This window comes from Phaseolus vulgaris, chromosome 10 (genome assembly GCF_000499845.2).
Source record: "Phaseolus vulgaris cultivar G19833 chromosome 10, P. vulgaris v2.0, whole genome shotgun sequence".
NCBI classification, from domain to species: Eukaryota; Viridiplantae; Streptophyta; class Magnoliopsida; order Fabales; family Fabaceae; genus Phaseolus; species Phaseolus vulgaris.
Window position 1 is genome coordinate 40,424,303 of NC_023750.2, and position 70,998 is coordinate 40,495,300.

Here is a 70,998-nt window from a genome sequence, read left to right on the forward strand (position 1 = left end):
TTTTTCTTCATTTACAAGTGTGGTGGTTGTTTGTGGTGATCGGTGATGAATGTTGGTAATTGAAGTAAGTTTTGTGGTGTTTTTGCTAGTGATGATTGTGTTTTTGTTAATTTTATTTTTCATTTTTTTTAAGTCACAAAACCCAGAAAAAAAAAAACATAACGCAAAAATAGAGTACAAAACTAAAAAAAAAAATCTTTAGATTGGAGAACGTCGAATACAATAAATTTTCTCATTAATTCTCTCACACTTTTGTGGAAACACTCTCTCAAACATAATGACAGGAAGGGAGGTATATGGTTTGAAAGGGAGATATGAGGGTGCAACCGAGATTATTTAAAAAAAGTGAGATTATGTTTCACTTAAGGTTATTTAAATTTTTAAAAAATATTTAAAACTGATTTTTCATAATTAATATGGAGAGGTAAAAAGGAAAACATGGAGGTGGAAGAAGAATTTCTCTTTAGTTTTAACTTAAGTTTTCACTCTTAGGTTATATTTAGATTAAGGAAGGAATGTGTATGAGGAAATGGAGATTTAAGAGAAAAATATAAAGAAAATGAATGCATTTGAATTTTGAAATATTTTAGAGTGTATTTCAATTACAACTAACCTTTAATAAATCAAACTCAACTATGCATAAATAACTTGTATAATAAAAGGTATCCCTAACTGAATGACCCTATTGATTACAACACTAGAATTCCCTTTTATCTCACTCACTTTATCTCATATACGTGTGAGAATTGCATAGTCTCCACATCAACTGTGTGTTTTATATTTGATTTTTCTCTTCTAACTTATTTGTTGGTTTCAATTTTTTTTACCAATAAAATTAAAATTTATAAAAAATACCATATTAATATATATTTTCTATTCTATATTTCTTACTTAATAAGATAATTTTTTCAATTGTTTAAATCTATATTTTAACAAGTATTTTAAACATTTTTTTTCCTTAGAAGCTTTGAGAGATATCTATAAGCAACACGAGTACGTGTTTACACATACAGCAGTTCAAATTTGATATGCAAAAGTGAGATAACGTGAATAAATCCCTTCTCAGCAAAGGCCATTTTCTATAAACAAAAGTGAGGCATGTGATGAGGTCATTAAGAAAATGATAGAAAACAGAAAGAGAGAAAAAGATGAAATGCAATTCAAATTCAAATTTGATCCACAGATTTCAAAACCACAGTATTCAATTCAAATTTTCAACTATCCTCAAAACCATCAAAATCATGATTATTAAATATTAATGCAACCTTAACTATAATAACTTAGCTTAACAAAGTTTAAAGGATTATGATTCAACCCTGTGCGCATGTCAAGTGCGTATTTTAAAAAAGTACTTATATGTAAACCACACTTATATATAAATACTATAAAGTTATTATTTGCATTAGATGGAATCATCTTCAAACTTTCCATTCACTTTTTTTCAAAGTAATCATCATATGAGAGAACATGTATTTTAATCTACGAAGCTCACACATTTCTCTTAAATAACGTATCGGTATCGGATACTCATATTGGCACCGACACTCGTATGACACATATCCGTGAAGTGTCAAATTCAAAAAGTATTTGTTGAATTTTTGACAATTTTAATACGATTCTAACATAATTTTTTTTTTAAAAATACATTATTTTCTTTAAAACTTAAACTTATTGTATAAATTTTTATTATGATTATAAAAATAAGAAACAAATCATTTTGAACCTGAAAAACATCTTTTTGCTTCAAAAAATAATCTGGAACATACTTATACACATAAATCTTTATTGTCAATTTACATAATTTATAATTATATAATATATAGATCTGTGACTCCGTGTCTTACATTTTATATATTATACGAATTTTCGTGTTGGTGTCCCTATCAATGTCCGTGTCAGAACTACATTGATTCTAATAAAAGGAATTTGTTTTTTATTTGCCAAACTTATTTATAATATAGTTACTTTTTTTTTTTGCTGAAAGTAAACTCCGTTTGGAAGGAGAAAAGAAAGGCTTTATTATGTGTTGAAGATATTTTGGAAAGAATTGCTCCAATTTGAATGATGTTAACGTAGAAAGTAGAAAGATTTGCAAGACATTTAGAAACATTTTAAATATCCATTAGCCTCCTAGTTAATTTCGTAAAACAAAATAGCCATTATCTCATAAGATCAAATAAAATATATAAAATATGATGAATATTTTATATTAAACCAAAATAAATTTATAATATATAAGTAAATGTTAATCTTATTTCACAAACTTATATTTTACAAAAATATTATAAAATAAAATTTACATTTACTTTTATTTTATATATTATGATTTATTTCTAGTTGATGTCAAATTTATAGTAAAATAGTAATAATATTTTTTTTATTTACTTGAAAAGGGAGAAAAATGAAATAAAATCTCAGTTTTCTTTGATTTTAGTATTTAAAATTTTTAAGAGTAAAAAATGGTGGAATTCTTAAACTGCATACTCTTAACTTTTTTTGGTTAATTTTAGTCCGAAGATGACGAGGATCGTGTAACTGGAGAAGAGGAGTTTAGTCAAATATATCTTTATTTTATATTTATCTCGGATAAAAGTTTGAATTAATATATTTTGCTTTCTTTAATAAAACAATTATTATTGTGTCTTTTATTCTCTTTCATTGTATTTAAAATATATTATTAAAAAAATTAAAAGACATAATTTTTACTAAATTCTATTTAATTTTCTTACTATAACCATCTTATACAAGTAGAATGGGAATATAATGATTAAATAACAACTTTATGGATTGGATTTTTATTTTTGTTCCAATATTATGTTGAAGAGTATATTTTATTTTTATCTCAAAAATATTTCATATTTAATTTGTAAATGCATGTCATTAGTATATACTATATTTTGCATTAAACGTGTAATTAATTGAAGTAGGATTATTCTATTTAATTAGTGATTTGATTTTAAAGCTCAAATATACAAATAAGTTATATCTATTTATATCTTATTTGAAATAAGTTATATATTGGAGGAACATATCTATCTTATTTTTAGTGATCTTACGTGTGATTAAGATTCTCAATAATTAGACTAATATATTTTTAATTTTAATTTCTTTTAAACCAGCACACCTATTACTATTTTAAGTTATTGTTGTTACATAATTATCTTTATCTAGTCACTGTTATAAAAAAAAATTAAGAAAAAAATTAACAAAAGGGAATTAACCTCTGTTCGAACAAAAAGATAGTCCTTACTTATAAGAAATAAATAATAAAATAAATAATTGATATGAATGCAACATTAAAAATTGATATAACATAAGTTATAAGATGTAAGAAAACGAAAAAAAAAGGAATGATATAAGTACGATTTTTTTTTCTCTCAAATGGTATAATTCTATTTTGTTTTTTTTAAAATAAAATAAAAATTATTTTAAAAAATGAACCAATGATATATATATATATTTATACCTATAAAGGAAATTTCCCATTATAATCGTTTTTTGTGTACACAAATTTGTTCAGATTATACCCTTATATCTAATTTTATTAATACAATTGAGTATTTTGTCATTTTATAGGAATTACTTAAAAAATAAAATTATTTTTAATTTTTTAAATTAATATTAATATACCGTTTTTATATGACCCCACTCTTTCTTTAGTTTCTTATTTTAAGGCAACAAAGAGAACAAATTCTCACACATTTTTACACAAAATCTCACATAAATTAAAATAACCTCCACTATTAATCAGTAGTCTCTGCACTATTTTTCGCTTTTCAGTTTTGACTCATCCAAAACTATTTTTGTATATATGTTAAATTTCTATCATTGTAAAATTTGAGTGAAAGAGAAAAATGTGGATACATAACGTTGAACTTAAATCAAAATACTTAATAGCATGCCAATACATTTATAGAAAACTTCTATCCTAAGCACACGCAATAGAGCCGTAAACAGTAAAATAAAATCTAATCGACGAAATCATTTGAACAACATCGTTGTGATAAATACCATAATGATAAAAAAATAATTACCGCAGCCACTGCGTTTTCACTAGTATATATAATAGGATTTTAAGAAAATTTGATATAATTTTACAATTTCAATTTAATATAAAATTAAAATAATACATGATAAGTAAATATTTTTCTCATGTCCAATTTGGATAATATTTTTTTTAACTATTTGAGGAAATATGAAATAGAATTACATAATTTAAAAAAGAAAAGCTATAAGTACATATTCCATTGACAGTGCATGAGGGGCTGAAGTTTTGACACAGAGTGGGGCGGCTTGTATGTTGGAGTTGGAAAGTTCTCCAAATCAACAAAGTTGTCACATATTGTTTCTTTCACATATTGTTTCTTTCTAGATACACGCACGCGACTTCCCTGTCTCACCGTCAAATCTCCATCTTCCTTTTATATATATATATATAGCCCTCATAACAATGCGGAAAATCGCTGCAGACAGATTCAGGCGCCTTTTCAATCGTTCACTTCTTCTTCTTCCTCGCCACAGTCACAATCACCCTCCCTTTCCTGCTTCTTCCTCTATCTCTTCTCACTCTCTGTTTTCCCCCTATCGCTTCTTATTTTCTACTCCGTTTTCTTCCATGGCCTCTGATTCCCCTTTCCCAGTCACCGCTCAAAACATCAACCCCAAGGTCTGTGCTGCCTTCAATTCTCTTTCGCTTTTTTCCCTTCTGGGTGTGCTAAAGTTGCAAGCTTTGATCTGTGTGATCGTTGTTTTTTATCTGGGCTAGCATGATTTTGGGGTTTTCTTTATTAGTTCTTGCATGGTGTAACGTGTTTGTTTGTCGAAGGATCGACCTTTGATTAAATTATAGCTGTTTTTTACTTCGAAAGGCTTGCTTATTGTTATTGTTATTGATCTGTGACTCGGGTTTGATGATGATCTTTTTTCTCCGTTGTTTTCTGTCTAGTGGTGTGACTGATGACCTAGTTATAGGTCGTTCATTTTTATAGTTTTATATGCCCAATTGAGTGTTTATGTGCTTCCTAATTGTGTTCAACGCTGGGATTGGTGGAAAGATTAGTATCAGTAGAGATATTGCTTATGCTGTTTTAATGGATTTTGACACGTTTCATTTATTTATAAAGTGTGATCGTCTGCTAAAATATTTGCCCACTTGTTTTTTTTTTCTCTCGATCAGAGGTTCTAACAAACTTCTTAAATAGCGTGTCTGACGGCCGAATCGACCTACGACACTTGTAGGGCACCGAATCGACCTACGACACTTGTAGGGCACCGAATCGACCTACGACACTTGTAGGGCACCGAATCGACCTATAACACTTGTAATACTTGTAGGACATGTATTGGATACTTGTAGGGCACCGACCTACGACACTTGTAACACTTGTAGGACAACCTACGACACTTGTAACACTTGTAGGACACTTGTAGGACACGTATTGGTAAAGTGTTTAATTCAAAAAATATTTATTGAATTTATGATAATCCTATACCATTCTAACACAATTTTAAAAATAAGAAATATATTAATATTTTAAAAACTAAAACTTATTGTATAAATTTTTATTATGACTATAAAAATAAAAACAATTTTTTTCTAAAAAAACTAAAACTAAACTGAAACATATTTATTATGATGCCACCAGTTTTCATATTTTATTTGGTAATTTGAAACTATGTTTTTTTGTTATCTAGGTTCTGGAATGTGAGTACGCCGTTAGAGGAGAGGTTGTCACACTTGCTCAGGTACGGTGATTTGACTGTACATATTAAAATTAGGCCATTCATGGAAAAAGTATTTTTGTCTTGGTTTATTCCAAGATAGATACATTTTATACCTTTGCATTGACAAAATAAGTTGAATTCACAGTGCTCCTCTGACACTAAATTGATCACTTAAGAATTTTCTATGGGCAATTGTTACAATACTCTCTGCTTACATCGCCTTAATAATGTTGCAGAATTTGCAAAAGGATTTACAGGCCAATCCCGGTTCTCATCCATTTGACGAGGTACTTTTCTTTTTCAACTTTATGACTTCTGAGTAGAACTCTATTTTTTTTTAACTCTCAGGAGAAAGGCATGTAAGGGGTTCTACAAAGCTCCTTATGTGCAGGGTGTTCTTGTAACGGGTGAACCCACTGTGTAGTAGACAGCCTTATGTTGAATTAGTAAAGTTGTAATAGGTTGATTCCACAACCTGAAAATCTGAAGTTCCCATCATAGGGTGAAAATTCCAATTGTTGTCCCAAGGCTCTCCTTCTATGATTAACTATTTCTTTATATCCTTAATTCTTTGGATCAAATGTATTAATTGTGAGGCAATGCAACCATATGAATGGTTAAAAATAGTTGCATGAGTTGGCTGTTATAGTATGAACATTTCAACTGTTCTTGGATATGCTTCTATTCTACATCTCTGTAATAGTAAGACATTTTGTAATTGGAATGGGGAATCTTCCTTGGCCATTTGTTTTTGAGAAAAAATGAACCAATTTTGCAGGATAAATTTTAATCATTTTGTCATCAGATGCCCCTTTTTTTAGGATGAAATAAAAATAATATGCACTTTTCTTTTTATTTTAAAATATTCCCACCCCCATCCCCTCCAAGAAAAAAGGTTGAGGGTGACAAAATTATCTGTAATTTCACTAGACTTCAACTTCATGAAGCTGTTGCTCTACTTTTGTTTTGTCTTTTCCTCTCACTTTTCTTTTATCTGAATATAGATACTTTACTGCAACATTGGAAATCCTCAGTCTCTTGGCCAGGCTCCAATAACTTTTTTCCGAGAGGTTTGCTGTTTATAATTTTGTGCAGTGAATGTAGCAAAATACAAATTAAGCAACGCTTATTATGACAATCTCATTTCTGTCAGGTTCTTGCTTTATCTGATCATCCAGCTTTATTGGACAAAAGTGAAACCCAGGGTTTGTTCAGGTAACAGGATAAAAATAAACAAAATAACTGGCAGCATCTAGATAACTAGTCACAGTGAAGCAGGAAACTGTCTACGATTTTCTTGATGGAACAATTGTATTAGAGTATGAATCATATGCCTGCAGTAGCATATATAACTAGCAATGATCTAGTCAGTGGTATTTTCAATTTGATTATAATGTATAACAAACTTCTGTGAAAACCTACAAGCATAGAATTACGAATGCAAATTGAATTTGAATGACTAAGTGGTATTCTTAATTCAGTTTTGTAATGTTATAGTTTACTATAACGTGGAACAGAATAAAAGTTCCTTCTGTTACTGGTGATTTGGTCTAACTTGACCTTTGGCATACTGCAGTGCTGATGCAATAGAACGAGCTTGGCAGATTGTGGAACAGATTCCCGGTAGAGCAACTGGTGCCTATAGCCACAGTCAGGTATTTATTGAGTTATCAAATTTGGTTTATTTCTATGCTATACAGAGGCAGAGCCATGAAATTGTTATTATTTTCATGTCAGGGTGTCAAGGGTTTACGTGATACAATAGCGGCTGGGATTGAAGAGCGTGATGGTTTTCCTTGCAATCCTGATGACATTTTCATGACAGATGGTGCAAGCCCGGCAGTATGTCTCTACTTTGCCTTTGATATTTCTATATGGTTTTAATTGATGATGAGACTTTGTTTGATATATAATCTGAATAAGTTTTAAAAACTATCATCTCTATGTTTTCAGGTCCATAACATGATGCAATTACTCATTAGATCAGAAAATGATGGTATTCTGTGTCCCATTCCACAGTACCCTTTGTACTCGGCCTCAATTACCCTCCATGGTGGATTCTTGGTAATGTTTTCTGCATACAATTGCATAATGCTAAATTTAATTTGGTCAATATTCAGATGCATTCTTTATGATGATGTTATTGGTTGTGTGGCATCTTTTTGTAAGGACAAATAAGAAAAATGATCTATGTAAAAATTTACATAATTTGGTCACTCGAAACATTGAATGTGAACTATTTTGTTATAATACTTTGGTTGGAGTATTAGCTTAACTGGGGTATTTTTTTCTAAAGGTACCTTATTATCTAGATGAAGCAACCGGTTGGGGGTTGGAAATACCTGAACTCAAGAAGCAATTGGAGGCTGCCAAGTCTAAGGGCATCAGTGTTAGGGCTTTAGTTGTTATAAATCCTGGCAATCCAACGGGGCAGGTGAGCCACAAATAATTATGTAGTGTTTCGGTGATGTTTTGAAGACCTTATGTGGAACCTATTTGGGTTAATGAAAAATACTTATGACTCCTACAAGCTATTTATTGTTTATTTCAATTTTTACGGCCAAATTGATGACTAGTGATGAAAGCTTATTTATTTATTTAATTAAGCTGTCTGATATAATCTCATGTGATATAGTCAAGTCTTGATCTTGGAGGATGCTTAATGCTTAGAAAGCAAAGTTTTATCGTTAAATTTTGTAACACGGCTCTTCTGTCATGCCCCCAGGTTCTTGCTGAGGAAAATCAGCGCAATATAGTAGATTTTTGCAAGCAAGAAGGTTTGGTTCTTTTAGCTGATGAGGTAAATGGACCATTCTTGAATATCTTAGATACTGCATTAAATTTATTTAAAACATAGTTGCATTTCATGAACCTTGGGAATGAAGGTTATTAGATCCTAGCCAATTTCTTTTTGTCACAATAGCATAACACTATGATACACGAAATTCATTTTGAAGGTATATCAAGAAAATGTTTATGTCCCTGAGAAGAAATTTCACTCATTCAAGAAGGTATCTCGGTCCATGGGATATGGTGAGAATGACATCACCTTAGTATCCTTTCAATCAGTCTCCAAAGGTAAGTTGGTACAAAATTTATTTTAACAAGATACAATAGAATTTTATGCTAATAAGGGATCAATATTGATGGAAGACACCTTTTTTCTTTGTCCTTAGGCTACCATGGGGAGTGTGGGAAACGAGGAGGTTACATGGAGGTGACTGGCTTTTCTGCAGACGTAAGGGAACAAATATACAAAATGGCATCTGTCAACCTTTGCTCTAATATATCTGGTCAAATTCTTGCAAGCTTGGTCATGAGTCCACCTAAGGTAAACTCCTTGCATCTTCTAAGTGCAATTTCTTTTTGGGGGAATATTTTTTTAGTTTGAATAATTACAAGAACATTGAACACAATTCTGACCATGATAAGATTGGTAATAGTGCCAACCTAGAATTAACATATCAGAAGTTCCCTTGTGCTAAAGATTTACATGGTGAGTTGGAAGGAATTATACATGATTGAGGCATTGCCTTCCAAGAATAGTAACTCTCTTCATCAATGGTAATGGTGCGTTTACTTTGGAATGCTCTGTGCCACTACTATTCGAGTATTGCCTTTGGCATTGTAAATCCAAAATATCCCTCTTTAACCTTAATAACGTCGCATGTGAAATAAGAAGGTATATCATTTGGTAGCCCCTGTTCGTATTTATAATAAACAAAATTTAACACAATTAACACTATTATTAAATTATTCTACACTGGGGTTTTTTAGCACATGGATTTTGTATTAAATATCATCATTTGGCATTCCATTACTAGTTTGATTTTAATCATGCCTTTCATACTCAACATTCAATGATTGTCTGCAGGTTGGAGACGAGTCCTATGAATCATACATGGCTGAGAAGGGAAATATTTTGGAGTCGCTTGCTAGGCGTGCAAAGGTTAGCTACCTAGGAAATAATTTGAAATAGTAAAATCAACCAACATTTAATTCCCTTTCAAGAGTAATATTTTAGAACATCTCTAAGGAACCCTTCCTCCCAATGCATGGATTTGATTAACACACCGAAATTCATTTTGAAGGGCTCTCACTCTATGGAAAGGATTACCATATTCTAAAATATTTGCAATTTCACAATCCCATTATCACTCTTACCAAGAACATTAACCAATTAATTTTTGCTTTCTGTCGCCATTTATTCTTGACAGACACTAGAAGATGCATTCAACAAGCTAGAGGGTGTAACATGCAACAAAGCAGAAGGGGCAATGTATCTGTTTCCCCAAATTCGCCTGTCCCAAAAGGCTATCAAAGCTGCAGGGGATGAAAATACTTCACCTGATAACTTCTATTGCAAGCGCTTGCTTAATGCAACAGGAGTAGTAGTTGTTCCTGGTTCTGGTTTTGGACAGGTTAGTTTATGTATTATCTTTTGTAAACGCCTTATCTCTTCAATTAACATATGGTATGCCACATTTATTTTCTGATTAACCAACAAAATTGATTACTGGTTCCAACTAAGTAGCATTTTCCATTCTTTTGGTAATTTTAAACTGATTGTATTGTTAAATTGTTGTTGTCTTGCAAGGTTCCTGGCACATGGCATTTCAGGTGTACCATTTTGCCTCAAGAAGAAAAGATTCCAGCTATTGTCTCCCGTTTGACAGAGTTCCATGAAAAATTTATGGATGAGTTCCGTGACTAAGTCCTGCTTCTATTTGATCCCTCAAAGCAAGGGTACCCAATTGAAATTTGATGAGGATGGATTTTGCAGTTATAGAAAATAGGACCTTTTGTTTTCTGGAATAAATTTATTGTTAACTCCATTATAGATGCATATTGAATATGCAAGACGTGAAATCTTATTCCTATGTTACCTATTTTTAATTGAATAGACTTTTTTCAAACCACTTTCTTTGTTATACTCCAATGCAAGGTTAAAGCCTCAAGGACCAGTAGGACCAGTTATGATGGGATCAAACAAGTCATAATAATTTGAAACATAAACCTTGAAGAAATGAAATAATCAACTTGGTCTCTTTGATGGAAAGAGTGACCCATAATCCTTAATCAACTTATTTTAGATACTTTGAATAATTTTCAAGTGATTAATTTTTAATCATTATCCTAGCTAGAATAGTGATGAAAAGGGTATTTGGAAACTTGAAAAGTTTAACTCTTTTGTTTAGCATAGGCTTCTATGGTTGGCAGTAATTGTCCCTCTGTTCGCGTAACCTCATGACCGAAGAAGTCTGAAAAGCAGGACAGACTTTATTATTTGCATGTCAATTTTGGATTGTTGCTTCTCAAATCCAAATACAAAACGACACAACCATCAGAACAAAACAAATGCAAAAACAACAAATCAAAATCACTTCCCCTTCCTATTTCTCATGTTTCGGATCCATTGTGTTGTCCCATGACTTTGACATTCACTGTATATTGTATGGACTCTTATTCTGCAAATTTTTCCTTTTTAAATTTGTCAGTCCTTTCGTCCTAAAATTAAAGTAGTTTTCTGAATAAAAAAATTAAAGCAGTTTTAGATTGAGATTTTGTTTTATTGATTTTTAAATCTTCAATGAATTATTTATTTTTATTTTTATCTTGTTCTTAAATAAAGCCACTTTAATGTTTGTATTTACAGTAAATCGTGTGTTTATTGAGAGTTAAATTATTTTAGTAAAATTAAATGATATATTTATTGTTAATGTTGTGGCAAAAAGAGTAAAAAGAAAAAAGAGTACTTTCTAGGATTTTATTTTGATGTTGAGCAGTGCAAGTATTAAGTGATGCATTTTGCGCTCACTGTAAAATAATCATTAAATAAAATTAATTTTAAAAATTAAAAATAATTAATTAGTATATTGATTAAAATAAAAATTATTTTTTATTTTATTTTTAAATTAATTTTTTTATTGATAAATAATTTTTAAATTGATATCTAATTAACTATCAAATTTTTAAATCTTAAAATTTTAAATTTTAGTAACTAATTAGAAATCAATTTAAAAATTATTTATTAATAACAAAAATTAATTTATAATAATTTTTTTAATTTTTAAAATATTATTTAATTTAGTTGATATAACTAATTATTTTTTATTTTTAAAATTAGTTTCTATTTAATAATTTTTTTTAGTAATTATTATATTTAAAAAATGTTAATGAACATTTTTTTCGGATTTGTTAAAAAAAATAATTTTGATATTACATGTACGAAATAAATTATTAATTTTGAAGAATAATAGAAAATAGTTACATTAGTCCTTTTAATTAAATAACGCCATAATTTAAATTTATTTTACAAAAAGTTTATAAATTAAATAGTTTAAGTAGTGATTGTCTTAAAACATTACTCATAATTTAAGTATGATTTAAATTGTCAATAGACGAATAAAAGTATCATTAATAACCTTCACAACAAATTAAAGATATTAAAAGAAAATAGCAATACATTTATAATCAGTATAAAAAAGTGTATGACTTGTTTTTTATGAAGAAGATAGTATTAAATAAAAAGAAAGCATTTTAAAATTTGAATATATTAAAATTTGCTTTTATCAAACATTTGTATCCTTAACAAAGTCTCTTTAGACACTCCCAAGAACACTATGTTCAATGATGGTTGTTGTTGCAAGGGAAGCAACCACATGAACTTGGCTTTGAAAAGTGTGAGTTATGTTTATGAATCATCTTTTGAGCTTGCTCAGTGGTTTTCTGTATTTGCTCCAAGTGTTGCTGTCTTGCTTCTGCTCTCCACTCCTCAGCTTTCCTGTGAACCACTGACATCCTCTTCATCAACTTCTCTTCAAGGTTTGATCTCATCTTCTGTATTTTCACCTAACCAACATTTTCAATAAATAAAAAAACATGCTTAGTTTCAATGACATGATTCTGAAGTTGAAAACCAACTTGGTAATCTGTAACAGTACTACATTTAACCATATTCATGTTTTCAATGCTTGTGAACTTACAACCATTTACTATAATAATAGAAGCTGAAAAGGACAACATGCCTAGAACTTTTCAACTTTGGAATTTGTTTTTATTATTATGGTCTATACCACATAGAACAGGAGATTGATTCCCCTATCCACTAGATTCCATTGTCCATCTGTCCAAGTTCTTAACCAACTAGTGTATCACAGAGTTATGCTTCTACCCATGCTCTCTAGCCACACAACACATTCACACACTCACAAAAAGTAAATTTTTAGAATCAATTATAGTACCCTTAATCATAAAACAATAGAGGAAGAAGAATAGGACTATTCACCAACATTTTTCACATCTCTCTCTCTCAGTATTTCCATAAACATCATAAACTCAACTGAATCAACAAATCAAATTTCCCACATGATTCCTGATATTACACACCAAGTAGTTGGTATGAATAGATAACACTTAATCTTTAACCAAAGACTGTCTTTTTAAATAAAATATTAAAAAATGTTATAAATATTACTTCTATCCAAAAAAAATATATATTATCAACATTGCTACTTCAAGGGTTCATTTTGTGTCTTTTGAATGAAGAGGGAAGCATGAAGATGGAATTGTATTTGATTGAGGAAAGAGTGAGAATTGGAGAGTGGACTGGTCAAGGAAATAATAATATAATGACGGTATCCCATGAGATGGGTGTGGCTCGAGGAAGAGGTCACCAACATGCCCACCAAAGGCAAAACATTGAATTGTGGTCAAAAGTTAGAAATAGGTAATGTATAAGACTTTAAAGTTTATACAATAGTTGGTTGTGTGTGTTTAGAGGACAATAGATTACTACACCATGTGCATTTTCACAGGAATCTGCTGTTACAAAAGGTTCAAACTGCTTCCAAAAGAGAAAAGTTTCAGTAATGGATTATCTTGTACTTTCAAATTCCTACCATTTTTCAAATTTCAATGCCAGAAGTACCAAAATATGGAGGACAGGGCAAGCAGAGGGAAAACTGCATGTTGCAACTTTACAAAATTTGATTACAATACATTTTTTCATTTCTATCCCTCCAAGAACTGAAATCATGTTTGGCCTCTAACATTCCATTTAAGACAAATAAATGACATTTTTGCAGATTAAATAATTGAGAGTTGCACATGACATGATGCCATACAGCAGGTGCCACATAATATAACCTTCTTTAAACACAAACAATTAACCAATTTCATATAAAAAATGCAGAACTAAAAGCATTGGTTTAAAATTTTGGAAAACTGCATACTAAAAATACCTTTATAAAAGCTTAAATCGGATTTTGTTCAGTTTATATGTAGACAAAATATGATTGACTCTAAAAATGTTTAATTGGACTTTATCTCGAGATCTGAGTTTAACTTGTAGTACTAATATTTAATCTAAGAGGAGGAGTTAAACTACACTTATTTGTTTCATTTTAGCATTCAACGATTACGGCTATTACAGCTATGGCTTAAAATAGCCTTTTTATACTAGTTATATAATGGTAGTACATCTATGGCTTAGAGTAGCAACTTTATACTAGTTATTCAATTGATAATGCACCTTTCATAGTATTGTTTTCTCTTCATCCTCTTTAACTATACCACCAATTTTATTTCACATTGCTGTTTTCTGCCTATTTCTTTTATTGTGCAAGAAACTGTACAAATTTGTTACACAAAATATAGTCTATGAAGGACAATGAAATACCTCAAGCTTTCTTGACCTGGCCTCTGCTTTAGCACTTTGGAGGTTTACCCAAGCTTGGATTTTTGCTTCTTCTCTCTGATACCTACAGCAACTCAATCACAATTCAGTTCCAGCCACACACATATTATCAGATGAAAACAGCATAAGAAAATATTAACAAAATATTTTATAACAGATTTATTAAAAATCACAAATTTACTTATCTCACTTCAATATTTAATTAACTTGTTCATAATTTGGAAAATGGTTTAGAAAGAATTTGTTAGAGAATTTGTTGCAATACAATATGCTGAAAGGTTGTGTTACCTTAAACAACACTTGGTCTTCTCCTCTTCTTCCCATGAAGCAGCTATGCAGTCGGAATCAGCTTTGTGGCTCCCATTATGCCTCAAGCTTTTTGATATTTCCTTTTCTTCCTCTTCACTTGAGCTCCAATTTGAAGTTACTATATCATACTGTGATCCTAGTTGCAGTTTAGAAAAATGGCACTCCTCCAGCTGAATGACATCAAGAGTGCAGGCAGTGCTAGCCAAGGCCAATGGTCCTGACCTACTTGCAGGAGTGTTGTGCCGAGGAGGTGATGAAATCTTAACTGGGGTGTGGCATCTTGAAGTTGTGGAACTTCCCAGAGGAGTCATCTCAGTGCCAATGTCTCTATGTTGAACCACTTCTGTGCAAGCATCTTGCATTGCCCCACCACCTTGGTTCCTAAACAAGAACCCTTCCTTAGCCGGCTCTAAATATCTCAAATTTGGCAAAATAGGTTCTATGCTGTCTGTGAACTTATCTGCATTGCAATTCAGTACATGTCAGCAACTTGCCATACTAGTAAAATTGTGGTCTATTATTCATATTGTTCCATTCAATTTCAAATACATTTAACACACTCTCCTGAATTCCAACTATTGGGAAAATATATTGAAAAGCACAATTTTGTAAGTTTCATTTTTTATTTAATGAATTCTACTCATGATTTTAGTACACCTCTTTTAATTTAATAGATGAGATATATGATCTTAAGCTATCTTAGAAGTTGCAACAGTGTCAGCACAAGCTACCATCATGCCCAACAACAGCTTCAGCCTACAAGGAAATCTGAACCTGGATTTTTTTTTATTCAAGCTACCCACTGTTTAAAGTCTATGAAAACAAAGAATATAATAAAGAAAAAAGGGAAAAGAAAGAGGATGATAACGATGGCTAAAAGGGTAGATAGGAAAAAAAAAAGGAAGGAAAAAGGAGGGATAAAGTCAAATTTTGAAGTTAAGACTGTGATATCCCACCTTTGAGTACAATGTCTTTAACACCATGGAAAGCGCCGAGTGTGTTATGGTGGTGGTCCAATGAAGGAGACCAGTGAAAGTTGGGGACAGCTTTGGTCACCCTTTCTTCAGTGACCCTAGATTTCTCCGAGAAATTTTCCATTTGCTGCTTAAAGGTAACATCTTCGTATGGTTGTCTGGTTGCAACCTTTGAGGAGTCTGAGACTGAAACCTTGAGAGTGTTGTTGTTGTTGTGAGCAGGTGAGTCGTGGCAAGAAGTGCTCATGAGCCATTTCTCTGCATCATCCCACTTAGAAGGGAAGCTCTTTCTTGGAAGGCCAGAGCTGAAGGAGAAAACTGGTCTCCCCGGAGTGGAGGGAGCCTCTAATAGTCTCCTCTGTTGTGAAACAGAGTGGCCTCTGCTTTCGGCTCTGCCACTCGGCACAGGCAACGACTTGACAAACTCAGAGGTTTCCTTCAGGTTGAGCTTGCAAAGTGGATCAGGGAAGTCATCTGCAAAAGGGTTGTCTTTGCTTTTCCCATACATGTTCATATTGCTCTCAGTGAGTGTTTCCTGTATCACAAAAACGAGTGAGAAAAGCATTCAAAGAACATCAGTAAAGGAAGCAGTATATTACCCCATGTGGTGCCACTGCCACTGCCAATGCAGACGGAGATTGGAAGAATTTGTGGTTGGGAAGGTCCATGGCATGGCACGGTGAAATTGAACTTGTTGGGGTCGGTGATGTGAGAGAAATGGAAATGCAGTAAGTGTCTCTAGTGTGGTTCTGTTACTTGCAAAATTTGCATTAGTTTCATGTGATGTATGTTGAACAGTGTGGGTCAGGGGAAAGTGACCGCGGAGGCAGTGGAACAGAACAGCATACTGAACAAGGAAAAAGTATGTAAGACTTAGTTGGAACCGGGGTCTATGGTAAGTACACTAATGACTTGACTCACATGCAAGGAGCCAAAAACACAGACCTGTTTTCGTGCCACTGTGTGTGTGTCTCTCACACCTCACAGACCCTCCTTAGTCCTTTCTATCTCCAGGAGATGGAAGGTATGAACACGGGAGCAAGAGAGTACATCATCAACCAAAGAGGGAGCTTTCGTTAGGTTTGCACAAGAAATAATTTAAGAAAGAACATCAAGATAAAAAAGGCCAAGAAAAATGCAAACAAAACATGTTATAAATAATATACTATGTTTTTATCTATATGTCACATCAATCACCTATCTCAGATTTTTCTATGGTAAACTACATTCAAAATTAGATTTCATGAGATTTCACAACCTCTTCATTCATGGTTTTTTAATACATTTTTTCAAACACAGTTGAAATAAACAGAGTGGTACATGACAAAACCTCAATGTGTTGTTCATTTTTCTGCATTATTCAGTAATGGTAATTTCTTCACGAGTTGCGTGTCAAATTCTTAAAAAGGCTTTAGATTTAAATTCTGTGTTAAAAAACACTACTACTAAAAGGAGGTAATTTTGGATCAAACATTAATTATAGAGCTATTTTGCCTAACAGGATGCGTAGTAAAAAACAAAATTCTCCTTCCTAGGTAAAGAAAGTACTTACTTACTGTATATTTTTATGCTTACAACGGTATATTTAAACACTATTCATCAATGTTTTTTATGGAGTATTACGAGAATAGTTGGAAAATTTTCTCCAACATTTTACTTTATGAAGGTAGGAATCTCTCAACTTTACTAGTGCTGGTTCTTGTTCGTGAATTTTGATCCTATTTTTTAGCTTCGGACTAGGATACTGTGTACAAGCCTTCTCTGTTTTTCCCACTCACAATCAATTATATCAGAGAGTAAGAATTTCCCTGAAGGCTTACCTTTTGTGAGTGACCAATACCTAACTTTACAACAATGTAATATATTAATTAATTACACTAACTGCACTCATTTTTCACTAGACTAAATCTAAGTGTTGTCTAGTTCCTACTTCTTGGGTTAACCAAGCTCTATCACTCTCTCTCACAGGCATAACTTTGCATGCCAAATTAATATATTATTTCACTTCTAGTGTTCTACCTTCTTCTCTAGAGTATACAATTATAAAACAGACGCCTTTGTTTTATATCAAGGTAAAGTTGCATTTAAATATCAGCTACCATAGACTTTCATTCATACTTTTCTTTTAGATTAAACTCAGAAATATTATACCAACATATATACTATGAAATATGAAATGTCCTTATTAAAACATCTTGTGTTAACCTATAGATTTACACTTTTAAGAATTCTTAAATATGTATCTGCTTCAATTTTGTACTATAAACAAGTCTATTTTGTTAACTGCTGATAAATCTGAGATAACTTGTAACAAGGCAAACATGAAATATGAAAGTACATTTAGAAATTGTGCCCTTAGAAGACTAGTTAGCATTTGCCCTTAGAGTTAAAATAGTTAAAGGAGAGTTTAGCATCTATGAGTGTTTATATGGTCAACTCAGGTTAACATTTTGTAATTTATTTCGAATATTTAAGTAGATGTTTAAAAAACAATCAAAAGGGATATTATGAATAGGGGAAAAAATGTAAGAAATAAGGAGTGGTGGAGTAAAAGAAGGTTGAAAAAAGTGAAAAGAAGCAGGGAAAATCCGTTGCAAATTAAGTACAATAAGAGCAGAAAGCTTTTCAGGCATTCTCTTGTTGAGTGTCAGCATTTGCATCCCCTCTTTTCCAAATTCATAGGCTTTCTATCTCTCATTCATCCTTCCCTGTAACCAAGGTTTCTGCTTTCTTTTCCTTGCTTTGCTGTCTTACCAGCTTTTGTCCATTTTATTACTTCTTTCTCTGTTGGAAACAAGGAATTATCCAACTTTTTCTTTCTTTTTTTTACTGTTGCTTATGCTGTCACCATTTTTTATTTCTTATTTTCCTTTCTTTCTATATAATGCAATACCGTGTGAGCTACAACGAGAGCTACAACGAGAGAGAGGTCGAGTCTGAAGTTATGATTAATTTGACCAGTCTAACTCCATATCATGTTTTAGTGAATGAGTTAATTATTGTATTCTTTTTATAATTTTTATTTAAAAATCTTTATATTTGTAAAATAATTATAATAAATAGAATGAAAACCTAATTAATTGCCTTGTGAACGTAGGTGACAGATTATTGACGACTAAATCATTTTATATATATTTATTTTCTGTAGTTGATTTGTGATTGTGTTGTTTTTTTTTAATTTTTTTTCATCAAGTGACACGTATAATTTTACTAACTTTGATGTGCATTTTGGAATAAGTACTTTGGAAGCAACTTTGTTCTTGTCTTCCTAAGATTTGAAGATAGAAACACTGTATTCATGACATTTACAAACTACTAACAGGTATAACTTTGTAGCAGTCATACTAAAGTAAGTGAAGTTGTCTTTGCTGAATGGATCTTTTCAAAATTTCATATTAGCAAGTATAATGTGAGTATTCTCAATTTAGATTTTGTTGATGTTGCAGAAATTACAACGAGTTTTGCAGGCCAATCCCGGTTTCAACCATTTCATGAGGTTACTGTTTCTCCGCAATACCCAACTCTTTTTAAGTATATTTTTTTTTGTTATAAATTCATTATTTTGTTATGTCAAACATTGAAAAAACTTTTATAAAAAAATGTGAATATGATTAAAATTTTATTATTTTTAATTAATGAAAATGTAAGATTACAATTTTATTTTATATTTAAAAATAATTAAAAAAATATAATTTATTAATTTGTATATTTTAATTGTTTATAATTAAAATATTATTTTTATTATTAGTAGATCAATCAACACATTCGAGATATTATCTATTTTAATTTTATTCTTAAAAGGCATTGTAATGAGTTGTCCTTTTGATGAGATTACTCTATCTCCGCAATACCCAACTCCTTTTAAGTATATATTTTTTGTTATGAATTCCATCATGAAAAAAAATTTATAAAAAAAAAATTAATAAATGATATAATGAGTATGATTAAAATTTTATTATTTTTAATTAATGAAAATGTAAGATTACAATTTTATTTTATATTTAAAAATAATTAAAAAATTAATTTGTACATTTTAGTTGTTTATAATTAAAATATTCTTTTCCGTATTAGGAGAATCAATCAGCATATTCGAGATATTTTCCATTTTAATTTTATTCTTAAAAGGTACCTTAATGAGTTAAATGAAGAAAATGTATTTAAACTAACATTGATGTCAACTCCTAAACAATGTGATATTATATTATTCATACCGGAACAATATATTATACCTTAACTTCTTAATGTGTAATTGATTTATATATATATATAATTATATATGAATTTTTTAATGGTATAATTTTATTTATATATAATAATATTATTAATAATAATAATAAATTAATATATTTTTATAATTAATTTAATATTTAAATATATGTTTTAAATCAGTGATGACAGAAAATTACATGATTGGTTATTTGATATATGTAATCAATTATTTTGAAAAATAAATGTATAATCAATCTGTTTGACATAATTGATTATATGTTTTATTTTTAAGCATAATCGATTATTATACTTGGTATCCACTTTCTATCCACTTTCTGCACTATCAAACTATCAAATTCCACGAAAAAAATGTAAGGTTATTTTGACTTTTTTTACCATAGTTGATGTGACTCTTCTTGTTTTTTTTTTTTACAATAGTGAAGAACAATCACATCTTCTTTCCAGAGTAAAAGATCAGTTCCTTTGTAACAGAGTAAATGAGTGGAAACAAACACAATGGAAATGAGCAGTTGCACTTGCATGAGTTGTTCACTAGTATTACCATTTCAACTCTGAATAATTTGATTTCCATTTGGAACCTGTTTTCTATTCTTTTGGATAAGAAAGTTACTTTATCAGATGATGGCAGAAGTATAAGATGTACTATCTTTTTCTGTAAATCTTTTTCCCAAAAGGTTGAGTGGGGTTAAAGTGCATCTTTAGTTAATCTCCAACCTTCAAGTTTGCACAAGTGTACTTTATGTTATGTGACATAACTGCATTTTTGCTTCTCTTTCTTTTTCACTTCTCCTTTATATGAAAATAGATACTTCACTGCAACTCTGCAACCCTGAAAATCCTCAATCCCTTGCCCACCACCTCATCACTTTTATCATAGTGGAATGCTTATTATGACTACCTCATCTCTGTCTTAGCTTCCTGCATTATGTGACCATCCACCTATTTTCAACACACATCTACATATGGATACTTATAGTGGATCCACAAACTCTTTCTTTCACTTTTCTCATATATTTCCCTTCTTTTCTACACTTTTCTCATATCACTTTCACCTTTCTGCACCTACTCTATATATTCTTCTCAAACTCTTATTAAATATGTAAAGGGTAACAAAGTATTCAAATGAAGGGATGCAAAATTGAATTTATATTTGTCAATGAAGATGAGTGTTGTAAGAAGGTTCTTTATCTTATTGCTGCAGTGTGAAACAAAGTTGCTTTCATTGCTGCTGCTGCTGATATGTTCTTAAATGTCTCTATGTTCTGCATTTTCTTTGTAGTTCCCTTTTCCCTGTAGGGTTGTTCTTTCTACATCTTGCTATGCTGACACCATAGAGAGAAGTAGGAGAGTAACTATACATGCGATGGCCATGAAATTGTTCTTGTAATATCCGTATCAGGATATCATGGACCTCATAAAATAGCCCCTAGAATTGAAACCATGGTACTTTTTTTCCTTATGATCACAGTGACATTTCTTGAGCTTCATTTTGTTTTATTCTTAAACAAATGCTGACAGTGTAGGTGCAAACTAATATTGTGAAAGTTTTTTTACATGTATGGTTGCTCTCACAAAGTGTGTTCACTCATTTATATTTTGTTTGAAACAAAGTTTTCATACAAAATATTGGATTCCTTTTGCAAACTTAGTTTACAAAATAAAAACTGGTCTAATTTTATCTTTTTTATATAGTATGGAATACAACACTTATCTAGATATTTCGACATGTGTAATCTTTAAATTATAGTGTAAGATGTAAATTTATATATTATAATATTATGAATTTTATGATAAGAAATTATTATCATTATTGAAAAATACACTTTAATTAAAATTTATTTAAAGAAAAATTAACAATTTTGACAAGAATATTAAATAAAAATGTTTTCAATTATACATATATAATTTAAATATTCTTATTGTATATAAAATTTTTTATTTATTTATGTAATCATAATAGAAACACTTAAGTAATAACTTAGTGAATTTTTAAAAAATTATTGTATTAGTCTATTTTAAAATTATATTAAAATGTTAAAGACTCAGAAAATATTTTTTGAATTAAACATTTCATCAATATTAAACATATTAAACTTTTATATGTTAACTCATACAAGAGAAACACACATTGAGTAACCTTCCTAAAATATAAATCTTCTTTATTAAAAAATGTGAAGTATGATCACAAGTATTAAAGATCTTTGAACGAAGATCTGAAATCAAAGATTAAAGACCCAAATAAATATAAACAGTTATCCGATATAAAGAGATATCCAGAGTTATGCAAGATCACAATGGATAAGGAAGAATTTATTGGGAAACAAACACAAAAAATTTAAGGTCATTTGAAGGCTTTAGAAGGGCCCATGGTTTATGATTTGTCCTCGTTCAGGGAACCCCAGTTGTGACTGGTGGGAAGCAAAACCATGGTTGAATGTTTCACATAAAAACAAAACATTAAAAAAAGGAAAGATTGACACAACTTGTACAAGGGATCTTTTGTTTTTCCCTACTGCTTTTCTAGGAATGGAGAATGAATCTCTCTAACTTGATTCCTTATTTCTTGCACGTAAACTACTCAATCACTATCTCACACGTCAGAACTAGTGTTTAATATATATACATCAGTGGAATGCAATATGCATTAACCATTGCGTTTGGTCTACAAATTCCCTTCCAACCTTCACATGCCATGTGGAGAACTCAAATATTTAACTCCCTTCTTTTCTTCTTTTCTTCCATTCTTCCAACCATTTCAGACTTTAGTGCACAATACAACACATCCTTTCTACTGCATTATACAACGTCACATTACTTTAAATATTGATTAAGTTATGAATAAACTATTATGTGGTTGCTATAACTTATTAGTCTCAAATCCCATCATTGCAGTTAAATGATCCTTTAGCTGCTAAACTCATTTACATGTTATGTTCTTAATTAAGCTAAGATGCAGTTAAGTAATTAGAGTTTTTGGCTCACATGGTTTGATGTTTAGTTTATATATACTCTCAATATATGCATCACACCAACAAATAATTGATTTGTATGAAATGAATGTTGGTATAAAGTGACTTTATTGAATGAAGACTTTTGGGAAGCAACTTTTATCTAGTAGTATATATATTACTGCATCATGATAAGACATGGTCCATCCATAATTGAAAATATTATATGAGCAAAGCCCACCAAAACCAATGCTCACTATGAATAACTAAATGATTTTGTGACGTGATCATTGTACTATAACTATATATCAATAAGCCATCCATCAACACTTTTATTCCTTCTCTTCTTCTTCATCATCATCATCATCTTATCCTCCTCCTCCTTTTCTTCATGTTCTTGAAGAACTAGAATTCATGGCAACTAACTGTAGTTCATCAGCTCAAATCTCTCTTCAGAAATATGGTTCGTTTCTGAAATATGCCAACAAAGATTTGAAGTCCAAAGACTGCTCTGTCCCACAGAAAAGAGCAGCAGGTGGTCCAGTAGCATTGAGAATCACAGCATTCATCAAGAACAAGGTCAACATCTTATCATATTTCTTTTCTAGATGCTCTAATATCTATATGCTAGGCTTTTTTATTGTTACTCTTGTCCAAAATTGAAGAATCACACACTTAACAACTAGTCCTATATGGTTAATTGATAAACAGAAATTTGACCGAGTTTTAAGGATTTTTGTGTTAATTGATGTCTGTTTTGCTCCTAAACAGATTTATGAGGACAAATCACAGGGCATAATTTGCTATGAAGATGAGAGTGGAGAAATAATTTGTGAAGGTTATGATGAAGGGCCTCGTTATCATCGAATTCCAAGTCCAACCCATCATCCAAGGTAGAGAATCTTATCCACCCTTGTGATAAATTATTATGTTATCTCAAATCATCGTGTGTTCATGACATGAATCAATCTTTAATAACATATGACTAAATTCAATTTATGAGAAAGAATTAATAACACTTAGGTTACAACATCTCATGGTACTTTTGTTTGTATATACTCATCTGAATAAAGGAAATTTCATTTGTTGGATTCAGGGATGTTGAAATCATGAATCTTGTGCAACAACAAAGTTGGCTTCAGATTGTTAAAGGGGAAGAAATCAATCATTTAGCTAAAGGAGTTCTTCGTTCACGAGAGGATTTAAACTACAACAGATGGATTTAACTTGTTCAAAACCAATCAGGCTTTTGTCACTCTCAAAGGCCTTAACAATTACATGCAGTGCTAATATGTAGCAGAAAGGAATAATAGCACAATATATGCTGTAATTGGTGAATCAAATAGAACAAGTGCTTTCCTCAGCACATTTTTCATGAAAGTTGTACAAATTGACTGTGGTGAATGGTGATGCTTTTCTTTTTCAATCTGTTCATACAGTTTCACTTCAGAATTTCATATTATCTGATAGATGAAAGGGAGTTAAATATGATTCACAAAGCAGCAAGCAAGGAATTCGGCCATGGATCATACAGATTCTAGCTATATTATCAGGAGCTTAAATCTTGAAACAGTTTTATAGTACTTACATAAAAAAAAAATCTACAACTTCCTTCGACAACATTGTATAATCATTAAAAATATATAACTGGTCTGTGTTATGTATGATTGCAAAAAAGATAAATTTAGAAGAACAAGAAAACAAATGAATGGACCAAACAGTGGATTTGAGCACCTTTTTGAGGTAGGTGGGGCTGTGGCTCCCTCAAGAATTTCAGAAAACATCTTTTTCAGTTTATGTTGTTGTTTTATTTTGATTAGAATAATACAACTCTGCCTTTCAGTCTATGGAATCGTTATCTGTTTAGGTATCATTCAAATCATCCATTGATGTGAACACAAAAAATTTTCACACTGAAATGAAACTTAATGCTTCATCTTAAAAATTTTCAGTTTTTCATTTTTCAATTAGAACAATCTTAATTCAGTGGAATGTTGAATATGATAATTATAGAAGATAATTGTTTTAAAAAAATATCTAATGTTGCTCCATATTACACGTGGCCACTCTGTAATCATGAGACAAACCATCTTTAATACTTTGCAGCACAAAGGCAAATAAATTGTGGTGATTGGTATATAACAGAGCATCTCTGTCACATAAGTTCTGCACACAGTTCTAACTGGTGACAACTATTTTAAAGGATTTTCTTTTACTTGGAATATCCACATTTCAAACCAATGGAATAGCCATAAATTCTGATTTGTAGCAGTATCAAAATTCAATTTTAACAGGATTTAAAAAATAACTTTTGAATTATAAAATTTAGAAGATAATTTTCTGTAGCGATATCGTGTGCGGGAGATAAAAAACCACCGACGAGAGAGTCAAAACTTCCACTATATTAGTACTGAGAGTACAATGAATTCCTCTTAGACTAATAGATAAATAGCCCCAAAACAATCCTCTCTATATGGGTTAAACACTTATAAGAGAAGAAATAGAGAGTATAGGAGAAGAGAGAGGAAACAAGTGTTTGTTGCTGTTTGTTGTGTGTTACATTACTTGAAGAAAGCCACTATATACCGTGGTTCTAGGAGACAACAATAATAAATACAATTAATGGTAATTAATTTTCCTTTGATGACAATTAATTGTAATAAGAAACCTCCATTTGATGACAATTAATTATTAATTGTGGCAAGTAACCTCCCAATTATGTCAAGAAAATGGAAAGTGAGTCATAACTCATACTTTCTATTCGAAATTATACCATTATGAAGTTATTTCTGAATCCAAAAAATAACTTTTGAATTATAGAATTCAAAATATTATCTTTACTAAAATGAAAAAAATGAAAAGTATTAACTAAATTTTTAATTTCATTAAGAATAAATTTTACTTTTAACCAAAAATACATAATAAACTTTTGTGTACGAACAAATTGACAGTTTTGGACTCAATTGTTTTTGTCCTTCTTTTTGGTTTCTGTTGTATGTGTCACGAGTCACCTTGATCTTGTATTGTTGAATCATTTTTTCATTTTTTTCTCTAATTCCTTTTTTCATCATTTAGTTCAATTATTTTGTAATAATAGTTTATATAATAAAATATTAAAGTAATTTTAACATGTGTTTTCAATATCAAGAGCAATTTTAGAAATACATCACAAAATAACATAGTTTAAGAAAAAACAATATATAAGCAATTACCATAATCATTAGTAGAAATAGATCACAAAATGTATTAAAAACATGTTACTTTGATATGGAGTTCATGTGTGTTTTCAGTGGATGGAATAGTTTAACTCATGATTATGTTAAAAAGTGATATTTGGGAATGAAAGGAAGAATGAAGTAAAATTTATTTAGGTAAGTACCTTTTTTTTTAAAAGATAATAATTATTTTCTTCTTTTTACTTTTCATATTAGTTTTATATTTATTGAATATGTAATTAGGAAAATATTTCTAAAGGTTAAATCAGTGTCCCCATTTATATTTAAGAATAAGCAAAACTTGTGTTAATATATATACATTACTTTGTATCTTTCTTTGTAAATAACATTATTTTTTGAATTTTTAATTGAATCAGTAGATAAATTTATGCCTTTAGTGTTACTATTTCAGATAAATCATAATTTTAAACCTTTCATTCAAATACAATAGTAATACAAATTCTTCATTCACCTCCATGACCTTCGTACTGTAAAAAATATCCAAATTATTCTTCGATATTTGTTACTAAATGTTTTATTTATTTATTTCAGAATATGAAATTTGGAACTAAATTATAAAATCTGAGAATTAAAATTTGTAATTTTTTATTCTAAATTATATATTTATTCCGAAACATGTAATTAGAATACAAGTTTATATTTTAAATTATACAATTTTTAGATTATACAATTTAAAATATAAAATTTGTATATTACACAATATATAATATAATTTTTTATATTTCAGAACATATAATTCAAACTACAAACTATAAATTCGTATTCTAGATGCAGGAAGAAACTGCCGACAGGCTATAGCTCGCAACTGGCATGAAAATAATATAATCTTTTGTTATAGTTTTATTATTTTTAGCATAATATTATTTTCTTTTGTTTACAATTCTTTGAATAATTCAATTATAAAAATAAATTATGACCATTAACAATCAAAATCTTTTCAAAACCAATACAAGATTTCATACGAGATATCAACTTCCATATATTTATTATAATATTATTTAAAAACTTTTAATTGAATAATTTATTCTAGAACTCACTATTAAATTACAGTTCCTATCATATAATTAATATTTCAAAAATTTAGATTAATCTAAAACTGATGAGTGGATCTGAAAAATCATGTATATCAAAATCAATGTAAAGAAATTTATATATGAATGAGATATTAAATACATCCTGATAAAATCTGAAGTAAAGCACAACACAACATGGGAATTGCAAGGAAAGTTGAGAAATTCAAGAGCAGGTCTGAGAAATTAAAGTCATATGCAAGGAACGAGTTGCTAGAACGTTACTATAGGTTTTTGTACAAAGATTTCATCCAGAGGTCATCAAATACTTTTACCCCAGACAAACATCCTTGGCTACTAACAGCCCCTCTTTTGGTATATCTTCTACCAAATAATTGAATATATCTAGTTGACAAAATTACAAATGAACCAAAAAATTCCTATATAATTTAAGAGGGGGAAACAAAAATTTTAATATAAAATTATGGGGGAGTTAATTCCCCAAGTTGAAAGCAAAAATTTACACAAACACAACCAAAGAATCATTCAGCTGGGGTCCTAAAGTGTGGGTTGTCTTCACCTAAATCAGACTGAGAATTACTAGCAGCCATAGAAGGAGGAGACCACTGATCTGGAAGCATGAGAAAGTAAGTGGTCATTGCTTTCCTGAACCTTTTCTTGTATTGCTTGGGTGATATAACTGTTGGAGGTGTGTTCTTTGGTCCCCCAAGTATGCCTGAAGCTTTTACCCATGTTTCAAGATGCTTGTCCCAGGTATACTGCCTCATGAAATCAATGATTCCAATAACCAACTCATGCTTCTCTTCATCCATCCCAACTAGTAAAGAATAGTCCATAACATCAACTGACTGCACAATAGGAAAACAAAATGCATGTGAGATGGACATAAGATGATGCCCATTTTGCAAGAAAAGACATCCAGGCCCCTTCTAAGCAAGAAACAAGAGACACTTGAGAGAAGGAAGAATGTCACAAAAAAAAGTTGAGACTTACAGCAAGAAAACCAGTGTCATTCCAGACAGCTCTCTCTAAAGATCGTTTTGCTTTGTTTCCCACGAAAATAGGAGAAGTTGGCATTGCTTCAATTAAGTTCTGGTCCAGTAGAACTTTGTTTTTCCCAGTACTATCTGCATTATACCTAGACCTGGAAGATCCTTTGAGATCGTAAAGTCGTGTTACAGTCCTCCTATACAGAAGATTCTCCATAACCAAAACATCCATCCTTGACTCTTTCCCTCCTTTAGTATGCTTCGATGTAACCTTTCCAATAGAATGTCATTCAAACATCAAGTGGTTAAGATAATATAGGTAAATCGAGTGAAGCAAAATACAGAATTATGTAGCATCTATCCAATAATTAATAATATGAAAAAGATTATTCATTACATGGTTGCTCCTTCCTTCTTAAACTTAGTCATCGTATATTTTCCACATTAAAAATCATGTTCATCGGATGCTTTAACAAAATACAAACAGTTGTTTTGTTATTTAATTATCACCGCTCTTTTGAAGGATACCTGACCTCTTAAACTTCTATAAACAGCTTATGCTTGATTTCTACTAAATTTTTCAGTTTACAAATAAACCTAAAGGAAATAATTGTTAGGGTCAAAAGGTAAGTACCTGGTATATGCCAAGAATTTTTGCCAGACATGTCGGACTTCCAGTGGCTATGGATTCAGAAAGATACTTGAAGTATTCAGGACCAAATTTAATGAATGATTCAAGCTCTGTTTTTGTAACTTGTTTGATAATAAATCGATCATCCAATGTTTTTGCAAAAAATACATTACTCTTCCCACCTTGAGCTCCCCATTTCTTACAGCGACTCAGAGACCTTATATAGTCAAGCTCAGAAGGACAAGACACCCTTCTTAAGGCTTCAAAACGCTTGGCATAGTAACAAGTCACAGAATATTTTACCTTGCCAAGGGGACCGTCTTCTCCAAAGGAAACTCTGGCATGCATAGCCTTGGTATGTAACATTGGATCTAACATTGATGAACTACGAGACCCAGACATGGAAAGTATCATTTCCTCTATCGATCCAAAACTTTTCTGAGAATCAAAGGCTGTTTCATCAACAGAAGAGAATGACTGGAAGGTGCCTGAGTCAGAAAAATATGATGAAGTGAACTCATTTCCTTCTCGTGGCCTTTCTCCTTCATCAGTCAATTGGAAGTGATATTCTGGTGACATTAAGGCATAAGCTATAACACTAGAGAGTTCATCATCATATACTGGAATTACAGTGTCATTGACACCAATTGGCAAAAGAAGCCTTGCCCCACCCTGGAGTTCCTGCTTCCGGAAAGATGACATGTAAACAGGATTGTAGTCAACTAGGGTATCAAACTTCTGTGTACTGGCAAAAAGGTTTTTGTTAAATTGGCGATAGAAGTTCAAGAAGGGCATTCCTAACCAGCTCGAAGACTCTTCCATATTATCATGACCTTTGAAAGAAGAATAGAAACTCTTGGAACCATTTTGATCTTCTGTACGATCCCCTACATAATATGTTTCTTTTTGTACACTGATCATGGAACTATCTGCCAAATGTATATCGGGATTCACAAAGCTGTTATCCTTTTGAGCTCCAAATCCAGAGTGATTTTCACCCGTCCATTTTGCATCAAGTGTTTCAGACAAACTAGGTATGACCGGAAATGGCCCATCTGATAGAGTTCTAAGAACACCCAATTCAGGTTCTAAGAGACCAGATTGATCATTTATGCTTTTGCTGTTTGAAACAGGTCCCTCACCTTTCTCATGATTTTCCTTTTTGGCCATCTCGCTTTCTTGATGCAATGCATCATCTTGTGAAAGTTTGCCATCAACTACGACACTTCCTCCTCCAAGACAAGGATTTTCATTAACCTTTGGACCACCATGAATAGAGTTGATACTGATCTGATTTTCATCAACAGGTTTCTCCTTATCTTCGGAAACTGGACTGCTTGAACCAGATCCATTATTGGAATTGACTAAGTTCGCTGCATAAATAAGACGGTGATCCCACATATATGATTGAAAAATTAACTGCCTCCACAATCGATTAATTTCCAGAATGTCAATCCCCGGTGGGCCATTTCTCTTTTCTTGATTCAAAATCTTTCGAAGAGTTTCCTAAGTAATTAGAAGAGAAAATGATTCAACTACAAGCCTTTCAAACTTTTTATATGTTGTTTCAAATTTAAATTATAGAATTTAAAAAAATATCCGGTCCAGTAAAACTAATAACCAAAAAAATATTGCTAAAACAGAAAGTTTCAAACACATGGATGGTTTTATATCTAACACTTACTAGTAACAAAATTAATCACTAAACCAAGGCACTACTAGAGAAGGAACTTAAATGAAGCTATAAATAAAGTATAATACCAAAGACCACACCTCAAATTCTAGTTTCTCCTTTTGCAACATGCCCTCTAGTTCAGTAACTTGACGTCTTAATTGGCCAGCATTAGATCTTTTCTCTCCAATTTGACTAAGACCATTGAGTACCTCAGAGAATAAAAGTTCTGCCCGGTTGACCACCTGTAACAACCAGAAATTAGGTGCACTATTATCACACAACCAAATTTTAATTTTAAGATCCAAAGACTGCAAGTATTGAACCTCATCTGATTCTTGCTGTATCCAATCCTGATTCCCATAATCAAATATAAGTGTGTGGGGGGGAAGGTAGACAGAGTGAACATCAATGGATGCATATCGAAAACAAGCAACCATTCTTCCAAATCTGCAAGTGAAGCATGAGTATGATGGATTAATGAATTTCACAAAAAGGCAGCTAAAAGTACAGATGTTAGCCACACAGAAAAAAAAAACTTGAATAGCATAATCAGAAAAACAAGTTTATATGGTTTTAACAATGGGAGGCCCCTATATGTCCTCCAAAAAAGAGGTCATAAAATTCTTCTCTTACACAATCACGCTGATGAAAAATAAATAAATGTTTTATTTTTTTAACTCAAGCTTTGTGTCTTATATCAAGAAGTTTTTATAAAGATATGAGATCAAGACTTGTTTAGGCAACATTTATAAACCTTGGACCATTACATGTTTAGCTAAAACCAAAAAATAGAGAAGAACACTATAATTACCCATAAAATCGAAGACAATCTCTGTGTAATGAATGGCCACAGCTTGCCACCCTGCTGGCTGCAGCATGGTTTGAGAAACTGAGCTCCAAAAATTTCCCGAATGATAAACCCCAAGCAGCATCAGACATTACTATCCTCTGTGTAGCAGGAGGAAAGCCATTGATTCTTGGACACCGCAAGCACCTGTGCCACATCCAAATCTTTCCATCCCTTTCCCCGGGTAAGATAATTTCTGGTAGTTTCTTAACTGATATGGTAAGTGTTCCCTGACGATGAGTATAGCAATACACATGTGCTTCTGATGGCATTTCACAAGAATGGCATCGATAACTCTGAAAAGTAATGATAATAACAATAAAAACTAAAGCTATAGTTCAACCAACAAAGACATTTATTCCTAAAACAGACAATAAATTACCTGATCAAATAAGTGGTCCCGCAGAAACCGACCCAATGGCTTATCAAAGCTGCCATAGTATTTAATTCGAAAGAGATGGGACCTCTCACACACAGTTCCCTTCCATACACACCGAGAGGACAAAGAAACCAAAATGCTTTGATGATCAGACGGAGATGGAGGAAACTCTTCTTTTTCAAGAATAAACTCTTCATTTATGATTTCAATATTCTCGGGATGGTTTAGACCATCTTTTGGAGATAAAGATCCTGACTCAATTAACTGGTTTGTAGAGATTTTGCTATCACCATTTTGTGGAGTGTCCGTTGACATGCCTTGATATAATTTCTCTGAAGTTCCAGGGTCTTCTGCAGTAGGATCATCCTCAATAACCAGGGTGTCGTCCACTGGAGAAGTTTCTTCCACCATAGGTTGTTTGGAGTCCATTCCATTTCTATCTCTGCTAGTGCATGGAAGAAGCATATTATGGTGTGATTCGGGAATTGAATTTTCTGAAGAAACAATGGAGGAGTAAAAGGCAGTTGAATGGTTGAGACTTGATCCAAGTGGCATCAATTGAGAAGCACCATTAGACACACATGGCTCTGAACTGCAGGTTGCAGATGTTAGTTCAGCAATTGTGACACTTTTGGTTCTTCGCGGTCCAGTGTCAGGTTCGTGCCCTTGAGGCTTTTCATTATCAGCAATACCAAAACCCGGAACTGTTGAAATGGACCTCTGAATGGCTAATGCTTGATCTGGAAGGGCCAGACTGTTTAATGGAATTTCTGGCAGGGATACTCCTTCATCGGCAAGAAAAGATGTTTCCATAGCCAAATGGTAAGCTGCAAAAACTCCGTACTGAACCACATGCTTTACCTTCTTCAACTCCTCCTTGTCGGCCCCTTTTAGTAAAATCTGTTCAAAATTAGAAACACAAGATTAATGAACTCTTTTGTGGGCTTGAAGCATGGCAAAAAATAGGCCAACTTTCTGTTGAAATAGTTAATTTGAGTGTAGGGGTGGCAAACTCTTAACCACTTGGTCAGACAGGCTTCACCGTGTTTGCATTGCGTATAAAGTTTAGAGAGTATAAAAGTCAAGAATGCCTGAAGGCTTTTTTCTATTAAATTAAATTACATAAAACCGATAAGAAAAAAAAAATTAAAGACTTACAGTGAAACCAAATGGTTTTGGGCAACCTTCAAAAAACATCAATGTTTTCAATGTTTTTTTCCCACCCTGACCAACATTGTTTAGGTCTTCAAGAAACTTCTGAACATGAACTGATTCACAGTGACCCAACTTTTGCGATGACAGATGATCGATTGAAGGCACTATTTGAGTACCTGTGCAACGTGCTACACGCTCCAAAAGTGGTTTCTTGACATTAAGAACCAGAGTTATGTCTTTTGCAAGAAGATATTCCTGTGCATATCGTGAGACTGATTTCTCCACCAACAACATGTTTGGCTGCTGCGAAGCTATCTTTGCCACAGCCATCTTCAGATGGTCCATTTCCTAGATAAAGAACATAAAACATAAGAATGAACACATGATACCAGCATGTGTACCAACAACCAAACAAGCACCAGACTAAAGATAAAAAAAAAGGTAACATATACAACCTGCTGCAATAGGGTATCTACACTAGAAAAAAGGTTGGTCACACGCTGATACTCTAGAGCCCCTCCAAGGATCAACAAGCGAGGTTTATCCACTTTTGATGTCATTCGCCGATGAGCCACATTTTTTTTACAAACAACTCCTTTAACCAGCACACTGATAAGAATACGAATCCAAGAAGTCAGGCAAAAGGAATGTCACATATAAAAGGGGATAAGACCTAGTGATCAACATAAAAGCAGGTGGATTAAATTATGTTAAATTTTGGCCAGTGAGTATAATGCAGATTTAAAATATCACTAATGTAGAAGCTGAAGCTCTTATTATTTGTATATCCTAATCCCATGTCTTAGTATAAACTATAAAGAGAGATACATGAGTTATCAGGAGAGAGCATTTAGTGCTGCTATCTAAGATTTCATTCACCAGTTTCTATTTGATCTATTATTTCCTACATAATTACAGGCCAGGCCACATTCTCATCTCATTACATGCATGTCTATCCCCAGATTATACAAATAATGTAAATGCATGTCTTTTCATATGTTGTTTTTCTTTTAACACTCAAACAATTTTCCTGACTCTTTGAAAATGTTTTTTTTTTCAGTGATTTTCTTTAGTTTATTTTTTATGATCAATATCATTTTTTTCCTCTGTTGGAAGTGGGAACCAGAAATAAAATATTGAAAAGGCACAAGACAATTCTCTATAATATTTTTTTTGTTTATTATATTTGGAAAGGTACATTTTGTACGTGGAAAAACACATTGTGTATATATATGCACGAGAAAGCGGATATGATATGAGCTCTAAAACCCATTGCTAAATGCCTTACTGACAAATTGTATATCCACTTATCTAGAAGAACATGAACAGTAGATAGAACATATAAGTATGAAATATATTAAAGTATAGCATTTACCTTTCATTACGATTCCCACACGCTATGCATTTGACTTTCACATAACCAGCTGGGTCCATGACTCCACCTTTGCTCATATCTGGTTTCAATAAAGTAGCCGCTTCCCATGACAGAGATGTGACAATCTCCAACCAACTGTTCTCGTCATTATCTTCAACAGCTAGGTTCTCAACTTGTAACAGCTGAGATACCAATGCCCTAAAATGCCCATCAACTACATTCTTCATTACCTGCTTCTGCTCCTCATTTGATCTATCTCTCTGTCGAGATTCACCACTTCCAAAACTGCTAGAACTGCGTAGATATCCCCACTCTCCAATGACATTCCCATCATCATCATCATCATCATCAAACAAAATAGGTTCATGTTCATCTTCTTCGTCTTCTGGTTCAGGAGGGAGCCAGAGAAGTCCGTTATTTTCAAAATCAAAAGGTTCAGCATCAACGTCCTCTGAGACATATAATGAGGAAGGGGCTTCATTTTCATCACAGATATCAGGTTCATCTTCATGTTTTGCTATAATGGGGGCTCCTTCCAAACCCTGTGTATCAGTGTCAAAACTATAGTTTGAAGGGAGTTTTGCATCAATGTTTTCTCCATCAGGATCCACTTTCAGTGAGCCATCAATGAGGCCTATCCGATCAAACTCAGCCTGTCCATAGTAGTTATTCACTTCAGGATAATGCCTCGTGTCAGAATCTGACCGATACACACCATACTCATCCTCGTCATCATCAGTCCTGAAACAAGAAAAAATCACATGATCCATGACAAAATATTAGAAGAAGTAACAACACTAGTTAAATACAAAACTGCTGGTTGATTGAGAATGCACCCAATTAGATAAAGACCAGGTCAAACAGTATATAACATTCACATTTTGGATTCAGGGATTCCTGACGACTATAGATGCCAGTTAGAACAAATTGTAAATGTCCTTACTTATAAGACTCCCAGCATAATTTCAGTTATCACAAAACTATGATGTCCGGTTATTACACTCCTTCTGGATTCTCATGTCTCATTAGCACAATGGAAAATATATTGACCAAAAAAACAAATATAAACACAAAACTACATGAAGAATGCCTGATTCAAGAAATATCAATGTGAACAATCAAGCATTAGTTCTCTCTATCAGTAAACCAAATCGAAACAGTAAAATACCTATTAATTGCGAATCCGCATTGGTTTGGTAATGGATCACCCAGATCTGCTACAAGATCATTCCTCCCTCCTAATGCTGATAAGCCTTCCCTATCAGTATCCGCGTCTTTTCCCTTCAGAGGTAATTTATGCAGGTTTAGAACAGAACCCTGTTGCATTTGTTGATAAGACCCAACTGAATAAGGCATGGAGCAAAGAGTAATATTACTACTGTTTGCAGTGGCACTGGTTTTAGTGCTATTCAAGCTTGAAGTTGAGGCTGAAGCAATATTATCCAGATTGGAAACCGGAATACTGTTATCAAAAGCAACTACACCTTGCTCCCATTGCTTGTAACAATAATTACACACACGAATCTTTTCCAACTCAAGCTTGTTTGATGCACTCTTGTTTGTTGTACATGAATCTTTTTCAACTATTATCCAAACAGGGGCAGGAACCGAGTTTGTTGTACACTTGTTACAGAAAATCCGTCCACATAAACGACAGTGGTGTTTACGGTTAAACAAGGTGAACTGTGAATCACACTCGTAGCATACTCTACAACTCTGATCGGGCATCCAAAAATCCCTAGACACATTTGCTGGTTCAGATCGCCAGGCACACAACGTTTTGACGATGCTGACAAGCTCAGAAAATGTCTTGTCCAGTGCATCCATTGACAAACAATCTAGTTTGCCGGTTCATTATGACTTGCCCATTTGCCACTCCTAACAGGCCATGTGCAGAATAGAATAGGGAACTAATCCAGCATAAAGAACTAGAACCCAACAGAAATAAAACCAATCCCAGATATCCTAAGCAACTATACTTGTAAGCTACCACTCAGATGCAAATCCTCACAATCTGAATTTCCATGCTTCTATATTCACAAACAATCCCCAATCTTGTCGAGGCGGTTTGTGGTTCATCATTCAGCCCAGGAAACAAAATTCATCACCGAATCCACAATTGGGAAGAAGATCAATGCCACCTCTATTGGCCCTTGAATTCAAAATTCATACAAGGAACCCCACTTTCCCACCTTTCAACCAATTCAACTCTCACAAATACTCCTCACTACTAACAAGCACTACAACATTACTTCACAGCATATTTCAAACAACCCAAGTCAAATTAAAAGAACCAGGAAGGTAAAAGCCACCTTATTCAAAGGAGATAAAAAAAAAAACCTCACACCAGGATGAAAACCTTTCTTCAGAATCACACGCAATTCAAACATCACCCTTCATGTAAAAATTCCAACTCAAAAACTCAAGCTACTCCACTTCTCCCCCATTGCAAAACAAACCCCAAAAAACCAAAATTCTCTAACCAATCCAACAAAACAGCCCCGGTGATCAAACAATATATTCAAGCAGATAGTCCCATCAAATTCCAATCAAAATCACAATCAGATCCTTCTCGGGTAAATATAATAAAAGGTTGCAAACCAGATGTGCCCCCACGTAGTTAACACACCCTGTTATGCCAAAACTCCAAATATACAAAGAGAGATGCAGAGGAAAAATCCAGGAAATCAAAGAGCAACCCAGAAACGATCCGCTGTAGAATGGATAATCTACGACTTCAAATTTGGATCCTGATCATCATCATCGTGGTCATCCATAAAAATTAATCTATAACAATTTGATCTCTAAATTGAGGAAAAGAAAAATATATACATACACACATATAATAATTGTTGTCACAACTGTCTGGAATTCTATCCGATTACACGAAATTGGGAAAGGAAGGATCGTTAGAAAATTCCGAATTGGATATGAAAATTGAGTGATGACTTTTCTCTTTTCGTTCCATCTCTTTCTCGTTACAAACTAGTCGTCGTTTTGTTTATCCTTTTAATTTTCTCTCTGTGATCCCAGAAGAAGACCCCACCACTGCGAGACAAAATCAATTTAATTAATTAATTCAAAAATAATAATAATAATAATAATAATAATAAACAAATCCATTTCTCAAGAAAAATTAAATACTTTTTGTGCATTTTTCCTGTCAATAACTCATTTTCATGCTTGCATCAAAAATAAAATAAGTTATCGTAAATATAAATAATTCTTTTCATTGGAGTTACATGAAAATCAAAGAATTAAAACTTTATCTGCATCCCTTATTTTAATATTATTTTGTCCGTTTTCGTTTTAACAAAGTCAAGGTAACAACATGTTTGCATGACTCGTCAAAAGTTTATGAAAAGTCAAAACCAATAGATTCAAGAACGCACGTACGATTCCTTAAATGTCCTTTTGTTTCATATAAAATTCCAAAACAAATACTATAAAATTTCGTTTGTCGACCACAAAAAATAAAAACCACGAGGGTTAAGAATGGTAACGTATACTACACTGTTATTTATTATATTAAAGAAATTTTTAAGTTTATATTAAACTGAAATCTAGGTCAATTACAGATTACATATGTATTTTTTCTTTAATTTTTTAAAGATAAAATTATAACGAAATTTTGGATTTTAAAGTCAACAATATTTTGATGATTCATCATATTATTTAAACGAAATTGAGATGAAAACACTTATAATCTATGTAACACAGACATTGATACGACATGAACACAAACACAAAGATACGTATAATATCTAAAATGTAATATATAGGGACATGGATCTATATATTATATAATTATAAATTATATAAATTAACAATAAAGATGTATGTGCACAAGTATGTTTCAGATTACTTTTTTGGAGCAAAAAAATATTTTCCATAACTAGTTCAAAATGATTTGTTTCTTATTTTATAATCATGATAAAAATTTATACAATAAGTTTGAGTTTTTAGAAAATTAATGTATTTTTTCTTTTTAAAATTGTGTTAGAACCGTACTATAATTGGCAGAAAATCAACAAATACTTTTTGAATTGGACATTTCATGTGTCCTACAAGTGTCATACGAGTGTCGGTGTCCAATAGTATTCGATACCGCCATTTAAGAGAAGTGTCTGAGTTTTATAGCTTATAATACTCTAATAGTTATAAATCTTTAAATTAAAAAATTTAGTCATGGTGAAGTTTAACTAGACTTTTTGCACCAATAATATTATAAAAAATATCATAATATACTAGTAGTATTTTAAACTAAAATTACAAAATAGTAGTTGAGAAACTCAAATGACGTACCAAATTAATATATATTTTTATTCTGGTTTATTAATCACTTTCAAATGGTTCCCCTAATGTGTTACTTCTTGTGCTAATTTTGCAAGAAAGGTAGCTTAAACCATTGACTTGGGAAAAACACAGATACAAATTAATGTGTTGGAGATGTTAGCATATTAATTAATGTGTTTAGTTTAGTATTTGGAATTTTAAAACTATATTTAAGATGTAAAGCTAAAATTATTCAAATTAGCTTCAATTTTAATATACATTAAAGATGTACGTGTGTAACATAATAACACGACATCAAATTTAACATATTTATAATGTCATTATCTCTTTTTGCTTGTATCTGATTAAAGTTAGAATAGCAAAAACTTTGTTTTTTCAATAATCTTTTATGGGGTTTAATAACTTTTAATATTATTAAACAAAAACTATTGACTATGACACATTTTAAAAATATTATTTTTAGTTTGGTAAAAGAAAATGCATTTTATATGTGTTTGACCAAAATATTAAAAAAAAATATTTTAATTTCATTACACTTTTGAATAATTATTAAGAATTTCAAAAGAAAATAATTAACCGTTAAGTATTTTAAATATTTTTTCTTTTCATTTTATTTGAAATTGTATTTTGTTAGATAACGTTTATGTTAAGTCAAATGGTAAATACTCAACTTAACAATCTAGCTAACTTCACCAGTTTAATTATTATAGTAAAATAAATATTATTAAATAAATGGTTATAGATAGTATCAATTATTTTATGATAAAGATTACATGAATTAAAATTAAGTTACAAGCGAATTATGTTTAAATTTTTTTTTTAATTATTGAGAGAAAAATTAAAATTGTTGTAGATACATCTATTATTATTGTGAGTCAAATTATAATTAAATCGTGTTTAATTCCCAATAAAATAATTTTAAAAAGTGTTAATCCAAAGTGTTTCAAATAAATAAAATTGTAAATCTGTTATACTTCACTAAATATTAATTAAATCTTATTAAGTAACAAAAAGTATTAAAAATATATTTATATATATTATGAATTTTAGTTATGAAAAAAATATAATGTTGGTTAACTATTAATTAGAATCTAGCACATTAGTGTCATGGATGAATTCACCACATTGGAGATAATTGGGTTAGTGTTGATTTCTTTTTATAGGATGGTATTAAATTTGTATCTTATAGGTTACCCATATTTTTGTTTGGTAGATTGAAATTGTTAAGACTACTGTAATAAAATTGTTAAATAAATATTAACTTTAAAAATCAAAATAATTAGTTATTATATTAACTAAATTAGATATAATTTAAAAACAATTTTATAATTTTTTATTAACAATAAAAAAATATTAATAATTTTTTAGTTTTTAAAAAATATCTAATTTAATTAGTTAATATAGTAACTACTATTTTTTTTCTCTAAATTTGGTTACTATTTAATGAATTTCTTGTGTGTAAGAAATTTAGATAAAATAATTTAAGAAAAATATAAAATTTCTAAAAATAAATAACTAAATAGTTAAAATTTATTTTTTATATAACATAAATAAAAATTTAGTCTTATTTTTATTTAAAAGAAATATATTTACTAAACTAAATTCATTATATGAGATAATTACGAAATTATATTATTTTTAAAAATTCATTATTGTTATAATGATTTAAATTCTTTATAATTTTTTTTGTTATAATTTTTTTTTGGTAAGTTTAATGAAAAGTATTGGTAAAATAATTAATTTCGTTCGAATGCTAAAAAAAGTAGCTTAAAAAAGTGTATGAAACTAAAAAGAAAATAGTTATTGAAAAATAAATACAAATTAAAAATAGTTCAATTCAATATTATTTTTACAATTTTAAGTCATTATCCTAGACGCATAATTTATTTTACAAACAATTATTTTCACTACAAGAAAATTATTAAATTGAAACTAATTTTAGAGACCAAAATAATTAATTATTATTTGATTAAATTAGAAACCATTTTATAAATTAAAAACACTATATTATATCTAAAGTAATTTCTATTATAAATAAAAATTTATAAAATAATTTTTAAGTTGGTATCTAACTATTACCTATCAAGGTTTTAACTACTTATTACTTTATATTCTAAATTAGTCTCCATTAATCTTTTAAAAACTAATTTAATATAAAATATTAGTGCTAAAACGTAGTTAATTAATTTAGATACAAATTTAGAAATCATTTTATAAATTTTTACTAATAATAGAAACCACTTTAAATATGAATAATTTTTTAGTCAGTAAATTAGTATCTAATTTAGTTAATATAATGACAAACTATTTTTGTCTCTAAATTTAGTTGCTATTTAATTATTTTAATTAAATAGTCCATATCTTTTTTTCATCTTATAAGACAGTATGATAATGTTTTAGTAAGTTACTTCATAAAATGTTTTAATTAAAAAATAAGAAAAAAATAAATTAAAATTTTCCCTAAACAAGAACGGATTTAAGTATGAAATATAAAAAACTAATTTTATAAAATTTAATAAAGAAATATTTCATCCTTTTGTAATTCTGTATGGAAAGAAACTTCGAACAAAGTATCAACGAATATTAAACAAAGTCTGAAATCAAAAGAGAGAATGTGGTGGTTATAAGAAGTGAATATCAGTCATAGTAATTTGTTTTCAAGCAATATTTTACCCAAGTCCTAATAAATTTGAAGACTTGGACCAAATGCAAACATTCACATGGAAGAAGTTAGTTTAACCACTAACATGTTGAATCAACTATCATTTTAATATTGAAAAAAAAAAGTTTTGACCTAATAAATTTAAAATATTCATCATGATATATGACAAAGATAGTATAGTTATCTCAGATAAAGGTAATAATATTAGTATACTAATATATTTTTATCAATATACTAATAAAATTTTATTTTTTTATTTTAAAAAAAAAAAACTTTCATGTTAATCATCACGCTACTTGACATCTCAGTTTGGCTGATACTTCAAGTAACAACAATCATTTGTCATCACATGAAAAAAAAATATTATTAAAAAAAGAAAAAAAATACAAAAATATGTGGGAACTAGACAAAAACATATATGTTAACAAAAACGATATATAGGTAAACTATACCTATTAATAAAGAATCCTAGAACAGACTAGATGGAAGTCTTATTATACCAATGAAAGGATTCTATATGAATAAATCCTAAATTAGTCAACTTATCAGCACACACGCATTCCCTTCACACAAAATATGAGTAACCCTAAATTTGATTTTTACACATTAATTCAGACAAGTATTACATTACGTTTTTAATTTGTTAAAGTCTCCATAATCACCATATTAAAAGCCCACAAAAAAAAATATTATCTTCTCTAATAAAAAAAAAGTCGATTCAGAACATTAAATATTAACATATTTATTCTTATTAAAAAATATTAATATTTTTTTTAATTCAGACAATTTTATTATTTTTTTTGTAAATGATCGATGTAAATATGCACATTTAATCATTAGAAGATAATAAACGCGTATTTAAAAGAAAGAAAAAAATAAATACTAATATGCAATTAATCTTAAAAAGTCTTTTACTTCTTTTTCTTTAATATTTATCAAAATACATCGTCAATTACCTGAATCATTAACACATTCAAACAAAACTAATAAAATTAAAAAAAAATTACTCCTAGACTGTTAATATTTTGATTATACTAAAAATAAGATAAAGTCTTTATTGTGCTAAAACAGCTACTTACCCAAAATAATATAACTTAAAAATTATACATTTGAATGAGTTTTAAAAATGAAAGTATAAAAATGCAGAGAGTGAACTAAATGTGTCCCAACAAGTATACTATAAAATACTATTATTTTGAAGCCTTCGTACATTGTTTGATAATAATAATAATAATAAGATGCTACAATGAAGCTTTTGCATTGTGCAACTACAAATACTATAAACAAACAATTGAATGGCACACAGTGATCTGCATTTCATCATCAAGCAACAAGTGGGGATTATATTATGCAACCTCTGATAAGACCTGCAGAAAAAAGTCACTATTATATATTCATGATAAGGTTTAAGCCAATTACTTCTAAACAAGCTTACGCTTGCAATTGTGGATTTTGCTTTAACTTCAAAGAACACGTCAACAAATCATATTAAAGCAAAACATATATAGTTAACAAACTTTACATGATATTGTATTTTATATATCATGTCTGCTTTGTATTATTATTTTCTTGTTTTGCCAAAACCACTCACTAACCTATGCTTTTTTTCTTTAACCGACTATGATTAAAAATTTCATGTGGCTATAGATATATGATTATCTCATTAGTATATATAAAAGCCTGTGATTGGTGACATGCTGCACACAACTTCAACCATGGGAAAAGTTTGTCCTCAAGCACTAGAACCCTCCACTACCTGCAGTTTCACTTGCAAGCAAGAGACTCTTACCCTGTGGATGAAATCTCTTGTGCTGAATGGAAAGGGATGCACTGTGTTTGATTCCAATGGCCAGATTGCATACCGAGTTGATAACTACAACTGCAAGCACAGAGATGAAGTTCATCTCATGGACCAAAATGGTGATATTTTGTTCACCATGCTAAAAAAGGTGAGCAGATTTCATGCACTGTTTTATGACAGATGAGTTTTTTCTTGCACATAAAATAACTGATAACATTGTGTTTGGATGTTTTGTGGTTTAGCAATATAAGTTGTCGAGGTTTTGGGAGGGTTATAGATTTCCAGCAACAAGGAATGATCAGAAAGGACCATGCTTTCGAGTTTCCAAAACTTATAAGATCTCTAGAGGGGGTTCCATCTATGAAGTTGAACTTGGTTTGGACAAGAATCAACCCTATATTCATAAAATAGAAAGCAGCACCTGCACTTCAGCTTGCAAAATATCTAATGAGGTTGGGGTGGTAGTTGCAGAGGTAAAGGTTTCTTATATCTTGTTATAATTAGCAAAGTTTCTTTCAATTCCTCAAATGTCTTGTGAACTCAATTCATCCATATTTAATATCCATGATAGCAAAGGAGACACATGCATAAAAAACAATGCATTAAATTAAGGTTGTTTAGTCTAAATCCTCAAACATAGTGTGTAATCTATGAACATTAAACATATATAAAGACATGAGAAGGAGTAGGTATCTTAGAAAGAAAATATTGAGTATTGAAAATACATTGAATAACTACCAATAAAGAAAACATCAGCATTGTTTTTTTTATCAACAAGAAAGAATAGATAAATAAGAATCACTTCAAGGTAATCCAACTCTTATACAGAACATAAAACAAACATATCTGATCCAACAAACTCAAACCCACAAAAGAGGTCAATAGATAAACAACATACAACCCAAACAAAACACTCAGCCGAAAAACAATAACCCACCCACCTAAAATGAAAACAAACAAACTAGATTGAATTTAGATAAATTAGAAATTGAAGACACCAATCTAAAAAAAAAAAAAACAAGTAGAGAAGACTTTAGAGGTAACTCAAGACTAAACCTTTAATTGGATAAAAGAAAAATTTATAAATGATCCACTACACCATCTTAAAAAAAAAAGTAACAACATTTGTATTTTAGAATTCTTATTATTATTTTATTTATACCTGTTTTGTGTTTTGCATGAGCAGCTAAGGAGAAAGAAGTCACATAGTGGAGTTGATTTAGGAGAAGATGTTTTCACAATGGTAGTGGAGCAAAACATAGATCTTTCTCTGGTTATGGGGCTTGTTGTAGCATACAATCTTATAAACTGTAAAATGTAAGTATTTTGGAGGCAACACTGTTTCCACAACATAGTGATTTGCAAATTTGAGTAAGTCTTTAGCTAGAATTAGCAAATCGGTTGCTGAATACAGTTTCTATGTTGAGCTTTGCATATATGTTTGTGTGTGATTGATCAATCACTAAATGATCTCGTTTTGAAATCAAATTTAATTTCACTTTTGCTTGTTCAGGAAACGCTTCCTTTTATTCTCTACATAGAAGTCTTAATTATATGTTGTTTAACACAGTTTTTTTATAAGATATTTGAAATATATTGAAAGAACAAAATTAAAAGAGTTTTATTAAATAAAAGGTAAGATCTATTACCAATTTATAATTTTAATAATATTTGTATATCTAGAGTCAACCATTTGACTCTCTCTTTAAATGTCATCATGAGAACAACACGTCAATGAGATAAAACTATATTTGAGTAATAGGATTAATTAACAAGTAATACACCCTAAACACTTGTTATAATACGATTAACCGATTAACCGCACTTGGGTCAAGCTTAATCATTCATATTAAGAAGATTCAAACAACCATTTTAAATAGATACCATCTCCAATGGGTAGAATGTAATGAAACTTTAAATCTAAACTTATACATTTTACTTGAACCTAAATTGACTTTATGGTTGGAGTATAATCACAGGTTTATCATGAGTACTTTCCCAGAAAAACTTGTTTATGTTACCAGTAACAAATACTATGCAAAGTGAAATATCACTATTTATTTTTTATTTGATGTATTATGTTGTGTTGGAAATTATAAATAGTATCTAACTTTTTTTGAGATATTCTTTAAATGTTTCAAATATATTTATTCATTGGTGATAAAGAAAAAGTCTTAATCAATGTTGTTTAATTTTTTAGTTAAATTCTTTAAATAGTTTTCTATCACAATTCAACTTAAGTTCAATTATTTGAGTAAAAAAAAAAAAAGGTGATAGGAGGATTTGGTTGTAAGTATTGAAGAAAATTAGAAGTATAAAGTTAAACGAATGAATTAGAAGTGAAAAAAAAAATGATTAATTTTATGTTTGAGATTTAAGAGGCTTTGGATATCTATTTTATGTTGATAATAAGTACAAGTATAAAGCTAATTCTCTACATTTTTTTTTAATTTGAAAATCAAAATATTTAACTTCGATTTTTTATTTATTAAAGAAGGTATTTTAATCCCCCAAACCGTCATTAAAATAAAAATAGAAAAGTTCTTTTAATGTAAATCCTGTTTTGTTATTTAGTTCAAACAATACGTCAAATTCTCACATATATATTTTCTAATTTTTATTTACGTCTCCATTTAATAGGGTTAACTTAAAATACTTAATATCCACAGTTGAACTATTTAAACATCTCAATTTCTTAATATATTTATTTTCATCATAATCATAAATTAAATCAAATATTTTTTTTCTTATATTATGATATAAAATTAGTTTTTCTTTCTAATCTAAATTTTAAATTATTCTATGTAAATTATTGAAATAAATCTTTTCGTGTATAAAGAAATTGTTAGTTTTTTCAGAAATTATTAATTTTTGTGAAATTCATTAATCGAACAAATTTTATATAAAAAATGAATTATTTTTATCATTTTTACATATACTATAAATATTTAAATAATCTAAAATTTATAAAAAATAAAAATGAATTTGAGAGAAAAACATATTTATCTTTTGTCCAACAACAGTCACTTTATCCAAGAGACCTTATATCTCAACAATATATAACTATTTCATTGGATTTTTGTTTTGTTTTGATTTATCAAAAAATAATTTGTAAAGTGCAAAAATAAAAAAAGGGAGTGAAGTAAAGAAAATTGGTGAGAGGAGAAAGAAGAGAAATTGAATGGAGAATCGGAAGACATCGGCGTACTACGAGAACAGAGCGGTGCAGTTCGGCGTAGTCAGCACCGAGTGGCTCGCTCAGGCTCAGTCCGCCACCGTCCATCGCCCTCCTTCTCCTCCTCCGCATAATGACGCCGCCGACAAACCCTTCTCCGTCATCCACGAGTTCGACACCTGGCGCAAGCACCCCGATTTGGCGGAGGCCGTCGCCGCCATTCGCGCCTTGGCCGCCGTCATCCGCTCTAGCACGGCCACCACCATGATGCAGCTCGAAATCCAACTCAAAAACGCCTCCGATTCCCTCAAAGTAACTACCCCCTTTCTGATTATTATTATTATTAACTGATTCTGATGCGGTGTTACGCTGCACGCAGTGTTGGGATACAACCTCCATCTCCTTAACCGCCGCCTGCGATCTCTTCATGCGATACGTGACCAGGACCTCCGCTCTCGAATACGAAGACTTCAATTCCGCCAAGTCTCGCTTGCTCGAACGCGCCGATAAGTTCGGCGAAATCTCCTTCAAGGTCACTCACTCTTTCTCTCTCACTCGCATCGTCACTCTCTCACTCGATTCCTTTTTCAGGCTCGCGAAATCATTGCAATGCTCAGCCAGGATTTTATTTTCGACGGTTGCACAATTCTTGTTCACGGTTTCTCCAGAGTCGTGCTTCAGATTCTCAAACTCGCCGCACAGAACAACAAGCTCTTTAGAGTCTTCTGCACAGGTTCTGCTCTCTCTAAAGCAATTTTTTTTTTTTGTAGTGATGAAATATGAAGCTCAGACACTTCTCTGCGTGTCTGTGTTAGATACTTATATCGGACTCGACACTTGTAGGACATGAAGTATCCAATTCAAAATGTATTTTTGTTGAATTTCTGACAATTCTACTATAGTTCTAACACAATTTTAAAAAGTAAAAATACATTAATTTTTTTAAAAACTCAAACTTATTTCTATAAATTTTTATTATGATTATAAAAATAAGAAACAAATATTTTGAATCAGTCATGAAAAATATCTTTCTGCTAAAAAAATAAATTTAAAACATATTCGTGCACATAAATCTTTATTATCAATTTATATAATTCATAATTATATAATATATAGATTCGTGTCTCCGTGTCTTACATTTTAGATATCTTTGTGTCTGTGTCGTATCAGTATCTGTGGTGTTAGTGTCCCCTACACAGGGAATGTCTAAAGTATTGAAAAAACTTTAATATCTGAATTCATGTGATTTGAAGGATATTTTGTATTTGAACTTTCTGGTCAGAGTGATTTCTATTATTTCCAGAAATAGCTAAATAGTTTTTTAAGGATGGAATTGATGGATCGGTCTTAATTTGTAGAGGGGAGACCGGATAGAACGGGTTTGAGGTTGTCCAATGAGCTGGCGAAGCTTGATGTGCCTGTGAAGCTTGTTATAGACTCTGCAGTGGCGTATACTATGGATGAGGTTGACATGGTGTTTGTTGGGGCAGATGGAGTTGTTGAAAGTGGTGGTATAATCAACATGATGGGGACTTACCAAATTGCAATGGTCGCCAAGAGTATGAACAAACCAGTTTATGTGGCTGCTGAAAGCTACAAGGTATGTTCATCTTTCTGCATACTTGTTATATTGATGAGTAAGATTTTGATTAGAATACATACAGTGTTTCACACAGTAATTTTGATTATAAGAAGACAATCTTACCCAAAAAAAAACACAGTTGATTAAGTAGGACAACCTCTTACTTATATACTTAATTCAACATTATGCTTCTTATACTACTCAAATTGGAATTTATAACAGTCACCCAATAATGGTTGCCATGTATGCACAGTGGTAAGATTGTTAAGTTTTGTAATAGCTACTTTAAAAGTTGTATATAAAATTTTGTCTGGTTGATTGCCAGAATAAAATGTTTACATTAATCATGTATCAAAATGAAACTCGATTAGTAATGGACCTTGTACATATTCTGTATGTAATTGACAGTTTGCTCGATTTTACCCTCTGGACCAAAAGGATTTGGCCCCTGCCTTACGCCCTGTTGATTTTGGTGTGCCTGTTCCATCCAAGGTTGAGGTTGAATGTTCTGCGCGGGATTATACTCCTCCTCAGTATCTCACTCTGCTTTTCACTGATTTAGGTGTTCTTACTCCATCAGTTGTTAGTGATGAACTCATCCAGCTATATTTGTAGCTATTCCTGTATAACTTTCTTTAAATTCATTTAAATTGTTGGCCTCACTCCAAGATTGTGTTTTGTGAAATAATTTTGTGACAAGTACATGCATTAGCAAGTTCAGTATAACCTAATAAATTAGTGTAAAGAGTTTAGTAGACCTTAAAAGCTCAATACATAACTTACTCAACCAAAAAGATTTTTAAATAGACTATGATAAAAACACATTTATGGTAAAAATCACTATTATTTGTGTGCTGTTTGAATCTTTCTCCTTATGAGTGAACTAAACTCTTATTTTTTTGGCTATCAAAATTGCACCAAAGTTGATTTTGAAGGATCAAATCACAAAACCTCAAGTCAATTAATTTAAAAAAAATTCTATAATTCAATTAATTTTATAACTTTTCATTCACTCAAAATATGCACTTAACTAAAAATTTGATGGGTTGGCTTAGTGATTAAACGACTTTCTTGTCGTAGAAGTAATTAATGTGACAGAATCTAATTCTGAGAATATATAAAAACTTGTTGAAGTGGTTATAATCATATATTACCATAAGTAAGATTAGTCTTAAAAGAACCCTGTGATTCGGGAGAAAAACATACTGAACTAAGGCCATAAATAGTGGGCACCTAAGAAGCATAAAAGCCAAACCCTGGAATCAATCATCCATTTGAGAGAATTGTTATGGTGACAGTATAAGAAAAAGGAATCGAGGAAGTGAGCTTTTTAGTAGAATTAACATTGGAAGCATTAATGTGGCAGCTGGAAGCACCTTTGGAAAGACAAATTCCATACTTTTAGCTGAATTCGGCTCTTCTTGGGGAGGGGTGATCCATTCTCATATTCTCATTCTCAACAATTCCAATTTCAGAGGAAACCAAAATCACAGATTCGATTAATTAAAGACAATAGACAATGCAGATATAATAAAAGTCGACCTGAAAATAATATTAACGAAAAATAAACATCAAATATAACAATTTTATTATTTTCTTTTCATATTATTATAATAATTTGAATACCAAAAATTGGTTTTGAATAGATAATTAGTATTTAATATTGAAAAAAAAGACTGAAAACAGAAGGGTGAGGAGAACCGATAAAGCATCAAATGGACGTGTATGATCGGAAAAAAAAATATAACATAAACTTGACTAGAAATCTCTATATTTCTGACTAAAACCGAATGATTTAGTTGAGAGTCATCATTCTTAACTACTAGAACAAGTTTTTGATGATTTTATTATTATTTTATCAAAAATATTTTACTCTTTACAAAATTATTTAATTTTAATTTAGTCTTTATAACCAATTTTTTTAATTTCATCCTTAAAACCCTGAAATTTGGTTTTTAATATTCTATTATGAGACCTTTATTAGTTGCTTAGATTAATGAAATATTAAGTAAAAATCACTAAAATACATGGTGATACTAAAATAATTTTTTATATTTTGTTTGAAATATATTTTTTTATTTATCTTTAAATATTTTTTAAGGATAAATATTAATTTTAAATTCAGGATAAATTAAAATTAAAAAAAAAATCATCAAAATTATTAGCAAATGAATTATATGTTTTAAAGTATTTAATAGAAGGTTTCAAAATTTATGTTAATTATCATAAATTTAAGAACTTTCGTAAAATATTATGAGTTTCATATTTTTCGTAAAATATCATGAGTTTTTAAAACTTTCGTATATTATTATGGATTTCAAAACCTTCATAGATTATAATACATTTTAAAACTATTTACATTAGTTATTTTTATTTATTTATTATTTATGCATTCACGTGATTTTTCAACCACACTTATTTTCGTTTATTGTATTTACTTATCTATGTTTGATAGAAAAAAATTAAATAAATAAAACATATAAATGGATATAACAATAATCAATTAACAAGTTATACATATATAACTAAATTTAAATTTATATCAAAATATATCAAGTATTCATATTGAGATTCAAACTCAAATACAAAAATGAGTTAAAAAAACTAGGAAGTTAACAAAAGAAGAATATTGTTATGAAATAATACAAATAAAAAACATAACATATTATTCACAAAGCAGAAAATGGGACAAATCATTACCACATTGTACTGTATTTTTTCAAGTATCACATATGCTCCTCTTCATGTCCAGAATTTGTTCTATTAGTTATCACACTTTCTTGATTAGAAACCTATAACATAAATATCATAATTAGAAATGTAAAATCTAAAAAGTAAAACAAGTTATTTAACATTCTTAAACATCATCGGTAAAGGATTCAACATGGTCAATTCATGAGGTAAATGACCTTTATAATTTTGAGAAAAGGAATATGTTATTGCTCAAATCTTTTTGTCACATTTTTCAAATTGTTTGTTTTGTTAAATTATTATTATATTTTGTTTATCCAATTGTGACTTTAATGCAATGACCTATAACACATGCTATCATGAAAAAAAATGAAAAAAAAATCATACACATTAAAAAATACACAATCTATCAATGAAAGTTAAACTACATTTGTTACTCCTATTAATAATGACATAGCATAACTTCGAAATAATTATTAAAAAATTTAATGGTGCATAATAATATTCAACACAACCACATTTCCAACCTTTGACACTGATAAAAATAGTTTCAATCTTGACATGGCAATCCAAAGTAAACAACACTAAATTGCTAATAAGAAATTGCATGTTCAATTATCTAATTCTCAAATTCTCTATACGAAGGAAGGAGAAGATGAAGATATCTCGATCCTATAATTTCTAGTATATCCAAACACATAAGAATGGTAAGGTCTCAATCTCATCCACTACCACAATATTTTTTACTTCCTAGGACATGAGCTAGTGAATCTTTAATTGATATATCTTGTGAAAGAGACGATTTATTTTGACTCATATGTTTGAATTTTTTCTTACAAATAACAAAAAAGTTATGAACGAAACTCACATCCAATTTGTTTGAGTCTTTGTCTTTATAAAAAATTATGCTTACTTCAATCTCTCTTACCCCATGGTTCTCAAATTTGAAAGAAAATCAATAAAAGAATTATTCATTCCTTCTTTATACATTGTAATAATTGTATCTCTATTACGTGGTTCATATTTTTTATTGTCATAGTTACTGTGTATACTCACTCATATTAAAGTGAATTTAAGATATATGTTACATAAGCATTAGATTTAACTTCAAATTTCACTTAAAAGTTATTACACTAAGTAAATTTAACTATACATTATAAATGGATAAGCATATATATATATATATATATATATATATATATATATATATATATATATATAGTGATGGAAATTGACTTATCATAAAGGGATGTGAGACCAACATAAATGATCAACAAACTGAACATATATTTATTACATAAGTGAAGAACAAAAGTGAAAAAAAGTGATGGTGGTTTTTGTTTCACTGAGATTCTAATTAAGTTGATTGGTAGATTTAGTGTGTGTCTTGGGCAGAAACTTCTCCCTAAGCTCAGCAGCATCAACCTCACCAAAGTGTTTCTCAGGAATCCAATTTCCACTCTTCGGATCTCTCATCCAAAACTTTTCCTCTTTCTTGCCATTATCTGATGTTGCTTTTGCCTTCACTGCTGTGCCTTCCATTTGCATCCTTAAACTTTCTGCCACAACAGTACAACATCGCTTCCTACACCATTGCCTTCATATTTAACAAGATATTATGTATAGAACATATATAGTTCAATAGCATAAAACAAAGAAAAAAGTAGAAGAATGGATTACACATGCAAGGCAGAAGAAGGAGAAGATAAGAGTGGTAGGGTTAACCTGAGAAGGAAAGAAGGGTTGAGAATAATGTTGGCCATGAAATGCAGAAAGTGAAGGAGAAATCAGAGAAAGGTGTTGTTTGAGGGATGAAGGGTTGGTTTGGAAGAAAGAGTGTTATATAAGAGAAATGAGTGAGTGAGTGTGTGGTGTTTTGAAAGGAACATTAACTCAAGCAGTTATTCCTTAAGAATATATATGTTGAATCCATGCCATGTATAATAGAATCTGATAATGCTTTGATAACTTCTGTCTCATTTCTTAACTACTTCTAATTAAATATCTGCTTCAGAATATTCTTTTCTTTTAAAAAAATTATAAAAGCATAACCTAATTTGGTACCATGTATACAAGATTCTTGGATGAAAAATTTTGGGATTGAGCATTTGCAAGGTTAATGATTTTCATCCATCCATTCTCAACTTTATGTTAAGTCAATATATTTTTTAGTTTATGTAAAAAGATGTTAATTTTCTTTTGTGTCGTATTCAATATTTATTTTGATATGATTAAAATTTAAAATAATAAAAATTCATAAATATATAAATTATATTTAAATTTATAATAAACAACTTTATTTAAAAATATAAAATACCAATTTTAAATTAAAAATCGACCATTTAAATTGTGATATAAAACTAGTTTTATTTGTTGAAAATTAAATTTATTTAGAAACAAAATATAAACAATACATTAAGAAGAGAGGAAATAGAGTGCGCATTAACAATATAAAATTGGAAAAAATATTCTACAATATTGTTTATATTTCAATAAATTGGAAAAAAAATAAAAAATAAAAAAATTATATATATATATATATATATTTGTGAATTTTTCAAATGCTTCCCAATAAAAAAAATATTTATATTTAAGCTCCTACAAATTATTTAAAAACCTATTAAGTGATGAACTACGTGTTAGTGATATGTGAGTTAAATAGAATTGACACATTTATTTATTTTCCCTCAATTCATTTATACATTTTGTTGTTAGTCCTTATTCTTACTATTTTGGTTCCTGTAAAATTGTCTTAAATAAGTCGAGTCTTTAATATATGACTGAATTTTATGGAGTACTTAATAAATTTTTTCTTCAAATTAAATATTTAATAATTTATAAAAAAAATTAATTATTTTGTTTAAAAATGACTTAATATAATAATGTGTTCTATTATTACTAACGGGAACACGCGTAAAAGCGTCGTCTGTGTATCCACATTTTTCTATTTTTATTATTACGAAATATGTAACACCATTGATCAATAAATCAAAAATTCATCATCAATTCTTCAATCAACATTAATCATGAAAAATATTATATACAAAAGAAGAAAAAAAATAATGAAATATGTTTTTTTTTTCTTTGTCTTGGATCCACATAGAAACTTGGTCAAATTGTTCTTATCCTTTACCACTATTGTCAACCACTTCCCATTTATATCCTCTATCACCGTCACTCTCTTATTTTTAACCCTCTCAATCAAATCGAAAAACGAATCATTTTTTTTTCTATTCACAAACAAAACTACCAACCTTCCCCTACACTCTGAGGTGGATGTAGAAGTTAATGCAATCAAAAAATCATATTGAAAGTAACTTTTCAATAAAACAGGACATGAGAATATCTTTTAGTCACTCTTTGTATGATTTTATTTAAATCCATAAAATTGTTTCCAAAAAAACGTCTTATGATCACCTACCCTCTACTTCCTCTGGCTAAGTCATTCTTATTCCTCTGGTCACATGTTTCAATCACAATTTCATAAGAAAAATGTCAAATTAGCATTTCACAAATTGAAATGCACATAAAGAGAATTATTCATTGTTGTGATGATGTCCGCAACTCCTTTTTGTTAAGTCCTTCCCCTCCATCTAGTCACAAACTTCAATTACAATTTCATAAGACAAATGTCAAATTAAACTTCCACAAAGATTAATCAAAACATAGAAAGAAGTAGGAATGAAAATATGCTTTTACATGAAATAGGAAATAAAAGAGAAAATAAAATGGGAAGTAGGGAACAGAAAAAAAAAAAGTGAGAAATAGAAGTTGGGTCAAACATTTTTCAAGTAAGAATTTCCAGAGAGATGAAGATAATGGGGGGGAAATTGTTCACCTACAAAACGTTTAATAAATTATTTCACATTCGCTTTTACAAAATGATAGAATATTAGTTTTAAAAATTAAAAAAAAAGTTTACAATTAATTATTTATTAAATACTTAAAAAATAATGAAATGACTGAAATGTCCAAAATAAAACAATAAAATAAATATTAATATCAAGATAAAATTGATAAAAAAAGAAGTTAAAAAGAGAATCCCTTTATATACATATATAAATAAATGATACAGATAAAAAAAAAGTGCCAAAGTCACTTGAGTGTTTATATTCCCACTAATATAAATAATAATTATTCTTTTTTATCATTCACAAACTTTAAAAAAAATCATAAATCTATTTCAACCTTTCAGTCAAAACTACTTTTTTTACATTTTTCTTTCAAATCACTTCAAATTCATTCTCTATCCCCTCCTCAATCTAAAAGAACCTAAAACTTCGATTGTTGAAAGTGTGCAGCGATAATGATGTCTCTGTTCAGTTGGAATGAATGGTGGTGCAAGATGCATTCACATGGTGAAAGGTCTCATGCCATGAAAGTAGAGGAGCTAAAGTCTGATTTACATTTAGTTGAGTCTTGGCAGTGTTGAGAATAGCTAAGAAACTCACATCAATGAAACCAGCATACACAAACAGAATATTTTTTTTATAAATTAAAATATTTGAATTACTTACGTTTCAAAACTTTCCATCAACATCCATTTCAACTATCAATATCACACCACTGTCATATTGGTTCTTTCCTTTATGCAACTTAACAACCTATTGGTTGTTTTGATGAAAGAGATCACATTAATTGAAAATTTTAAAATTTTTAAGACGAAACTAAAAACAATTTAATAATAATAAAACAAATTAGTATATTAAATTAAAAAATTATTATTATTATAGAATTGATTGATGGAGAGGAAAGTGTAAAATCAGCTTTATAGAAACAAATTTGTATTTCAAAAATAATTTTACTTTATAATCTAAGTAAATTAACTCTTCTAATTAATTAACGTTTAAAATATTATTTTCACAAACCAAATTTTTAATTCACAGTATTTTTTTTAAATAGTTATTTCAAAAATAATTATATAAAAAACGTAGTTGTATAATTAGTATAACTACTCACATAACACCTTGTCTATGGAATATAACGACGTAATTAGATTCTCTGTTTAATTACAGGGACAGAGAGAATCAGTATTTTTTTTTCATTGTGCAGCTCGTATCAAAACATTAGGAAAATATTTGTAAAATATTGTTATTAACATATGTTTCTACTGTTTTTCATTTAAAACATTAGAACATATCCCAAATGCAAATGGCAGAATCAAGTTTATTCTTTTTTTTTCTTTAGTATGATGCATCGTCATCAATAGTAATTCTTCAAATCAAGAAAGAAGTTACAATTTATACGTCAGTTTTAAGTGAAGATTCTATATTATATCTATTTACTTTTAATAAGCTTATTATTATTTTTATTGGAGTTATAAGGGAGCTAGATTTTTTCAATAAAATCTAATACGTGTTACGAAAAATACTAAAGCAAGTTTGTTCTTGAAGTTTCACAAGTCAGCCTCTCACAAAGGCAATGTACTCAAAACAGAATAATTTAGAGTTGAAAGTAGAATTAAAAGTGATTCTGCAAACTAAGAGTCTAAAAATTGTGTTACGACATAAAGACAGAGGTGCTTATTCTAATTTTGATAAAACAAATGCTATTTATCAGAATAATCTCTTCCCAAAAAATTATTCCGTCTGTATTCAAAAATTAGATCATATACACAAACCATTACTATTATCTCAGTTTTTCAAGATTAAAATTGGACCCAAAAAATGAACATCCTTTGACATAAACAGACTTATTATTAACCGAAATTGATTATGTGAGTTTCAATCTTACTTCATGAACTTTATTAATAATTTTGCATTCATAATTTTATAATTTTCAACAAATAATGGAACAAAATTAAAATAACGTGATAGTGGCATGAGTTCCTCTTGTATATATACATTTTTTTTCCTATTTGACATTACACACTCAAATCTGACAACCAAGAAGTAGTATGTGCATATAGTAAAAAGACTGAAAAAGATATGTTAAACTAAATCATATAAACATTCTTAGTGCACAAGTCTATACACATTTTCCTTTCAATACAATAGGACACTCGTAATAAACTAACTTTCAACTCACAATGGAGAGTTTGATGGGGATCTGAAAGTGGTATGAGTTCCATGATCTGAATTAGGAATTTTTGTTCCCCTTAATCAAGAACAAAGGTGAGGGGTTCGCCTAATCTTAATGACATTTGTGTTAATTGACCTAACTTTCATTTTTTTCATCCTATATTTTACTAATCTATCTAAAACATAGAGTACAGATAAATCCAGCAAAGCGGGTAACTAGTTTGTCTGCTATTCCAGAAGAGAAACCATCAAAGGTGTCGTGAAGACATTGACCCTTGTGAATACCCATTTGTAACATTTTGTTTCTTCTTGAAATTTGTAACACTACAATGAGGACATATGTATTCTAACCCATCTGTTTTTGCATAATCCTGCAGAAGTTGTGATTTAAAGAAAAGAACCTTAATATAATTAGTACCAAACAGATTTATTATTTTTCGCTATATTAAGACTCAACGTATATACAATAATTCTATGTGAATGTGACGAAGCAGTACCTTAAATGCGCCTAGACCCTGCCTTCTGTCACAGCCAAAGTGGGCCCACTCACCACATATGCCACAATTCACCCAATCACCAGCTGCACTACTGTTTAACAGAAAAGATTGTACATAAAAAATTATATTAGCTGCTGCTACAGTTGCCAATCATAAAGTGAATGGTAAATTACGAGTCTTAAATTAAACTAATGTAACTGCATAGCTTCATTGACTTAAAAAATATTAAGTACAACCTGTGACACAACAAGCAACATTCTCCATCCACATCGTCATGTGCTAATTCATATTCTAAAAGGTAGGTCTCATAATGTCTTTTCAGAGTATTTCCAACACCCTGTAGAATAAGACACAAAAACCCTTAGCTACCAGTTAATTTCACATAATAAACAAACATTCGGTCAGAACATAAATTCTTTGTTAATTAGAGAACTTCATATCAGTGCAATTTTAACTTCTCTTCTAATTTAACTAACCTTTTTAAAGAAACTACAACAGAGGTAAAGCCAACAACATATGATCATCAATAGTTACACCAACGCTTAAGCCAAAGACCCTAAAAATAAACTAATTGCACCATTTTTAGTTTTTGGGATGAGGAACAGAACAGAATGCTGTACTTTAATTGACCAGAACCGTTTCCATACTGTACTTTAACGAATACAAAAAGAGAAAGCAGAGCCTTATGGAATTGTGTCATGTTGCTATCTGGGATTGTATCATGTTGAAGATTCATATAGACGTTGGCTCTGAGACCCAACAGAGGTCAATTATCGTTAATTTAATTAACATAATTTTTCAGTACTAGGGATTCTCTGGGAGGGTAAATAGAGATAATTCTTTTATTAGAGTCCTAAGATTTCAGTTGTCAAGTCTTTGAAGCGGCTTCAGTTTTGAAAACTTCCTTTATGTTATTTTAGTTAATCAAGATTTCATAAGAGTTTATCGAGAGATGTGAAAATTTTCACATCAAAAGATAGGAAAACCCATTCCTTGTCAATCTCAATTTAAATTTTAAAGTGAAATTCCAGAGTCAATATAATAAACACTTAAAAATGAGCCACTCAAGGTATATAGCCAACTCATAGAACTTACAGTCATTCTATTGGTAGTTGTATAATTCCGCATCTTTGAAAAGATTTGCCCCTTCCAGTTGATACCATTGCCAACATGAAATCCTCCCCTCGTAACCACCTAAAAAGACCAACAAATTAAGAAAGAAAATATACAGAAAATATACAAAAAATACACATCCATAATCATTCTCAAATAATACACAGTCATCAACTCACCTCTTTATACAAATTGTAGAGATCAAGACGTTTTCCATTGAGTATGGCATCGGGGAACTCGGTAAGCCCTCCTTGAGGAATTAATCGATTATGTCCCCGGAGAATCAGAAACTCCATGACATCTTTAAGAAATTCCTCCTAATACAGAAAGTTACAATAATGATTAGGATAAATTTTCTGTATGGAATATAGACTAAAAATCACTAAAAGGAAAATAATCAGAAAACGAAAAAAAAGAGATTTCTTTTGTTTTTTAAATATAGAGTCTCATTGAACGTTTGAACTGCATATCAGTTGGCACTTGGCCCAGTATGATTTAGCAATATTTAGGTCTTAGAATAACATTCGTTTATGAAATATTGATCCAAAAAGATCATTAATTAGAAAAGGAAGATCATCCTTCTAGGATACGTAATTAAAATTTTCAGATCAATGTTAACATGTAAGAAAACTCCCTTTGCTGAATGACAGCAACCATTTTCATCAACTTATGTAGTATTTAGAGGTTTCTATCTGAAGAGACAAGGCTACATTTAAAATCAAAACTACAGAGCACAATCCTCAAGTTACATATTTCAAAGAAATAATCTCTAGAATTAGGCATAGGTTACAACTCATCAAATTATCTTAAAACAATGGACAAAGGAAAACTAACCTCAGAGCACGTCTGTACTGGGCCTCTACCGCAACCATGCTTCTTAAGAGGCAATGGGTTCAACGAAATAACCTGCTTAGATTGAGCTGCACTTGAAAATGATTTTCTATGTGTTGCAGATGTTGATCCAATACTACGCTTTGTTGGGGCAACAAGTGGCAAAGTAGGCTCTACTTGCCCACCATCAAAACCATCTGTCTCAGAAGGTCCACAAAAAGGTGTCATTCTATGGCGCCGAATGTGAGGAATTGGCCTCATTGCAGATACTTTTAATCTCTGTCTAGCAGGAGCTAATGGGGTGCTAATGCCATTTGCCATTTTTCTATCTTTTTCCTCTTCATTTACTTTATAAACAGTGGCAGGCCCCGCAAAGACGCCTTCATGAAGACCAGGGCTAGCCCCTTGGCTTGATTCACACCTTTTTCTTCTAGGAGGGGGTGGTTTCAACCAACCAGGGGGACTGCCAAATATTATATTATTTTTGCTTGTACCACTATCTTTCTCACAACTTTGATAGAAGAAAAGTAAGCGCTCGGCATCATCTTTCTCAAAAGAAGCTATAGGCAACCCCTGAATACTAGCAATACCAAGTGCAACTAAACTTCGATAAGAAACCTCAGGTGCTAGCTGTCTCAAAATCTGAAGGGAGCAACAAAGACATGCAATTATGAACCTGAATAACAATAAATATGCCTAATGTAGAACTCCAATTCTAATAGGATGCAAACTTTAAATACTGTACTTAACACCCATGTATTTATGCAGAAGTCCTTGTTACTATCTGCGTTCGTTCATTATTAGCAAATGTAGATAACCCAATTTGAAAACAGGATAAGCAATTAGGTCAAAATAGAGTGATTAGTAGGGACAATGATTACTGCTTGAAAGAATCAAACTGATAAATCTCAGTGTGCAACTCTTTGGTTATCCATAGATTATTAGCCATGCAAATGTAGATTATCCAATTTGAAAACAGGTTAAGCAGGTAGGTCAAAACAGTTTGATTAGGTCATAACTGCTTGAAAGAATCATGATGAAAAATCCCAGTGTGAAACTCTTTGCTTAGAACCACTCTCATTATAATAGGGCTAAACTGCATATTTAAAGAATATGGTACTCCCATTTGAAAGGGGGAAGAAAATGAAAGATGCAGGGTAGTTGACAGCAAAGGTGAGATGCCCGGTATAAATACTACTATTTAATCATACTAGTACAAAATTGGACATCAAACGTATTATAAGCAGTAAATGCAGGATAAATTCTTAACATAAACGTTAGGTAATCCCACAAGAGAACAACAAGCAATGATTAAATTAAAGCATCGATGAATCCCGAGTATGAAACTAGCAAGAAGGATTGACATTGAGAAATAATAACTTTAAGCAATAAAACACTGACAAAGATAACTTTATCAAAAAGAAGGGGAAAAGGGAGAGATATTAAAACCTGCAAAGCCCATTGAGGAAGCTTCATGCAAATTTCAAATACAGGTGCTCCACAGGCAATAGAAGCAGATCTGCGAGGTTCAGAGATGTTCTGTTTGTTTCCCTCATTGTTGAGCTGCGCGTGAACTAGTTGACTCTTCTCAATTATCTCATTTTTTATATGACTTTCCAGGAGCTAAAAAGTAAAACAGATAGGCCAAAGAATAAGAATCTAAAAATTTCAACAGGTAAAAGTATCTTGGACAATGTATATATTATCATTGCACCTCAGATACGGGGTTATTGACTTAATGCTTAATAAAATAGTATTAGACAACTCAATGATAATTAAAATGATCAAAGAACTGTGACATTCCAAAAAAAAATGATAAATTAAATTCTGAAGACAAAATAGTAATAAGAAACATAATGTATGTATCTATGCCTATAAAAGTTGCTGAGAGAAATGTAGGATTAACACTAAAACATTATTATATATCAGCACAAATAGCGATTATTGTTGGCTACATAAATAATTCTTAAACAATGGAACATAGATAGTTGGAGGGTACCTGATCATTAAAACAAGTTTGTGCACTGCCCGATACCAGAAGTGAGATATGTGCAGAACTACAGGTTGATATATCACATCTCATGGTTACAACTCCTCGAGAAAAAGTGGCTGCCTGAAGAGGTGGTGGTGGGGCACTGTACCATAGCATAAAAATATATATTACATGGTGGCAAATCATATTCATCTGTTCAAAAAAGTCCTAGCGAAAATCCATGAAAATAAAGGAATTTGACTAAGAGAGAGACATTTTTCAAGTCATAAAATGTATGAGTACAAAATCATATGCAAGTTATATTAACATACCTAAACTTGCCATGGAGCTTGCAACCGCGGATCTGAAAAGATAAATACAAAAATTGAGAAAACCTCCCTAGAGGCCATATCAAGCAGATGAAAATGTTGTAGCAAAAAGCAACAAAACAACACAAGGGTAAAAGACTACTAAAATTACAGCGGGAAGTTGCATTTTATTATATTATATTATATTTATATTGCTCCCAAGGAAAGAATACACCAGATTGAATAATGATGGGGGCAAAACAGTGGATCTTATTTTCTTAACAGTATTTTTTTTAGTTTTACAATATAAAAAGGGTTATACATCTTAAGATTTTGCTGACATAGAGTTTTATAATCCAAGTAAGATATTTCAACTAAACATAAAGTCAACGTACTTCAATAGTTAAGAGAGCTCTGAGTCCATCCTCCAAAGATCTTAGCAATGACTCGTCCTGAAAAGAAACAAAAGCGATGAGTACTCGGTAAATGATATCTAGTGTGGATGGGTGTGTTTATTAATGTGCATTGTTATATAACAATCCTTTCCTCAGTCGTAAATTGGTAAACATACTCTTGCTTTGTTCCACAACAGAGAAACTTATTTTCAACATGCATCTGTAGGTGGGGCATGTCACTATGTCACAGTTACCACAGACATTTTTCATTGAATTAGCATCAAAGTTTAAAGGTGGAGAGCAGGAAGTAGAATTCGAAAGAAGCTTACAACAGTCGAAGGTGCACCACAGACAAGAAATCTCAAGTTCACTTCATCTTCATGTATCTTAATGGCAGGCAGAGTGCCTGAGGAATTTTCGTCATCATCTTCCTCATCAATCTCTGGAGGGTCAACATTGATTTTGAGACAGTCACCGAGAAGGTGTGGCCCCATCTCACTAATAGCATCATGGATGTTGGTAGAAAGCACTTGATTGTTTTGGACACAGTAAAGTTCAAAAGAGGCACGTGCAAGGTGAAAAGCATCCCAGGTATGTGTAGATGAACTGCAAAACATTTGTAAACAGCACTAGATGTTATGTACTACCTAGAAAATCTTAACAAAACCCACTATAATTTCTCATTTCCCTAAGAAAAGAAAGGGTCTCAAATATTGCATGGACACAGAAAATAAGAGAAAAAAGGCATACTGGACTTTCTAAAGTCTGGCCCTTCATAGTTCAAACAAAAATATTAGAAAAAAATTCGATGATTTAGTTTAACAACAGATAAACTAGAAAAGTTCCAGATTTCACAAGAAAGTATTCCTTTCATGGATGAGCCACTACTGGATGCATCATTAAACGCATATGCAATCATCCATCAATATGACTTGTATCAGTAGGACAATTGGACTTAGGACATAAAGAGCCATTTCATTGTGAATGCATCACATGCTTGCAAGTTGCAATAAAATAAACAATATCATACCTCTGTACAACTGAAAGAAATGCTTGACGAAAATGGCAGGCAGCATAAGAAAAAAAGGCATTCTTCCAAAATATAACATATGGGATTCCCTGCAAAGTCAATCCAATTAAATAAGCAAACTTTCACCATAGAATTATCAGAATGCAAGGGGTTCTAGTATTTTTTATCATCCTTCAGAAATGGTAGTTTCTTGAGTATTGATACCTGAGTTTTAACAAGCAACTAAGACAAAAGTACCTTAAGATGAAGAGCCTCTGCAAAACTTTCTCCATTTGGTATTTCTAAATAAACCTGAAGAAAACATTGAAATTACATCAAATGAAACATCATACCCACAATGCCAACTGAGGGGAACAAACGTAAATCAGATGAACCATATTAGTTTTTATAAGATCAATAAGAAAGTTAGTTAGGCCAAAAAAAATGTCTTAATAAGACATAGGCTAAAAAGAATGTTAATAATTTTAACACACAAGATTAGACCTCAAAATTTTGGGAGGAACACAATGAAATTTCATGAGTAAAGTGATAAGCACCAAAGAACTTGGGAAACCTTCCCTTAACAGCTAGTTCTTAAGGGGGAGAACCAAGTAACTTAAGTAATGAACCATGCATCCCATATTACTCTATGTGAGACTTAGACATCCTATAATAATAATAATAATAACAACAACAACAACAACAATAATAATAATACCCAGGTCCCTGTCAAACCTGTCAAAATGACTCCAAATATCGCCAATGTCTAAATTCTTAAGTATCACATTGACTGGTTCAATACTTGAAGTACAAATGTTTATGCCACCATACAACTGATCTAGATAAATATAGACGCAAGTTTCTAATATTTTTAACAGTATGCATTTTACTTCCTATATTTTTCCTTCTTTCTCCTACATTCTTAACAGTATGCAGATCTACTTCTTACATTTTCCCTTCTTTCTCCAACGGAACTAGTCCCCATAATATGACCAAGCTTGTAACAACACAGAAACTACCAAATTTAAAAGCTCTCCATTTTCTTCACTGAACTTAATACACGTAACCTAGAGCGCCATCGACAAAACACACACACAGACAAAAGAGTAGCTAAAAATTCAGAATACATACAGCCGTCGGCAATGTGGAACCAAAGAGCTCTATGATATCCTCAGAAGTCGATAATTCCAAACCTTGCCAGACCAGTGAACCAACTTTGTCATTCTCTAGCTGCTCTCCTTGCAAATAAACAAAATTCGGTTGATACGACTCCAGCACTTTCCTAAACTGTTCCTTATCCGGATTCCGAAGAGTTTGAACCTGCATTAACAAAACATCCACATCATGCTCTTCCCGTGGCTCCCAACGCGAAACCAAAAACCAACATTACAACATGTGAATGCGTTAATCGTGAATACCTCAAGACGCCCCGCGGAAACTAGCTCGGGAAAAGGATATTTGTGCTGATTCTGTGAGGCCTTGTGCTCAGCGAAACTTGCGCCACAGGTTACAGCGAGAAGAGTGCAAGCGTGTTTCGGAGCTCCATGAGGATGGAATGGAAACATCGTTGTTCGAGCTAAAAGCAGCACCGTTCAGACACGCAGGCACACTGAGAAAACGACGATGAAACTTCTCCCGCGTAAGGTTGGACTCCGACGGGACTCAGTTACGCACTTTGATGCACCGAAGAAAACGCCGTTTCGCAAAACTGCGGAGGAATTGCGAGGGTGCGTTGCATAGTTGGACGGACGAAGAGAGTTGGTGATCGAGGAGAGAGGGCGCGGCAATGGCGGTGCGCGACAAGAAGAGGATGAGGAACTGCAAGTATTAAAACCCTAACATGATGGATTGATTGGGATTGGAAGATGAAGATTGAACAAGAAGAAGATTGAGATTCACATCTTCTCATGTTCTTTCTAAAGAGTAAGACGGCGTCGTTCTGCTTCCTAATTTAGTTTTTTTACAAAAATTACAACGGATTAGTTCTTGGAAACTGGGCTTGGTTAGTTTGTGTTGTTTGTTCACTTCTTTGGAAAACAATTGTTCAAAAATATTATTTTTAAATTAAAAACATTAATATTTATAATCCGTAACTTTAGATTTAATTAAGTTTGAAGTTCTAATAAATTTAATTATTTTCAATTGAATCTATATTTTAAAAAATTATATTAATTATAGAAAAAATTTATTTATTTTTAATTAAGTCTATGTAATTTAATTTTTGTATTAATTAAGTGGCATGATTATTACCTTGTCTTATCACTTTATTTAGGGTCTTCATATGTTATTTTATGTTAATATAAAATTATATGTTTTTGTGGTTATTTTATGAAAATCATCTTATTTAGTTGTCTTCGTATGTTATTTTATGTTAATATAAAATTATATATTTTTGAGGTTATTTTATGAAAATAAAAACTTAAATATGATGTTGGGAGAATGTGGAACAAATGTGGGGTTAAATAGCATAACAATAACGATAGAATAATGGTTATGGCCAAATGTACGTAAGTTGGTTGTAAGTTTTATATCATTCATTACCTTCACACACAATTCCAACTTCACCCTTGTTCCATAGTCTCCAAAACAAAATATTTAAACTTGAGTTTTTCTTCTTGCACCAAAACAAATAAAAGCCACCTATTATTATATGTTCACTGGGTTGAAAAGTTTGTATGCACTTATTGGATGATATCCAATTTATCTTCCAATTTCTTCCTCTTCTCTTATTAAATATGTCTATATCACAAAGAACAAGATATTTTCAAATGACTAACCGTTGATTTAAGTCCAGTCCAAATTTGTTTCTGGAACAACTGTCTCTAAATTTTTTGTAGAACACCTATTGAGAATATAGGCTCAGTGGTGACAGCCTCTCCCTAAAAGTTATGAGGCAGCCCCTTGCCTTTGAGCATGCATCTTGCCATATTAAGTAAAGTTTTATTTATTTTCTTTGCAATTCCATTATGTTGTGGAGTGTAAGGAGATGTAACTTCATGTTCAATTCCTTTTGCAACACAAAATTCTTTCAGCTCTTTGGAATTAAATTCTCCACCTTCATCAGTTATGAAAATTGTTAAGACATGACCTGATTGCCTTTCAATCTTAGCACAAAATTTCACAAATCTTCCAAACACCTTACCTTTCTCCACAAAAGTAAGAAAATTCATCCATAAAAGTAAGAAAATACCTATTACCTCCAAGTGAGTTGTTGTTTAGAGGGCCACATACATCTGAATATACAACCTCCAAAGGATTCTTTGCTCTTTGCAGTCTAGAGTTCTTGAAATTATTTCTTGATTGCTTTCTAAATAGAAAGCCTGTACATGTCTTATGAGACAGGCTGGTTGGTGGCAGCCCTGTGACCATTTGTTTACTGCTTAACCTGTTCAAACTCTTGAAATTCAAATGGCCAAATTTGTAGTGCCACAACATATTTGTTTCCTCCTTATCCTCAATTGAAGAAAAACATTATGCGGTTAATATTAAAAGTTGTATTTTTAGACAAAGGTGCCTTAAGAAATAACCTTGATTTCTGATCATAGATCTTGATGAAATTATGTTTCATTAACATTTTGAATCCCTTTTCCAGTAGTTGGCCTAAGCTGAGAAGATTATTCTTCATTGATGGCACGTATAGGACATCATTCATGTAGTCAACTTTTCCATCTTTACAGGTGAATCTGACCTTGCTAATTCCTTCAGCAGAAATCATACTATTATATGCAAATCTCACATTGTTTTTGACATTAGAATCAAAAACAATAATCCACTCCTTGTTGCCAATCATATAATTGGAACAACCTGTGTCTAAGTACCAACTTGAAGCATCTTCCTCCTAATTTGTAGTGGCCATCAATAACACTTGATCTAAATAAGAATCTTCATTTTCTCAAGCTAGATGTGCTTCATCTTTTTTTGATAAATTTGTAGTGTTGTTATTGTGATAAGCTCCCCAACATTTAGTTGCAAAATGACCATACTTACCACAATTGTAATACTGTAGTTTTCTTTTATCATGGAATTTCTTGGATCCATGATCTTGACTCCCTCTTCCAGTAGCCAACTTCTGCCTTTGCATACTGTTTTGACTTTGGGTCTGATTGCTTGAACTAGGCCAGTCACTTGATTGATCTCCTCTTACTCTTCCTTTTCCTTTTTTTTTTTTTCAGCCATTTCTTCCTCGGCCTCTGACAGTAATTTGAGTTTGGAAAACTTGCTATACTACCTTTTTCTTTACCTTTTATTAAAAGTAATCGTTCCTCATGTGCTTCAAGGGAATTTCGAAGTTCTTCTACTATCATTGCATCCAAATCCTTGGATTCTTCAATTGCCACAACAATGTGATCAAAGGCAGGAATCAAAGTTCTAAGAATCTTCTCAACCACCTTTGAAACCGGCAACTACTCATCACAACCTCGCATGGAATTTGCAATTGCTTGGATTTTACAAAATAATCACACACTAATTCTTGAGTCATGGACAACAATTCAAATTTTCTTCTGAGTGATTGCAATCTCACCTTCTTAACCCTACTAGTATTTCCATAGGTTTGTTTCAGTATGTCCTAAATATGCTTAGCAGATTCAGCTTTTGAGATTTTATGGAAAATGGCTGCTGAGACAGACTGATGCAATAACATTTGTGCCTTGCAGTCAATCTTTTTATTTTCTTTTAACTGTTTCTCAAACTTTTTCTTCTGCTCCTCAGATTCAAGCTTGGTTGAATCTTAAAACCCAATCTTGACAGCTTCTTCCAATTCTTAAAAACCAAGAATGTCTTCCATCTTTACAATCCAATCATCATAATCCTTCCCATCAAACATCGGAAGACTCCTTGGAACCACACCGAATGCAGTCATGACAACTATCAGATGTAGCAGTCAACCTCCAACTCTTGGCTTGCAAAACAACAGATTCTCCTCTGCTCAATGTTCCAGAAACAATTACCTCACTACCAGGAAACCACACAAGTCCCTTCCCTATGCTCTTGGTACCACTCTGTTGGAAATTAATTTAATAATTGGAATTGAAACTGAGATCTCTTACTAGAAAAACTATACTGATACAATACAAACAATGCTATTTATAATTGTCAAAATTAGAATGAATTAAAACATTTTGATAACAAATTGAGATGAATTTAATCTAATTAACAAAATATATTTAATTTAAATTTAATCTATTTTAAATAGATTTAGAAAAATTAAAATAAATTTAATCTAATTAAAATATATATAAATTTTAAATTCAATCTATTTTATTGGATGTAGATTGGAAATCCAATAAATTGACCATCTAGTAAATAGTAAATTATCCCAATCAAACAATTTATAAAAAATTATAAATATGATTTCAACCATAGTAATCATAAATTCAGTTCTTAAATTACTTGCAACAAGGTTACAAAAGTAAACACTAATGTTTTTAATCCCTTCGTTATCTTTTTAGTAACCAGGACAGGGAATTTATTATACAAATGATATAATTTTAAATCAGATCTATATTAAAATATTAATTTTATTTATAAACAATTTTCACCGAATATATAATAAAGAAATACAAAAAAGAAGTAGACATGAAAATTGGAGATTAGAAAATTATTTTTTATGTTTTAAAAATGTATTTTTATATAAATTTATAGTTGTATTTAATTAATTTAAGTGCACGATATAATTATGTTTATCGGTTAAAGAAATTACATTAAAGTTGGTTCAACTTAATTATTTTATAAAGAAAGAGGTAAAACACAAACCGCGTTTCAATCAATTTTTCGGCAGCATTTTTTTATTATAGTAACTTGAATTTGTACACGCCTTATGAATGCTTATATGAGATTATATTTTTTACCCACGTGACAATGAACACTTAATTCTCCCTAACTTTTTTGTCGGTTCCGTACTTTGACCTTTGGATTATTTTATTTATGGTTAAATAAGTTCTGTTAATGGTTGAAAATGTTTTAAATTTTAATATTTAATATCGCGTAAATATGTTAATTTTGATTTTATACTAATTTTATTGAATTAATAATGCTGGTGTATAATTATTTTAATATTTATAGATATATTTATATGTGATAGTTATAAAATTAATGTATTAATATTGTTAATTTAAAAGTATCTGTACGGACGATATTGTTCGAGTCACGACCAACCGTATTAAAATACATTTAAGACATTCAATAAATGGCAGCAGTGACAGTTATGGAAACTTCCTACAATCATAATCATGTCATGTCCCATTAAATTCGGGTAACACTCCCAAAAAAATTAGTTAAGACTGATTTAGTAGAAGATATTGATTAATTAAAGATATTCTTCAAATATAAATATACCTCCCTATCAAATATCAATCATAATCATGTCCCATCAAATCCGAGTGACACTCTCGAGAAATTAACTAAGACTGATTTAGTGAAAAATATTGATTTATTAAAGATATTATTCAAATATACCAATATACCTTCATATAAATCAGGGAATCATGCTAAAAATCAGTTAACATTGATATTTGATAGTTTCGGTCCATAAATCCAAAGGTTAAACACTATAAATAAACCCTCTACCGAGTGTAAGATATGCTTTAATCAGTTTTCACTATACACCATTGACACAGAGTACTTATTTGATCGTCGGAATATCATTTTCAGGTCAAACCTGATCGAGCACCTGCAATTAAAGGGAGAGACTTGAAGTAAGGAACGAGGAGGTAACAAACACATCAACAATTGTACAATCTGTTTTAGGTATTATCTAGACTTACTTTATCTATACGAGCATATGTAATGTTACATATAAAAAACACTACAAATAAAAATACAAAATTGCATTTTAGAAATACTAAAATTGGTTATTACGTTTACATGTAAAAGAACATTGTGTAATATACTCTATTGTGGATTCGAATTGATATTTCTTTGTTATTGAAATATTGAAATTGTTAGTAAAATAACTCATTAGGATAGGTTTGTTTTAACTTAATTTGAGGGTTGTCTCGATATTTTTAACTTTAGTTGATCTATAAGCAAGTTTAGGTTCAAAATAGTGTGAAACATGTTAGAATTTAGTTGTTTAGGTTATATTGCATTAAAAAAAGTTACGGATTTTAATTTATTAAAATTGTGTAAAAAAAATAAGATTAAAATTGTTGACTAAAATTATATATTTTATATAACTTGTGTAAACAAATCAAGATTAAAATTGTAAGTTAAAATTTAATATATTAGTTAATGTTAGATATTTAATATAAAATAAGGAGAGTATAAGATATAAAAAATTTATTTTTTAAGTGAATTTTTAAAATTTTACAATTTTAAATAATCAAAATACTTTAATAATCTATTAAAATTTAAAATTATTTTAAAAAATTCTATCTAATTTTTTATACTATAGAATAGTTTAAATTCTTTATAAAAAATAATTATTCTAGAAAAAACCCACAAAATATAAGAAATTACAGGAGTGTAAAAAATCAAAATAAGGGAATTTTAAATTAATTTTTATCACTACCATTAAAAATAAGAAAATAACTCTTTTGCTGCACACAAGATGCTCATTATATAGAATCGGTTCTAAATAAAAAATAACATAATAATAATAGTAAATAATGTACCCACTAACCCCTAAACAAAAATAAGAGGCTCTAAGAAATAAAAAACAAAAACTAAACCTCATAACAAGTTCCTACATTTTTAAGAAACTAAATAACTCACTTAATACTTAGTAAAAAAAAAAAATTGTAATGTAACTCCTCGTAAAAGTGAAACATGGTCTTAAATTTTTTTTTAAAAAAAATCTCTGCAAAAATAGAAATTATAAGCTTCGTCTTCCATGAAAATATTAAGAATTCAAAGTGATTAAATTGATGTAAAAAATATTTGATTTCTGTTTTCATTTATAAAACAAATATAATTTGCCTACCTTAATACTCATAAGCCAGTTTTTTTTTCTTTTTCAATTAGCATAACAATGTTTTACCCCTTTAATAATTCAACCATGCAAATTAATGATAGGACCTTCAAATATTCCATGAATATATATGGCACATTCTGTTCATGAATATATACGGTAAGTGGCTATTGCCATTGTTACTTTTCCATCGGAAAGAATAAGAAATCTCTGCAACTGTGGTGTGGTTCCAAAGTTTATGTGTGGAATCTGTGCTTAATTTTAACCAAACTTTATGTCATGTCTTCTTGGGTAACACAAGTTTCATGTGTGAATATTGCAAACTATTATTAAAAAGACAAATCTCTGTCAGCAATTCTCAACCGTGTCCCATGTGGGCCAAACAAAAGCAATAATACAAACACCAGAATTAGACACCAGCCATAATTTCACCACCTACTCTATTATTTTTTGCTCCCTCTTGTCCACTTTCTTGTTTTTTGACCTATGCAAAAGCATGCTGTAAAAGGCTGCAACAATCTCAGATAAAAATATTT

The 70,998-nt window shown here is 30.7% G+C and overlaps 7 protein-coding genes across 9 annotated transcripts; 4 read left to right on the plus strand and 3 right to left on the minus strand.

Annotated features, from left to right (window-relative positions):
- The first annotated feature begins 4,246 nt into the window (after positions 1–4,246).
- LOC137818154 (alanine aminotransferase 2-like) lies at positions 4,247–10,643 on the plus strand. The gene is made up of 15 exons (XM_068621407.1): positions 4,247–4,666; positions 5,695–5,745; positions 5,961–6,011; positions 6,729–6,794; positions 6,878–6,939; positions 7,301–7,379; positions 7,462–7,566; positions 7,678–7,788; positions 8,021–8,158; positions 8,450–8,524; positions 8,682–8,802; positions 8,901–9,055; positions 9,599–9,673; positions 9,942–10,145; positions 10,322–10,643. Exons 1-15 carry the CDS (start codon positions 4,451–4,453, stop codon positions 10,436–10,438), a joined length of 1,626 nt encoding a protein of 541 aa, XP_068477508.1. The 5' UTR covers positions 4,247–4,450; the 3' UTR covers positions 10,439–10,643.
- A 1,601-nt stretch (positions 10,644–12,244) lies between these two features.
- LOC137819374 (uncharacterized) lies at positions 12,245–17,038 on the minus strand. 2 transcript variants are annotated; one of them, XM_068623195.1, is made up of 6 exons: positions 16,651–17,038; positions 16,305–16,552; positions 15,688–16,240; positions 14,711–15,191; positions 14,405–14,486; positions 12,245–12,576 (listed from the first exon to the last, which is right to left on the minus strand). In XM_068623195.1, the coding sequence occupies exons 2-6, from the start codon at positions 16,371–16,373 to the stop codon at positions 12,352–12,354; spliced, it is 1,410 nt and encodes a 469-aa protein (XP_068479296.1). In that variant the 5' UTR covers positions 16,374–16,552; positions 16,651–17,038; the 3' UTR covers positions 12,245–12,351. The 2 variants fall into 2 exon arrangements, with proteins under 2 accessions (XP_068479296.1, XP_068479295.1); XM_068623194.1 differs by having other exon boundaries at positions 16,305–16,838.
- A 5,538-nt stretch (positions 17,039–22,576) lies between these two features.
- LOC137819180 (uncharacterized) lies at positions 22,577–24,309 on the plus strand. Its single transcript, XM_068622953.1, has 3 exons — positions 22,577–23,462; positions 23,655–23,776; positions 23,980–24,309. The coding sequence occupies exons 1-3, from the start codon at positions 23,298–23,300 to the stop codon at positions 24,107–24,109; spliced, it is 417 nt and encodes a 138-aa protein (XP_068479054.1). The 5' UTR covers positions 22,577–23,297; the 3' UTR covers positions 24,110–24,309.
- A 3,059-nt stretch (positions 24,310–27,368) lies between these two features.
- Positions 27,369–37,232, minus strand: LOC137819771 (1-phosphatidylinositol-3-phosphate 5-kinase FAB1B). 2 transcript variants are annotated; one of them, XM_068623750.1, is made up of 12 exons: positions 37,038–37,232; positions 35,370–36,951; positions 34,202–34,942; positions 33,282–33,435; positions 32,830–33,174; positions 31,675–32,571; positions 31,257–31,588; positions 30,769–30,892; positions 30,544–30,687; positions 28,774–30,276; positions 28,144–28,410; positions 27,369–27,998 (listed from the first exon to the last, which is right to left on the minus strand). In XM_068623750.1, exons 2-12 carry the CDS (start codon positions 36,026–36,028, stop codon positions 27,672–27,674), a joined length of 5,493 nt encoding a protein of 1,830 aa, XP_068479851.1. In that variant the 5' UTR covers positions 36,029–36,951; positions 37,038–37,232; the 3' UTR covers positions 27,369–27,671. The 2 variants fall into 2 exon arrangements, with proteins under 2 accessions (XP_068479851.1, XP_068479852.1); XM_068623751.1 differs by having other exon boundaries at positions 37,042–37,183.
- A 5,498-nt stretch (positions 37,233–42,730) lies between these two features.
- On the plus strand, positions 42,731–44,477 carry LOC137818418 (protein LURP-one-related 11-like). Its single transcript, XM_068621839.1, has 3 exons — positions 42,731–43,108; positions 43,203–43,433; positions 44,147–44,477. Exons 1-3 carry the CDS (start codon positions 42,854–42,856, stop codon positions 44,279–44,281), a joined length of 621 nt encoding a protein of 206 aa, XP_068477940.1. The 5' UTR covers positions 42,731–42,853; the 3' UTR covers positions 44,282–44,477.
- Positions 44,478–45,949: 1,472 nt separating this feature from the next.
- LOC137818417 (uncharacterized) lies at positions 45,950–48,385 on the plus strand. Its single transcript, XM_068621837.1, has 5 exons — positions 45,950–46,447; positions 46,515–46,667; positions 46,727–46,868; positions 47,494–47,735; positions 48,126–48,385. Exons 1-5 carry the CDS (start codon positions 46,142–46,144, stop codon positions 48,330–48,332), a joined length of 1,050 nt encoding a protein of 349 aa, XP_068477938.1. The 5' UTR covers positions 45,950–46,141; the 3' UTR covers positions 48,333–48,385.
- A 7,931-nt stretch (positions 48,386–56,316) lies between these two features.
- On the minus strand, positions 56,317–64,534 carry LOC137818483 (AT-rich interactive domain-containing protein 4-like). Its single transcript, XM_068621938.1, has 15 exons — positions 63,972–64,534; positions 63,685–63,873; positions 62,812–62,865; positions 62,575–62,663; positions 61,874–62,150; positions 61,545–61,601; positions 61,174–61,205; positions 60,869–61,004; positions 60,319–60,492; positions 58,873–59,511; positions 58,218–58,355; positions 58,021–58,119; positions 57,162–57,262; positions 56,926–57,016; positions 56,317–56,799 (listed from the first exon to the last, which is right to left on the minus strand). Exons 1-15 carry the CDS (start codon positions 64,116–64,118, stop codon positions 56,677–56,679), a joined length of 2,346 nt encoding a protein of 781 aa, XP_068478039.1. The 5' UTR covers positions 64,119–64,534; the 3' UTR covers positions 56,317–56,676.
- Between the last annotated feature and the right edge of the window lie 6,464 nt (positions 64,535–70,998).

What these genes read in the sequence shown, in the direction of transcription:
- LOC137818417 (XM_068621837.1), top strand. Translation starts at nt 46,142, where the DNA reads ATGGAGAATCGGAAGACATCGGCGTACTACGAGAACAGAGCGGTGCAG. An exon ending in CTTTAGAGTCTTCTGCACAG is followed by an intron (nt 46,869 to 47,493) that starts GTTCTGCTCTCT and finishes CTTAATTTGTAG; the next exon opens with AGGGGAGACCGGATAGAACG. An exon ending in TGGCTGCTGAAAGCTACAAG is followed by an intron (nt 47,736 to 48,125) that starts GTATGTTCATCT and finishes TGTAATTGACAG; the next exon opens with TTTGCTCGATTTTACCCTCT.
- LOC137819180 (XM_068622953.1), top strand. Translation starts at nt 23,298, where the DNA reads ATGGCAACTAACTGTAGTTCATCAGCTCAAATCTCTCTTCAGAAATAT. An exon ending in CAGCATTCATCAAGAACAAG is followed by an intron (nt 23,463 to 23,654) that starts GTCAACATCTTA and finishes GCTCCTAAACAG; the next exon opens with ATTTATGAGGACAAATCACA. An exon ending in AGTCCAACCCATCATCCAAG is followed by an intron (nt 23,777 to 23,979) that starts GTAGAGAATCTT and finishes TGTTGGATTCAG; the next exon opens with GGATGTTGAAATCATGAATC.
- LOC137819374 (XM_068623195.1), bottom strand. Translation starts at nt 16,373, where the DNA reads ATGGACCTTCCCAACCACAAATTCTTCCAATCTCCGTCTGCATTGGCA. An exon ending in AAGACCAAGTGTTGTTTAAG is followed by an intron (nt 14,487 to 14,710) that starts GTAACACAACCT and finishes GAGTTGCTGTAG; the next exon opens with GTATCAGAGAGAAGAAGCAA. An exon ending in CCAGGTCAAGAAAGCTTGAG is followed by an intron (nt 12,577 to 14,404) that starts GTATTTCATTGT and finishes AATGTTGGTTAG; the next exon opens with GTGAAAATACAGAAGATGAG.
- LOC137819771 (XM_068623750.1), bottom strand. Translation starts at nt 36,028, where the DNA reads ATGGATGCACTGGACAAGACATTTTCTGAGCTTGTCAGCATCGTCAAA. An exon ending in GATTGTCTTCGATTTTATGG is followed by an intron (nt 30,893 to 31,256) that starts GTAATTATAGTG and finishes CTTCACTTGCAG; the next exon opens with ATTTGGAAGAATGGTTGCTT. An exon ending in TACAGCAAGAATCAGATGAG is followed by an intron (nt 30,688 to 30,768) that starts GTTCAATACTTG and finishes TGGTTGTTACAG; the next exon opens with GTGGTCAACCGGGCAGAACT.
- LOC137818483 (XM_068621938.1), bottom strand. Translation starts at nt 64,118, where the DNA reads ATGTTTCCATTCCATCCTCATGGAGCTCCGAAACACGCTTGCACTCTT. An exon ending in CAGAGGCTCTTCATCTTAAG is followed by an intron (nt 62,664 to 62,811) that starts GTACTTTTGTCT and finishes TTGACTTTGCAG; the next exon opens with GGAATCCCATATGTTATATT. An exon ending in CAGTACAGACGTGCTCTGAG is followed by an intron (nt 58,356 to 58,872) that starts GTTAGTTTTCCT and finishes TTTCTGTATTAG; the next exon opens with GAGGAATTTCTTAAAGATGT.
- LOC137818418 (XM_068621839.1), top strand. Translation starts at nt 42,854, where the DNA reads ATGCTGCACACAACTTCAACCATGGGAAAAGTTTGTCCTCAAGCACTA. An exon ending in TGTTCACCATGCTAAAAAAG is followed by an intron (nt 43,109 to 43,202) that starts GTGAGCAGATTT and finishes TTTGTGGTTTAG; the next exon opens with CAATATAAGTTGTCGAGGTT. An exon ending in TTGGGGTGGTAGTTGCAGAG is followed by an intron (nt 43,434 to 44,146) that starts GTAAAGGTTTCT and finishes TTGCATGAGCAG; the next exon opens with CTAAGGAGAAAGAAGTCACA.
- LOC137818154 (XM_068621407.1), top strand. Translation starts at nt 4,451, where the DNA reads ATGCGGAAAATCGCTGCAGACAGATTCAGGCGCCTTTTCAATCGTTCA. An exon ending in GTTCTCATCCATTTGACGAG is followed by an intron (nt 6,012 to 6,728) that starts GTACTTTTCTTT and finishes ATCTGAATATAG; the next exon opens with ATACTTTACTGCAACATTGG. An exon ending in CTGGCAATCCAACGGGGCAG is followed by an intron (nt 8,159 to 8,449) that starts GTGAGCCACAAA and finishes TCATGCCCCCAG; the next exon opens with GTTCTTGCTGAGGAAAATCA.